The sequence below is a fragment of the Triticum aestivum genome, chromosome 3B (assembly GCF_018294505.1).
Source record: "Triticum aestivum cultivar Chinese Spring chromosome 3B, IWGSC CS RefSeq v2.1, whole genome shotgun sequence".
NCBI lineage: Eukaryota > Viridiplantae > Streptophyta > Magnoliopsida > Poales > Poaceae > Triticum > Triticum aestivum.
The window spans coordinates 115,033,027-115,105,115 of record NC_057801.1 but is presented as its reverse complement, the minus strand read 5'-3'; the positions used below and the strand labels follow the sequence as shown (position 1 = coordinate 115,105,115).

Sequence of the window (72,089 nt, the reverse complement as noted above, 5' to 3'; positions counted from 1 at the left end):
GGGAGAGGTTGAGGAAGACTCCATCCAGCAGCATCACAACGGCGTGGTGGTGGTGGAGGAGCGTGGCAATCCTGCAGGGCTTCGCCAAGCACCGCAGGAGAGGAGGAGTACTTGGGAGAGGGGGAGGGCTGCGCCAGAACTTGGGTGCGTCTGCCCTCCCACCCCTCCACTATTTATAGGTGGTGGAGAGGGGGCCGGCCCCCTTATATCTCATCTAGGGTTGGGGGCGGCGTTCAAGGGCGGGAGGAGTGCCTCCCAAGTCAAGTGGAGGCCCTCCACCTTAGGGTTTCCCCTCTCCCATGCGCATGGGCCATGGGGGGGCTGGTGCCCCTGGCCCATTAAGGCTAGGGCGCCCCCCTAGAGCCCATGCTGCTGTATTGGACGTGGTGGAACAATTTCCGGACCTCTGGACCCCTCCGGAATCCCCCGGAACCTTCTGGAAGCTTCCCGATACAATACCGAAAAAACCCGAACTTTTCCCGGAACCCGAACAACAACTTTCCATATAGAAATCTTTACCTCCGGACCATTCCGGAACTGCTCGTGATGTCCGGGATCTCATCCAGGACTCCGAACAACATTCGGTAACCACATACAAACTTCCTTTATAACCCTAGCATCATTGAACCTTAAGTGTGTAGACCCTATGGGTTCGGGAACCATGCAGACATGACCAAGACGATCTCCGGTCAATAACCAACAGCGGGATCTGGATACCCATGTTGGCTCCCACATGTTCCACGATGGTCTCATTGGATGAACCACGATGTCAAGGACTCAATCAATCCCGTATACGATTCCCTTTGTCTAGCGGTATTGTACTTGCCCAAGATTCGATCGTCGGTATACCGATACCTTGTTCAATCTCGTTACCGGCAAGTCTCTTTACTCGTTCCGTAACACATCATCCCGTGATCAACCCCTTGGTCACATTGTGCACATTATGATGATGTCCTACCGAGTGGGCCCAGAGATACCTCTCCGTTTACACGGAGTGACAAATCCATGTCTTGATTCGTGCCAACCCAACAGACACTTTAGGAGATACCTGTAGTGCACCTTTATAGCCACCCAGTTACGTTGTGACGTTTGGTACACCCAAAGCATTCCTACGGTATCCGGGAGTTGCACAATCTCATGGTCTAAGGAAAAAGATACTTGACATTAGAAAAGCTTTAGCATACGAACTACACGATCTTTGTGCTAGGCTTAGGATTGGGTCTTGTCCATCACATCATTCTGCTAATGATGTGATCCCGTTATCAACGACATCCAATGTCCATGGTCTGGAAACCATAGCCATCTATTGATCAACGAGCTAGTCAACTAGAGGCTCACTAGGGACATGGTGTTGTCTATGTACCCACACATGTATCTGAGTTTCCTATCAATACAATTATAGCATGGATAATAAACGATTATCATGAACAAGGAAATATAATAATAATAACTAATTTATCATTGCCTCTAGGTCATATTTCCAACAGTCACCCACTTGCACTAGAGTCAATAATCTAGTTCACATCGCCATGTGATTAACACTGATAGGTCACATCGCCATGTGACCAACATCCAAAGAGTTTACTAGTGTCTTAAACTAGTTCACATCACCATGTGATTAAGTCTCAATGATTTCTGGGGTTTGATCATGTTTTGCTTCTGAGAGAGGTTTTAGTCAATGGTTCTGTAACATTCAGATCCGTATGTACTTCGCAATTCTCTATGTCATATTGTAAATGCTGCTTCCACGCTCCACTTGAAGCTATTCCAAATGGTTGCTCCACTATACGTATCTAGTTTGCTACTCAGAGTCACTCGGATAAGTGTTAAAGCTTGCATCGACGTAACCCTTTACGCCGAACTCTTTATCACCTCCATAATCGAGAAACATGTCCTTATTTACTCCAAGGACAATTTTGACCGCTGTCCAATGATCCCCATTCCCGGATCATTCTTGTACCCCTTGACTGACTCATGGCAAGGCACACTTCCAGTGTGGTACACAGCACAACATACTATAGAGCCTATGTCTGAAGCATAGGGGACGACCTTCGTCCTTTCTCTCTCTTCTGCTGTGGTCGAGCTTTAAGTCTTAACTTCGTACCTTACATCTCAGGCAAGAACTCCTTCTTTGACTGATCCATCTTGAACACCTTCAAGATCATGTCAAGGTATGTGCTCATTTGAAAGTATTATTAAGCATTTCTATCCTATAGATCTTGATGCTTATTGTTCAAGTAGCCTAATCCAGGTTTTCCATTGAAAAACACCTTTCAAATAACCCTATATGCTTTCTAGAAATTCTACATCATTTCTAATCAACAATATGTCAACAACATATACTCATCAGAAATTCTATAGTGCTCCCACTTACTTCTTTGGAAATTCAAGTTTCTCACGAACTTTGTATAAACCCAAAATCTTCGATCATCTCATCAAAGCGTACATTCCAACTCCGAGATGCTTACTCCAGTCCTAAGAAGGATTGCTGGAGCTTTGCATACTTATTAGCGTCTTTCAGGATTGACAAAACCTTCTGGTTGTATCACATACAACCTTTCCTCAAGTATAACATCGAGGAAACAATGTTTTGACATCCTATCTACAAGATTTCATAAATCATGCAGTAATTGCTAATATAATCCCAACAGATTCTTAGCATCGCTACGAGTGAGAAAGTCTCATCATAGTCAACTCCTTGAACTTGTCGGAAAACATCTTAACGACAAGTCGAGCTTTCTTAATGGTGATACTTACCATCATTGTCTGTCTTCTTCTAGAATCCATCTGTACCCAATAGCCTTACGGCCATCAAGTAGTTCTTCTAAAGTCATGGATCCTTTCTCGAATTTTATGGCCTCGAGCCATTCGTCGGAATCCAGGCCCACCATCGCTTCTCCATAGCTCGTAGGTTCATTGTTGTCTAGCAACATGACCTCTAAGACAGGATTGCGTACCACTCTGAAGTAGTACGCATCCTTGTCACCCTACGAGGTACGGTAGTGACTTGATCCGAAACTTCATGATCACTATCATAAGCTTCTACTTCAATTGGTGTAGGCGCCACAGGAACAACTTCTTGTGCCCTGCTACACACTAGTTGAAGTGACGGTTCAATAACCTCATCAAGTCTCCACCATCCTCCCACTCAATTCTTTCAAGAGAAACTTTTCCTCGAGAAAGGACCCGTTTCTATAAACCATTACTTTTGCTTCCAGATCTTGAGATAGGAGGTATACCCAACCATTTTGGGTATCCTATGAAGATGTATTTATCCGTTTTGGGTTCGAGCTTATCACGATGAAACTTTTCACATAAGCGTCGCAGCCCAAACTTTTAAGAAAGGACAACTTAGGTTTCTCCAAACCATAGTTCAAACGGTGTCGTCTCAACGGAATTACATGGTGCCCTATTAAAGTGAGTGCGGTTGTCTCTAATGCCTAAACCATGAACGATAGTGGTAATTCGATAAGAGACATCATGGTATGCACCATATTCAATAGGGTGCAACTATGATGTTCGGACACACCATCACACTATGGTGTTCGAGGCGGTATTAATTGTGAAACATTTCCACAATGTCTTAATTGTGTGCCAAAGCTCATAACTTAGATACTCATCTCTATGATCATATCATAGATATTTTATCCTCTTGTCACAATGATCTTCAACTTCACTCTGAAATTACTTGAACCATTCAATAATTCAGACTTGTGTTTCATCAAGCAAATATATTCAACATGTACTCGAATCATCTGTGAAGTCAGAACATAACGATATTCACTGCATGCCTCAGCACTCATTGGACTGCACACATCAAAATGTGTTACTTCCAACAAGCTGCTATCTTGTTCCATCTTACTGAAAACGAGGCTTTTCAGTCAACTTGCCCATGTGGTATGATTTGCATATCTCAAGTGATTCAAAATCAAGTGAGTCCAAATGATCCATCTTCATGGAGTTTCTTCATGCGTATACACCAATAGACATGGTTCGCATGTCTCAAACTTTTCAAAAATGAGTGATTCCAAAGATCCATCAACATGGAGCTTCTTCATGCGTTTTACACCAATATGACTTACATGGCAGTGCCACAAGTGGTACTATCATTACTATCTTATATCTTTTGGCATGAAAAATGTGTATCACTACGATCGAGATTCAATAAACCATTCCTTTTAAGTTCAAGACCATTGAAGGTATTATTCAAATAAACAGAGTAACCATTATTCTCTTTAAATGAATAACCATATTGTGACAGACATAATCCAATCATGTCTATGCTCAACGCAAACACCAAATAACAATTATTTAGTTTTAACACCAATCTCGATGGTAGAGGGAGCATGCGATGCTTGATCACATCAACCTTGGAAACACTTCCAACACATATCGTCAGCTCACCTTTAGCTACTCTCCGTTTATTCCGTAGCTTTTATTTCGAGTTACTAACACATAGCAACCGAACCGGTATCTAATACCCTGGTGCTACTAGGAGTACTAGTAGAGTACACATTAACATAATGTATATCCAATATACTTCTGTCGACCTTGCCAGCCTCCTTATCTACCAAGTATCTAGGGTAATCCTTCTCCAGTGGTTGTTCCCTTTATTACAGAAGCACTTAGTCTCGGGTTTAGGTTCAACCTCGGGTTTCTTCACTGGAGCAGCAGCTGATATGCCGTTTCATGAAGTATCCCTTCTTGACCTTGCCCTTCTTGAAACTAGTGGTTTCACCAACCATCGACAATTGATGCTCCTTCTTGATTTCTACTTTCGCGGTGTCAAACATTGCGAATACCTCAAGGATCATCATATCTATCCCTGATATGTTATAGTTCATCACGAAGCTCTAGCAGCTTGGTGGTAATGACTTTGGAGAAACATCACTATCTCATCTGGAAGATCAACTCCCACTCGATTCAAGTGATTGTCGCACTCAGACAATCTGAGCACAAGCTCAACGATTTGAGCTTTTCTCCCTTAGTTTGCAGGCTAAGAAAATCGTCAGAGGTCTTATACCTCTTGACGTCGGCACGAGCCTGAAATCCCAATTTCAGCCCTCGAAACATCTTATATGTTCCGCGATGTTTCGAAAAACGTCTTTGGTGCCTCAACTCTAAACCATTTAACTGAACTATCACGTAGTTATCAAAACGTGTATGTCCGATGTTCGCAACATCCACAGACGATGTTTGGGGTTCTACACACTGAGCGGTGCATTAAGGACATAAGCTTTCTACTGATTGCATAATCGCTACTATCAATTTTCAACTATATTTTCTCTAGGAACATATCTAAAACAGTAGAACTAAAGCGCGAGCTATGACATAATTTGCAAAGGGTCTTTTGACTATGTTCAGGATAATTAAGTTCATCTTATGAACTCCCACTCAGATAGACATCCCTCTAGTCATCTAAGTGATTACATGATCCGAGTCAACTAGGTCGTGTCCGATCATCACGTGAGACAGACTAGTCATCATCGGTGAACATCTTCATGTTGATCATATCCTCCATACGACTCATGCTCGACCTTTCAGTCTCTTGTGCTCCGAGGCCATGTCTGTACATGCTAGGCTTGTCAAGTTAACCTAAGTGTTTCGCGTGTGTAAATCTGGCTTACACCCGTTGTATGTGAACGTAAGAATCTATCACACCCGATCATCACCTGGTGCTTCGAAACGACGAACTTTCGCAACGGTGCACAGTTAGGGGGAACACTTTCTTGAAATTTTAATGAGGGATCATCTTATTTACTACCGTCGTTCTAAGCAAATAAGATGTATAAACATGATAAACATTACATGCAATCAAATAGTGACATGATATGGCCAATATCATATTGCTCCTTTTGATCTCCATCTTCGGGGCTCCATGATCATCATCGTCACCGGCATGACACCATGATCTCCATCATCGTGTCTCCATGAAGTTGTCTCGCCAACTTATTACTTCTACTACTATGGCTACCGGCTAGCAATAAAGTAAAGTAATTACATGGAGTTGTTCAATGACACGCAGGTCATACAATAAATAAAGACAACTCCTATGGCTCCTGCCGGTTGTCATACTCATCGACATGCAAGTCGTGATTCCCATTACAAGAACATGATCAATATCATACATCACATATCATTCATCACATTCTTCTTGGCCATATCACATCACATAGCATACCCTGCAAAAACAAGTTAGACGTCCTCTAATTGTTGTTTGCATGTTTTACGTGGCTGCTATGGGTTTCTAGCAAGAACGTTTCTTACCTACGCAAAAACCACAACGTGATATGCCAATTGCTATTTACCCTTCATAAGGACCCTTTTCATCGAATCTGATCCGACTAAAGTGGGAGAGACTGGCACCCGCTAGCCACTTTATGCAACAAGTGCATGTCAGTCGGTGGAACCTGTCTCACGTAAGTGTACGTGTAAGGTCGGTCCGGGCCGCTTCATCCCACAATGCCGCCGAATCAAGATTGGACTAGCAACAGTAAGCATATTGAACAAGATCAACACCCACAACTACTTTGTGTTCTACTCGTGCAAAGAATCTATGCAATAGACCTAGCTCATGATGCCACTGTTGGGGAACGTAGCAGAAATTCAAAATTTTCCTACGAGTCACCAAGATCTATCTATGGAGAAACCAGCAACGAGGGGAAGGAGAGTGCATCTGCATACCCTTGTAGATCTCTAAGTGGAAGCGTTCAAGAGAACGGGGTTGAAGGAGTCGTACTCGTTGTGATTCAAATCACCGGAGATCCTAGTGCCGAACAGACGGCACCTCCGCGTTCAACACACATACAGCCCGGTGACGTCTCCCATGCCTTGATCCAGCAAGGAGAGAGGGAGAGGTTGAGGAAGACTCCATCCAGCAGTAGCACAACGGCGTGGTGGTGGTGGAGGAGTGTGGCAATCTTGCAGGGCTTCGCCAAGCACCGCGGGAGAGGAGTACTTGGGAGAGGGGGAGGGCTGCGCCAGAACTTGGGTGCGGCTGCCCTCCCACCCCTCCACTATTTATAGGTGGGGGAGAGGGGGCCGGCCCCCCTAGATCTCATCTAGGGTTGGGGGCGGCAGCCAAGGGGGGGAGGAGTGCCTCCCAAGTCAAGTGGAGGCCCTCCACCTTAGGGTTTCCCCTCTCCCATGCGCATGGGCCTTGGGGGGGCTGGTGCCCCTGGCCCATTAAGGCTAGGGCGCCCCCCTACAGCCCATGCTGCTGTATTGGACGTGGTGGAACAATTTCCGGACCTCCGGAATCCTCCGGAACCTTCTGGAAGCTTCCCGGTACAATACCGAAAAAACCCGAACTTTTCCCGGAACCCGAACAACAACTTTCCATATATAAATCTTTACCTCCGGACCATTCTGGAACTCCTCGTGACATCCGGGATCTCATCCGGGACTCCGAACAACATTAGTTAACCACATACAAACTTCCTTTATAACCCTAGCGTCATCGAACCTTAACTGTGTAGACCCTTCGGGTTCGGGAACCATGCAGACATGAGCAAGACGATCTCCGGTCAATAACCAACAGCGGGATCTGGATACCCATGTTGGCTCCCACATGTTCCACGATGATCTCATCGGATGAACCACGATGTCAAGGACTCAATCAATCCCGTATACAATTCCCTTTGTCTAGCGGTATTGTACTTGCCCGAGATTCGATCGTCGGTATACCGATACCTTGTTCAATCTCGTTACCGGCAAGTCTCTTTACTCGTTCCGTAACACATCATCGCGTGATCAACCCCTTGGTCATATTGTGCACATTATGATGATGTCCTACCGAGTGGGCCCAGAGATACCTCTCCGTTTACACGGAGTGACAAATCCCAGTCTCGATTCGTGCCAACCCAACAAACACTTTCGGAGATACCTGTAGTGCACCTTTATAGCCACCCAGTTACGTTGTGATGTTTGGTACACCCAAAGCATTCCTACGGTATCTGGGAGTTGCACAATCTCATGGTCTAAGGAAAAGATACTTGACATTAGAAAAGCTTTAGCATACGAACTACACGATCTTTGTGCTAGGCTTAGGATTGGGTCTTGTCCATCACATCATTCTGCTAATGATGTGATCCCGTTATCAACGACATCCAATGTCCATGGTCAGGAAACCATAACCATCTATTGATCAACGAGCTAGTCAACTAGAGGCTCACTAGGGACATGGTGTTGTCTATGTACCCACACATGTATCTGAGTTTCCTATCAATACAATTATAGCATGGATAATAAACGATTATCATGAACAAGGAAATATAATAATAATAACTATTTATCATTGCCTCTAGGGCATATTTCCAACAAAATCTTATAAGCTCCGTTAGTGAAAGAAAACAAAACCACCACATAAGGTACTGTAATGAACTCATTCTTTATTTATTTGGGTGTTAAACCTACTGTATTCCAACTTCCCTATGGTTTATAAACTAATTTATTAGCCATAGATGCATTGAAATAAGCAAACAACACACGAAAAACAGAATCTGTCAAAAACAGAACAGTCTGTAGCAATCTGTAACTAACGCAAACTTTTGAAACTCTAAAAATCCTACCAAAATAGGACGTACTGGAAAATTTGTTTATTGATCAGAATCAAACGAATCAATGCAAAATCACGTTTCTGTGATTTATTGATTTTTTTTCTCGTTAGCGCAAAGTTTCTGTTTTCAGCAGAATCAAATCAACCATCATCATAGTTTATCCTATAGGTTCTACTTGGCACAAACACTAAACAAAAGATAAAAACACATCTAAACAGAAAGTAGAAACAAAATTTAACACTAAACAGGAACCAAAATAAAGAACATAAAGAAAATTGGGTTGCCTCCCAACTAGCGCTATCATTTAACGCCCCTAGCTAGGCATAAAAGCAAGGATAGATCTAATGAGTGTCGTCTTTGGCACTTGATTCATAAGTAGCACACATGATAGATTCATAAGCTAATTTAACTTTCTTTCTTGGAAAGTGCTCCATGCCTTTCTTTAAGGGAAATTGGAATCTAATGTTCCCTTCTTTCATATCGATAATCGCACCAATCGTTCTAAGGAAAGGTCTACCAAGAATAATAGGGCAAGAAAGATTGCAATCTATATCAAGAACGATAAAATCTACGGGCACCAAATTTCTATTTGCAACAATAAGAACATCATTGATCCTTCCCATAGGCTTTTTAATGGTGGAATCCACAAGGTGCAAATTGAAAGAGCAATCTTCAAAATCATGGAAACCTAGAATATCACATAAAGTTTTCGGAATCGTGGAAACACTAGCACCCAAATCACACAAAGCAAAACACTCAAAATCTTTAATTCTAATCTTTATAGTAGGTTCCCACTCATCATTAAGTTTTCTAGGTATAGAAACTTCCAAATTAAGCTTTTCATCATAAAATTGCATCAAGGCATCAACAATATGTTTGGTAAAAGCTTTGTTTTGACTATAAGCATGAGGAGAATTAACAACGGATTGCAACAAGGAAATACAACCTTTTAAAGAGCAATTATCATAATCAAATTCCTTGAAATCCGAGATAGTAGGTTCAACATTATTAAAAAGTTAATGATTCTCCAATCTCACTTTTACCAAATTTAGCATTAAGATCTAAAGACTCCGAATTCTTGGGACGCCTTCTAGGCAAAGTTGATTCATCATCAGTCCCATAATCATCAAAGTTCATATTGCAAAACATAGATCTAATAGGAGACGCATCAATAACTTTAAGATCCTCATCATTATTTTCACGGAAACTAGAAGAACACGCTTTTATAAAGCTATCTTTCTTAGCACGCAATCTAGCGGTTCTTTCCTTGCACTCATAAATGGAAATTCTCATTATTTTGAGAGACTCATTGATATCATGCTTAGGAGGAGAAGGTTTAAGTTTAAGAGAATCAACATCAAGCGAAAGTCTATCAATGTTCCTAGCCAAATCATCAACTTTGAGCATTTTTTCTTCAAGCAAAGCATTAAAATCCTTTTGAGAGATCATAAATTCTTTCACACTATTCTCAAAATCAGAGGGAATATTATTAAAATTACCATAAGAATTATTGTAGGAATTTCCATAATTATTAGAGGAATTATTAGGGAACAGTCTAGCATTAAAATTTCCTCTATAAGCGTTGTTTCCAAAACTATTCCTACCAACAAAATTCACATCCATAGATTCATTATTATTCTCAATCAAGGAAGACAAAGGCATATCATTAGGATCAAGGGGAGTATTTTTAGTAGCAAACATCTTCATAAGTTCATCCATCTTTCCACTCAAAACATTGATTTCTTCTATAGCATGCACTTTTTTACTAGAAGATCTTTCGGTGTGCCATTGAGAATAATTAGCCATAATATTGTCAAGAAGTTTTGTAGCATCTCCTAACGTGATTTCCATAAAGGTGCCTCCCGTGGCCGAATCTAAGAGATTTCTAGAAGCAAAGTTCAAACCGGCATAAAAATTTTGTATGATCATCCATAAATTCAAACCATGAGTAGGGCAATTGTGAAGGATCAATTTCATTCTTTCCCAAGATTGGGCAACATGCTCATGATCAAGTTGTTTAAAATTCATAATATCGTTCCTAAGAATGATGATCTTAGCGGGAGAAAATTCTTAGAGATAAAAGCATCTTTGCACTTGCTCCAAGAATCAATACTATTTTTAGGCAAAGACGAAAACCAAACTTTAGCACGATCTCTAAGTGAAAACGAAAATAACTTCAATTTGACAATATTGTTATCCGTATCTTTCTTCTTTTTCATATCACACAAATTAACAAAATTATTTAGATGGGTAGCGGCATCTTCACTCGGAAGGCCGGTGAATTGATCTTTCATAACAAGATTCAGCAAAGCAACATTGATTTCACAAGACTCAACATCATTAAGAGGAGCAATCGGAGTACTAAGGAAATCATAATTATTGGTGTTCGAGAAATCACACAATTTGGTATTATCTTGCGCCATGGCAACAAGTAATCCAACAAACAAGCAAACAGAAAAAGGCAAGCAAAAAGACAGGAGGAGATTGGGAAAGAGAGGGCGAATAAAACGGCAAGGGTGAAGTGGGGGAGAGGAAAACGAGAGGCAATGGCAAACAATGTAAATGTGAGGGAGATGAGTTTGTGATGGGTACTTGGTATGTCTTGACTTGAGCGAAGACCTCCCTGGCAACGGCGCCAGAAATCCTTCTTGCTAAGTCTTGATCTCGCATTGGTTTTCCCCGAAGAGGAGAGGGTGATGCAGCAAGTGTAGCGTAAGTATTTCCCTCAGTTTTTGAGAACCAAGGTATCAATCTAGTAGGAGGCTCCTCAAAAGTCCCACGCGCCTACACAAACAAACTGAGAACTCGCAACCAACGCAATAAAGGGGTTGTCAATCCCTTCACGGCCACTTGCGAAAGTGAGATCTGATAGAGATAGTATGATAAGATAAAATATATTTTTGGTATTTTATAATATAGATGCAAGAAAGTAAAGATGCAAGTAAAAGTAGATTGAAAGCAAATATGATAAGAGATAGACCCAGGGGCCATAGGTTTCACTAGAGGCTTCTCTCGAGAGCATAAGTATTACGGTGGGTGAACAAATTACTATCGAGTAATTGATAGAAAAGTGAATAATTATGATGTTATCTAGGCATGATCATGTATATAGGCATCACATCCATAACAAGTAGACCAACTCCTTCCTGCATCTACTACTATTACTCCACACATCGACCGCTATCCAGCATGCATCTAGAGTATTAAGTTCATAAGAACAGAGCAACGCATTAAGAAAGATGACATGATGTAGAGGGATAAAATCATGCAATATGATATAAACCCCATCTTGTTATCCTCGATGGCAGCAATACAATACGTGTCTTGCAACCATTTCTGTCACTGGGTAAGAACACCGCAAGATTGAACCCAAAGCTAAGCACTTCTCCCATGGCAACAAAGATCAATCTAGTAGGCCAAACCAAACCGATAATTTGAAGAGACTTGCAAAGATAACTCAATCATACATAAAAGAATTCAGAGAAGATTCAATTAATATCCATAGATAAATCTGATCATAAACTCACAATTCATCGGATCTCGATAAACACACCGCAAAAAGAGATTACATCGAATGGATCTCCACAAGAGAGGGGGAGAACATTGTATTAGATCCAAAAAGAGAGAAGAAGCCATCTAGCTAATAACTATGGACCGTAGGTCTGTGGTAAACTACTCACAACTCATAGGAGGGGCAAGGATGTTGATGTAGAGGCCCTCCGTGGTCGATTCCCCATCTGTCAGAGTGCCGGCGAAGGCTCCAAGATGGGATCTCGCGGATACAGAAGGTTACGGTGGTGGAAATTGTGTTTCATGGTGCCCTGGATGTTTTCGGGGTCCGTAGGTATATATAGGTGGAAGAAGTACGTCGGTGGACGCCCGAGGGGCCCACGAGACAAGGGGCGCGCCCTACAGGGGGCGCCCTCCTATCTCGTGGAGGCTCCGGCAGTTTCTTGACTTGCACTCCAAGCTCTCCGGATCTTGTTCGTTCCAAAAATCATGTTCCCAAAGGTTTCATTCCGTTTGGACTCCGTTTGATATTCCTTTTCTTCAAAATACTGAAATAGGCAAAAAAACAGCAATATGGGTTGGGCCTCCGGTTAGTAGGTTAGTCCCAAAAATGATAATAATGTATAAAGTAAAGCCCATAAACCTCCAAAACAGGTAATATAATAGCATGGAACAATCAAAAACTATTGATACGTTGGAGACGTATCAATACTCCCAAAGAAACCAATGGCGATGAGGCAACGGGAAATAACCCCTCGAGGCAGAAAGCAAAACATGGGTGTCATCAGCGCCGCTCCAAGCCTCGCCACAACAATATCGGCACTGGAGAAGAAAATCCAGATGGTATCGAAGAGGAATATGATCCTGATCAAACCACCTTCGAGCAAGGCGAACAGGAACACGGCAGGCTAGCCCATACGAACAGGCGACGGACGGATACTTGGAGGATGAGAACTATATGCCTCCCTCCGAAGACAAGGTGAGCCTCGGTGATGACGAATTCGACGTACCAGAGGATCCCATAGAGGAGGAGCGCTTCAAGCGCAGGCTTATAGCCACTGCAAGAACCCTGAAAAAGAAGCAGCAGCAGCTCCAAGCGGACCAAGACCTACTCGCAGACAGATGGACCGAAGTCCTGGCGGCCAAGGAATATGGACTCAAACCCCCGAGCAGGGGATACCCAAAGCATAAACTGCTAGAAGAAGAGCCCGAAGAGCCCGAACTTCCAGCACAAGATGAGGCTGACCGGCCACCATGTGGCCGGGATAAAACGGCATGTGAAGCCGGACACCAGCCCGCACCCCCATGCCGGTGCAGTACCGCCCGGGGCAATACGCAGGACCTGCGAGAAATATTGGAAAACAACGCAGGACAATCAAGATTGATCTACGGATCACGAGGGTGCACCACAGCTCATGACACCGATCGTCACGCCGGATACAATACTGACAAATCCGGCCAGGCCGGACATTACCGACCAGACCCAATCGGACTATGCTGCGACATAGCCCGGCACAGAGGCGCCGCACACCCCCTCTGCTTCACTGATGAAGTAATGGAACATGAATTCCCAGAAGGGTTTAAACCCTTTAACATCAAGTCATACGATGGCACAACAGACCTCGCGGTGTGGATCGAGGATTTTCTTCTCCACATTCACATGGCCCACGGTGATGACCTACATGCCATCAAGTATCTCCCACTCAAGATCAAAGGGCCAGCCAGACACTGGCTGAATAGCCTGCCAGCGAACTCCATTGGCAGTTGGGAAAATCTTGAGGCTGCATTCCTCGATAACTTCCAAGGCACCTATGTGCGACCACCGGATGCTGATGACTTAAGTCACATTACCCAACAGCCCGGAGAGTCAGCCAGGAAATTCTGGACTCGGTTCCTAACTAAAAAGAACCAAATTGTCGACTGTCGGGACATCGAGGCCCTGGCGGCCTTTAAGCATAATATCCGTGACGAGTGGCTTGCCCGACACCTCGGCCAAGAAAAATCGAAGACCATGGCGGCACTCACGACACTAATGACCCGCTTTTGCGCGGGTGAGGATAGTTGGCTGGCTCGCAGCAACACCGTGCCAGGAAACCCTGGCACCTCAGATACCCGTGACAGTAACGGAAATCCACGGCGCAACAGACACAAGCATCAAAACAATGGCGACAATGCAGAGGATACGGCAGTCAATGCCGGATTCAGCAACTCCAAATCCAGTCAGCGGAAGAAGCCGTTCAAAAGAAATAACCCGGGATCGTCCAGTCTGGACTGCATACTCGACCGCTCGTGCCAGATTCACGGCACCCCCAACAAACCAGTGAATCACACTAACAGAGATTGATGGGTGTTCAAACAGGCCGGCAAGATAAATGCCGAGAACAAGGACAAGGGGCTGCACAACAATGATGACGAGGAGCCCCGGCGTCCGAACACTGGAGGACAGAAGAAATTTCCCCCCCAGGTAAAAACGGTGAACATGATCTATGCCACTCACATCCCCAAACGGGAGCGAAAGCGTGCACTTAGGGACGTCTATGCGATGGAGCCCGTCGCCCCAAAATTCAACCCATGATCATCCTGCCCGGTCACCTTTGATCGTAGGGACCATCCGACCAGCATCCTTCACAGCGGCTCAGCCACATTGGTCCTTGACCCAATCATCAATGGATTCCACCTCACGCGAGTCCTCATGGACGGTGGCAGCAGCCTAAACCTACTTTATCAGGACACAGTGCACAAAATAGGCATCAATCCGTCACAGATCGAACCCACCAAAACCACCTTCAAAGGTGTAATTCCAGGGGTAGAGGCCCGCTGCACGGGTCCAATAACACTGGAAGTGGTAATCGGATCTCCGAATAACTTCCGAAGCGAGGAGTTAATCTTCGATATCGTCCCTTTCCGTAGTGGCTATCATGCACTACTTGGACGAACTGCGTTCGCTCGTTTCAATGCGGTACCGCACTATGCATACCTCAAGCTCAAGATGCCAGGACCTCGCAGGGTCATAACAGTCAATGGAAACATAGACCGCTCCCTCCATACGGAAGAGCATACTGCGGCCCTCGCGGCAGAAGTACAAAGCAGCCTCCTCCGACAAACAGCCAATTCGGCAACGACATCCCCGAACACTGTCAAGCGAGTCCAGAGTACCCCGCAACAGGACCGTCAAGCACGCCAGGAGCTCGACTAGCAATCCGGCCTCCACGTTAGGGGAATACTCAGGTGGTCCTGTTCAATGATCGTTATACCTATTCTTACATACCCGCATGTAGCCTGCCCTTGGATAGGATATGTCAAATAGTCCTATTTTTCTGTTTAATGCATCAATTGTACACCTACGTTTTGCCGTATTGTCCAAATAAATTGGAAGTAGTACATACCGTCAGCTTCTTATTACTATCCTCATATTTTCCGTTGAATATTTATTCAATATTTGCATCCGTACACTTTGGTATGGTCAGTTCTCCAGGGGATTCTTATCAAGCCCCATAAAATGGCAAGAAAAGTCCGAACACTTTCAACAGTACGGCACCCCGAACTTATAGCATTATATGCATCAGCTCCGAATCATGTCTTGAGTCAATAGTTGGGTTAGCCCGGCTCCCTTGTTGTGGTACCTTACGTTCCATTATATCGGCTAAGGTAGCGCAGGGAGAATTACTGTGATTGTGTCCCGGTTCTTCCGGACAAGCACCTCAGTAGAGAAAGCCGCAAATTGACCATCATGATGCGGCGAGAGCTGGTCGCTGCTCGCAAGGTACTAAAATCTCTAAAGATTTTTTCTGCTTAAGGCTAGGAATCGTTCTTGCCCGATTTAGGTGTGTATAATGCCCCAATTCGGCTTTCCGAATACTAGGGGCTTTGCTGAAATTTAAAATTATAGACTTCTATGGCCAAGTGAGAGTTATAAAGCCGAATAGTCCGATTGCCTGGTTCGCTGCGCTAAACACCTCCTTAAAGGACCAAGAATTTGGATAAAGAGTGTTTAGGTTTCTACGAACACCCCAGTACTAGTTACAAGGGGGCGGAAGCCGACGACTAGCCTACTTTCAGATTTTGATGAACGGCCGCGGAGAAGGTAATATTTGAAATCAAACAAAGCGTTATATAGCGCAATCAAACTCGTCCTCGTATTACACAGACGTCATGAGTACATTTACTCGAAAATAATGTTCTTAGGACATTCATTCGCCACAAGCCGTGCGCCTTTCATAACGCCACTATAATACATCTCGGGGTAGCGATGCTCCTTGCCCGTCGGGGGTCCATCCTTCATGAGCTGCTCAGCATCCAGTTTTCCCCAATGCATCTTCGCGCGGGCAAAGGCCCGTCGGGCACCCTTAGTACATACGGACTGCTTGATAACTTCTAGCCGTGGACAGGCATGCACCATCCACTTCACCAGGCCAGAGTAGCTGCCGGGCAGGGGCTCGCCAGGCCACATCCGGACTATGAGGTCCCTCATGGCCTATTCGGCCGCATTGTGGAGTTTGACCAGCTGCTTCAGTTGGTCACTCAGAGGCATCGGGTGTTCGGCCCCAGTATATTGGGACTAGAACGGCTTCTCCGTAGAGCTCCCCTCTTCAGCGCGATAGAATTCTGCGGCATCCGAAATGCCGCATGGCAGATCTGCGAATGCCCCTGGAGAGCTCCAGATTCGTGTAAGTAAAAGAAATGACTCCTCCACATGCTTGCTTTGCATAAAGAATGCCTTACCCTCTGCTATCTTCTTGGCTGCCTGGATTTCCTGGAGGGCCTTTTGGGCTTCGGCCTTGGTGTTGGCCGCGCTCTGGAGGGCCTTTGCAAGCTCAGACGCTTGTGTATTGTAATCATGCTCCAAGGAGATGAACTTCTTGCCGAGCTCCTAGAGCTCCTGCTGTACCTCTCCCACCTGAGCATCTTGCTTCTCTCTCTCGGTGCGCTCTGTATCCGCCTTGGCTTCGGCCGCGGACAGCGCTTCCTTCAGGGCCGCCACTTCGGTCGCGGTCCCTATCAAAAGCCATGATGCTTTTTATTAGCATCACCAACTTTTTATCCTCTATACGACATATGGACGGGGTTTATCTTACCTTTGTTCGCCTCGAGCTGCTTCTTCACGAGGCCGAGCTCTTCTTCGGCCTGCCCCAGTTCGCGCTTAAGTCCGGCAACCTCAGCCGTGCGTACAGCGGTGGTCAGTAGCAGTGCCTGTTTGATTCATACAGAGAAATACTAATAGCTTCCTGCGGTTTTTTAGTTGACCCTCCGTTTGGCTTTTCTTTGCGAACACCAACCAGAGTATCAGGGGCTACTGTCTATCGACTGATATTCCCTCACACTTTCTTTACCTCAAAGCCTGTTAGCAGGCTGGTGCAGGCTTCGGTCAATCTGCTCTTGGCGGACAGAACCTTCTCAATCACTGTACCCATAAGTGTACGGTGTTCATCCTCGATGGAAGCGCCTCAAAGCACTTCCAACAAATTATCCGATGCCTCCGGCTGGGCGGAGGTCATCGGCATGGCTGGCTCGCCCTCCTTCGGGAGGGACTGCTTACCGGAATCCAGAACCTCTGTAGGCTCCGGCGCAGTACCCGGCTGGGAGCCAGACTTGTTGTGGCTCCCGTCAGCATAATCCATGGGGTTTTCATCCCCCATGTGTCCGGCGCCCGAGATTTTGCCTTGGGGCGTCTACGGAACCATCGCCTCTTGCTCTGGCATCCTCTGGGACAACACCTCAGTGTCATCCGCAGGTCGTGGGGAGGTTGCCGTCGGGAGTGAATTCACCTCCGACTCGTTCAGAGACTCCTCTGAAGTGGACTCCTCGAGATCGGACCTGGCTGGACTGCATAAACGTGTTCAGCGTCATTACAAACCATGAGGTCAAAATCACACGGAAAATATTATGGAATGCGGATACTTACGACCTCGCCCGGGGCTTGCCCCTGGGCAGCCACTCCTCATCGCTGAAAGCGACGGTACTGGAGTGATCAGGAAGGGACGCCTTTCCCTTCTTCAACTTCCCAGCCTCCCCCGACGGGGCGGCCTTCCTTTTCTTCTCCTCCCTAGCACGGGGAGGAGGCATCTCTTCATGTTTTCCCCCATCTTCGAGGGGGGGGGGGATCTTCCTCGTCGTCTTCGGACGACGATTCTATCACGGCCTTGCGCCGGAGACCTTTTCTGGTCCCCGCGGCCACCTTCTTGGGCCCTTCGGCCCGCTCAGTTGAGGCAGCCTTCCTCTTCCTCTCCTCCCCTTCATGGGAGGAGTGCGCCTCGTCATCTTCTGGTGAGGCGTCTGGTGCGGCCTCGCGCCGGTGACCCTTACGGGTCCCTGCGGGCTTCTTTTTGGCCTTTTTCTCCGGCACCTTGTAAGGCGACGGAACCAGCATCTCCGCTAGGAGTGCGCTTACTGGGTCCTTAGGCAAGGGAGCCGAACAGTTAATCTGCTCCGCCATCTCCACCCAATCCTGTTCGGTCAGCATAGTGACCTGAGAATCCTCCCACGAATGTACCGGGAAGGAAACATCTTGTAATAACCAGAGGACTTACCGGACTGGCGAGGCAGCTTGCGCTGAGCCCCCGGTCCTCGGAAAGGGGAGGAGGAACTTCGCCGGTCTTGAACAACACCTTCCAGATTTCTTTGTGCGTTGTGTTGAAGAGCTCCAGCAGCATCTGGTGTTCGGCCGGGTCGAACTCCCACATATCAAATGCCCGTCTTTGACACGGGAGAATTTGGTGAATGAGCATGACCTGGACCACGTTGACAAGCTTGATCTTCTTGTCCCTCATACTTCTGATGCAGGTCTCGAGTCCGGTCAGCTCCGTGAGTTCGCCCCAGGCCAAGCCCTTCTTCTCCCAGGAAGTGAGCCGCATGGGGATTCCGGATCTGAATTTGGGGGCCGCCACCCAGTTGGCGTCGCGCGGCTCGGTGATGTAGAACCATCCGAATTGCCACCCCTTTATGGTCTCCACGAAGGAGCCATCGAGCCATGTAAAATTGGGCATTTTGCCCACCATGGCACCTCCGCACTCCACCTGTTGGCCGCTCACGATCTTCGGCTTCACGCAGATAGTCTTCAACCACAGGCCGAAGTGGGGCGTGATGCGGAGGAAGGCCTCGCACACGATGATGAATGCCGAGATGTTGAGGACGAAATTCGGGGCCAGATCGTGAAAATCTAGCCCATAGTAGTACATAAGCCCGCGGACAAACGGGTGGAGTGGAAATCCTAGTCCGCGGACTAAACGAGAGAGAAATACTACTCTCTCCCGAGACTTCGGAGTGGGGGTGATCTGTCCCTCTGTCGAAAGCCTGTGCGTGATACTCTCGGTCAGGTATCCGGCCTCCTGGAGCTTGGTGATGTTATCCTCTATGACAAAGGAGGCCATCCACTTGCCTCCCGCTCCGGACATGATGCGATCCTACGGAGAAGGTGAGAACTTGGGCGCTGGAGCTCAGGGGTGCGAGAACGGATGAGCAAAGGAGGAAGAAGGCGTGGGTGAAAACAGGAGATCTCTGTCCCTTTATAAAGGCGATGTGGAATGTGCGCCTCCCCGCTTGCCTCTCGAAATCTCTTATCTTTCCAAGCGCCTTGATTGATGGCGCTGGTTGGGTTACCCATGCCCGTATTGATGGAGATCCCGCGATAAGGGGACACGATCTCTGCTTTGACAAGACGTGCCAAAGAAACCGCCTCGCGATGTGTGCGGGAGAGGGTTGTAAAAACGGTTTGAATAAGTTACCGAGCCATGGCGTGATGTCACACAACGAAGAATTGTCAGCAGATCAGAATCGTGGATTATTATTCTCTCTACGGTGGTATATGGAATTTATCTTGCAGAGTCAAACACGGTCCTTGTGTTCAGAATTAATTTTGGAGTATTTGGAGGTGGAACCCGCCTCGCAATGCTGAAGACAATCTACGCACCGGACTCATCATCATTGAAGCCTGGTTCAGGGGCTACTGAGGGAGTTCTGGATAAGGGGGTATCCGGACAGCCGGACTATATACTTTAGCCGGACTGTTGGACTATGAAGATACAAGATAGAAGACTTCTTCCCGTGTCCGAATGGGACTCTCCTTGGCATGGAACGCAAGCTTGGTGATTCGGATGTAGATCTCCTCCTCTGTAAACCGACTATGTGTAACCCTAGCCCCCTCTGGTGTCTATATAAACCGGAGGGTTTAGTCCGTAGGACACAACAACAACAACAATCACAATCATACCATAGGCTAGCTTCTAGGGTTTAGCCTCTCTGATCTCGTGGTAGATCAACTCTTGTAATACTCATATCATCAACATCAATCAAGCAGGAAGTAGGGTATTACCTCCATCGAGAGGGCCCGAACCTGGGTAAACATTGTGTCCCCAACCTCATGTTACCATTAGCCTTAGACGCACAGTTCGGGACCCCCTACCCGAGATCCGCCGGTTTTGACACCGACACCGGCCCCTTATCCTTCTCCAGCCGCCCTCGCGTGCCCCTGCCGCCGCCATCGCCGATGCAGCCCCGGCTCGGCCGGTGCACCCTCAAAGCCGTGCGTGTTCGGGCGGGCGCCCACACCCGCAGCCCCGATAACCCGCCCCATGGCCTGGTGCCACTGCCAGCGGGCCCCAACGCCCTAGCCTTGTTTTTTAAAAAAAGGTTTTAAAAATATTATTATAATTAGGATTAATTGATAATTAGTCTAAGCAGTCAATGACAGGGTGACCCCACGCCCTGTTGACCAGTCAAACATTGACTGGTCAACTAGGACCCCCTGGCCCACTTGTCATACTCTATGTATACTTCTGTGTACACAGAGCTGGGTACCCCTACCGTTTGAACAATTATTTCCGAATTAAGAATAAATCTACAAAATGTTCAAATCTTTGAAAAATCATAGAAAATAAGTCGTAACTCGGATGAGAAAGTTTTATACATGAAAGTTTCTCAGAAAAATATCACGAATCCGAATACGCGCTCTGTTTATCTGTCACGTGCCCCTAGCATAGCAAACATGGAATCACTGAGGGAGTCCTGGATAAGGGGGTATCCGGACAGCCGTACTATAGAAGCGTCAAGATACAAGACTCAAGACTTAGGCTCGTGTCCGGATGGGACTCTCCTTTGCGTGGAAGACAAGCTTGGCGATCCGGATATTATGTTTCCTTCCTTGTAAACTGACTCCATGTAAACCCTAGCTCTCTGGTGTCTATATAAACTGGAGAACATGGTCCTTAGAAGGCCGATCACAATTACAATCATACCATCATAGGCTAGCTCTTAGAGTTTAGCCTCTACGATCTCGTGGTACATCTACTCTTGTATTCCACATATCTTCAATATTAATCAAGTAGGAAGTAGGGTTTACTTCCATCGAGAGGGCCCAAACCTGGGTAAACATTGTGTCCCTTGCTTCCTGTTACCATCAGCCTAAGACGCACAGATCGGGACCCCCTACCCGAGATCCGCCGGTTTTGACACCGTCATTGGTGCTTTCATTGAGAGTTCCTCTTTGTCGTTGCTTCGAGGCTTGATGGCGTCTTCAATCGTCAACAACACGGTCCAGGGTGAGACTTTTCTCCCCGGACAGATCTTTGTGTTCGGCGGCTTCGCACTGCGGGCCAATTCGCTTGTCCGGTTGGAGCAGATCGACAGCTTCGCCCCTGGCCACCAGATCCGGTTCGGAAACTTGAACCACACGGCAGATATCCGCAGAGACTTGATCTTCAACAGATTCGAGCCTGCGCCAGAAGCGCCGGACAGCCACGATGAGCACGGCCTAGACCTGCTGTCCGACAGTGCCTGGGGCATAATCCCCAAAGCAGCCTTGGATCTAAATCCAGGGCAGGTTGTGTTGCCTATGGACGGAGGGCTGAACCCCGCTCCGCAGGCCGCACACTTATCGGCGGTAGAGCCAAACACGGGTCCCATCGCTGTGGAGGCCTGTAATCCCGGGCCCCCCGGACTCATATCCGGCTGTTGGTCCTGGTCCGCTTATTCTCGAGCCAGCCGAGCCAGGTTGGGCTCTGGTAATGGAGTTTACCGCTGCGGACATCTTTCAGCACTCACCCTTTGGTGGCATGCTGAACTCATTGAAGTCCCTCTCTTTGTCAGGGGACTCTGAGCCGAACTATGTCCGGCTGGAGTGGGAAGCAGGTGACGAAGGGATTCGCTGCCCACCCACCACCCACTTTGTCGCCACGATCGATGATTTAACCGACGTGCTCGACTTTGACTTCGAAGACATTGACGGTATGGACGACGATGCAGGAGACATACAGGAGCCACCGCTCACAGGGCAGTGGACAACCACCTCTTCAAACGATATATACATGGTGGACACTCCGAAAGAAACCAATGGCGACGAGGCAGTGGAGGACAACTCCTCAGGAGGAAAAGCAAAATATGGGCGTCTCCGACGCCACTCCAAGCCCCGCCACATCAATACCGGTCCCGGAGATGATCCAGATAGTACCGAAGAGGAATACAGTCCTGATCAGCCGGAATACAGTCCCGGAGGCCACGGTGGGATACTTGGAGAGGAACAACTGTACACCCCCTCCGAAGATGAGGTAAGCCTCGACAATGATGAATTCGGCATGCCTGAAGACCCAGTGGAACAAGTTCGCTTTAGGCGACGACTCATAACCAATACAAGGAGTCTGCAAAGGAAGCAAGAGAATCTTAAGGCCGAACTGTTGGGGAACATTACAGAAAATTAAAAATTTTCCTACGGTTTCACCAAGATCCATCTATGAGTTCATCTAAGCAACGAGTCATGGGAGAGATATTGCATCTACATACCACTTTGTAGATCGCGCAGAAGCGTTCAAAAGAACGGGGATGAAGTAGTCGTTCTCGTCGTGATCCTATCGCCGGAGATCCTAGCGCCGAACAGACGGCACCTCCGCATTCAACACACATGTGGTCAGCGTGACATCTCCTCCGTATTGATCCAGCAAGGGGGAAGGAGAGGTTGATGATGATAGCTCCAGCAGCAGCACAACGGCGTGGTGGTGGTGGAACAGCAGCACTCCGGCAGGGCTTCGCCAAGCACGTGACGGAGGAAGAAGAGGTGTAGCAGGGGGAGGGAGGCGCCAGAACTTCAGGGTGCGGCTGCCCCCCTCCCCCCTCCCTTTATATAGGCCCCCAGGGGGGGCGCAGGCCCTGGGAGATCCAATCTCCCAAGGGGACGGCGGCCAAGGGGGTGGAGTACCCCCCAAGCCAAGTGGGGCGCCCCCCCCCCCACCCTAGGGTTTCAACCCTAAGCGCAGGCGGTGGGCAAAGGGGGGTGCACCATCCCACTAAGGGCTGGTTCCCCTCCCCACTTTGGCCCTTGGGGCCCTCCGGGATGGGTGGCCCCACCCGGTGGACCCCCGGACCCTTCCGGTAGTCCCTGTACAATACCGGGTGACCCCGAAACTTTCTCGATGGCCGAAATATCACTTCCTATATATAATTCTTCACCTCCGGACCATTCCGGAACTCCTCATGACGTCCGGGATCTCATCCGGGACTCCGAACAACATTCGGTATGCTGCATACTCATATTCATACAACCCTAGCGTCACCGAACCTTAAGTGTGTAGACCCTACGGGTTCGGGAGACACGTAGACATGACCGAGATGGCTCTCGGGCAATAACCAACAGCGGGATCTGGATACCCATGTTGGTTCCCACATGCTCCTCTATGATCTCATCGGATGAACCACGATGTCGATGATTCGAACAACCCCGTATACAATTCCCTTTGTCAATCGGTACGTTACATGCCCGAGACTCGATCGTCGGTATCCCAATACCTCGTTTAGTCTCGTTACCGGCAAGTCACTTTACTCGTACCATAATGCATGATCCCGTGACCAAACACTTGGTCACTTTGATCTCATTATGATGATGCATTACCGAGTGGGCCCAGAGATACCTCTCCGTCATACGGAGTGACAAATCCCAGTCTTGATCCGTGTCAACCCAACATACACTTTTGGAGATACCTATAGTGCACCTTTATAGTCACCCAGTTACGTTGTGACGTTTGGTACACCCAAAGCACTCTTACGGTATCCGGGACTTACATGATCTCATGGTCTAAGGAAGAGATACTTGACATTGAAAAAGCTCTAGCAAAACGAACTACATGATCTTGTGCTATGCTTAGGATTGGGTCTTGTCCATCACGTCATTCTCCTAATGACGTGATCCCATTGTCAATGACATCTAATGTCCATAGTCAGGAAACCATGACTATCTGTTGACCAACGGGCTAGTCAACTAGAGGCTCACTAGGGACATGTTATGGTCTATCTATTCACACGTGTATTACGATTTCCGAATAATATAGTTATAGCATGAATAAAAGACAATTATCATGAATAAGGAAATATAATAATAACCCTTTTATTATTGCCTCTAGGGCATATTTCCAACAATCTCCCACTTGCACTAGAGTCAATAATCCAGTTACATTGTGATGAATCGAACACCCATAGAGTTCTGGTGTTGATCATGTTTTGCTCGCGAGAGAGGTTTAGTCAACGGATCTGCGACATTCAGATCCGTATGTACTTTGCAAATATCTATGTCTCCATCTTGAACATTTTCACGGATGGAGTTGAAATGACGCTTGATGTGCCTAGTCTTCTTGTGAAACCTGGGCTCCTTGGCAAGGGAAATAGCTCCAGTGTTGTCATAGAAGAGTTTGATCGGCCCCGACGCATTGGGTATGACTCCTAGGTCGGTGATGAACTCCTTCACCCATATTGCTTCATGCGCTGCCTCCGAGGCTGCCATGTACTCCGCTTCACATGTAGATCCCGCCACGATGCTCTGCTTGCAGCTGCACCAGCTTACTGCTCCACCATTCAACATATACACGTATCTGGTTTGTGACTTAGAGTCATCCAGATCTGTGTCGAAGCTAGCGTCGACGTAACCCTTTACGACGAGCTCTTCGTCATCTCCATAAACGAGAAACATGTCCTTCGTCCTTTTCAGGTACTTTAGGATATTCTTGACTGATGTCCAGTGTTCCTTGCCGGGATTACTTTGGTACCTTCCTACCAAACTTACGGCAAGGTTTACATCAGGTCGGGTACACAGCATGGCATACATAATAGATCCTATGGCTGAAGCATAGGGGATGACACTCATCTCTTCTTTATCTTTTGCCGTGGTCGGGCATTGAGCCGAGCTCAATCTCACACCTTGCAATACAGGCAAGAACCCCTTCTTGGACTGATCCATTTTGAACTTCTTCAAAATCTTATCAAGGTATGTGCTTTGTGAAAGACCTATGAGGTGTCTCGATCTATCTCTATAGATCTTGATGTCTAATATATAAGCAGCTTCTCCAAGGTCCTTCATTGAAAAACACTTATTCAAGTAGGCCTTAATGCTGTCCAAGAATTCTATATCATTTCCCATCAAAAGTATGTCATCTACATATAATATGAGAAATGCTACAGAGCTCCCACTCACTTTCTTGTAAACGCAGGCTTCTCCATAAGTATGCGTAAACCCAAACGCTTTGATCATCTCATCAAAGCGAATGTTCCAACTCCGAGATGCTTGCACCAGCCCATAAATGGATCGCTGGAGCTTGCATACTTTGTTAGCATTCTTAGGATCGACAAAACCCTCCGGCTGCATCATATACAGTTCTTCCTTAAGATGCCCGTTAAGGAATGCCGTTTTGACGTCCATCTGCCATATCTCATAATCATAGTATGCGGCAATTGGTAACATGATTCGGACGGACTTAAGCTTCGCTACAGGAGAGAAAGTCTCATCGTAGTCAATCCCTTGAACCCGTCGATAACCCTTAGCAACAAGTCGAGCTTTATAGATGGTGATATTACCATCCGCGTCCGTCTTCTTCTTAAAGATCCATTTGTTTTCTATCGCTCGCCGATCATCGGGCAAGTCAGTCAAAGTCCATACTTTGTTTTCATACATGGATTCTATCTCGGATTTCATGGCTTCTAGCCATTTGTTGGAATCTAGGCCCACCATTGCTTCTTCATAGTTCCAAGGTTCACCGTTGCCTAACAACATGATTTCCAGGACAGGGTTGCCGTACCACTCTGGTGCGGAACGTGTCCTTGTGGACCTACGAAGTTCAGTAGCAACTTGATCCGAAGTACCTTGATCATCATCATTATTTTCCTCTTCAGTTGGAGTAGGCATCACAGGAACATTTTCCTGAGCTGCACTACTATCCCGTTCAAGAGGTAGTACTTCATCGAGTTCTACTTTCCTCCCACTTACTTCTTTCGAGAGAAACTCTTTTTCCAGAAAGGATCCATTCTTGGCAACAAAGATCTTGCCCTTGGATCTTAAGTAGAAGGTATACCCAATGGTTTCTTTAGGGTATCCTATGAAGATGCATTTTTCCGACTTGGGTTCGAGCTTTTCAGGTTGTATTTTCTTGACATAAGCATCGCATCCCCAAACTTTTAGAAACGACAGCTTAGGTTTCTTCCCAAACCATAATTCATACAGTGTCGTATCAACGGATTTAGACGGTGCCCTATTTAAAGTGAATGTAGCTGTCTCTAGAGCGTATCCCCAAAATGATAGCGGTAAATCGGTAAGAGACATCATAGATCGCACCATATCCAGTAGAGTGCGATTACGACGTTCGGACACACCGTTACGTTGAGGTGTTCCAGGCGGCGTGAGTTGTGAAACGATTCCACATTTTCTTAAGTGTGTACCAAACTCGTGACTTAAATATTCTCCTCCATGATCCGATCGTAAGAATTTTATCTTTCGGTCACGTTGATTCTCTACTTCATTCTGAAATTCCTTGAACTTTTCAAAGGTCTCAGACTTGTGTTTCATCAAGTAGACATATCCATATCTACTCAAGTCATCAGTGAGAGTGAGAACATAACAATATCCTCCGCGAGCCTCAACGCTCATTGGACCGCACACATCGGTATGTATAATTTCCAACAAGTTGGTTGCTCGCTCCATTGTTCCGGAGAACGGGGTCTTGGTCATTTTGCCCATGAGGCATGGTTCGCATGTGTCAAATGATTCATAATCGAGAGACTCTAAAAGTCCATCAGCATGGAGCTTCTTCATGCGCTTGACACCAATGTGACCAAGGCGGCAGTGCCACAAGTATGTGGGACTATCGTTATCAACTTTACATCTTTTGGTATTCACGTTATGAATATGTGTAACATTACGTTCGAGATTCATTAAGAATAAACCATTGACCATTGGGGCGTGACCATAAAACATATCTCTCATATAAATAGAACAACCATTATTCTCGGATTTAAATGAGTAGCCATCTCGTATTAAACGAGATCCAGATACAATGTTCATGCTCAAACTTGGCACTAAATAACAATTATTGAGGTTTAAAACTAATCCCGTAGGTAAATGTAGAGGTAGCGTGCCAACGACGATCACATCGACCTTGGAACCATTCCCGACGCGCATCGTCACCTCGTCCTTCGCCAGTCTCCGCTTATTCCGCAGCTCCTGCTGTGAGTTACAAATGTGAGCAACGGAACCGGTATCAAATACCCAGGAGTTACTACGAGTACTGGTGAGGTACACATCAATTACATGTATATCAAATATACCTTTAGTGTTGCCGGCCTTCTTGTCCGCTAAGTATTTGGGGCAGTTCCGCTTCCAGTGACCCTTCCCCTTGCAATAAAAGCACTCAGTTTCAGGCTTGGGTCCATTCTTTGACTTCTTCCCGGCAACTGGCTTACCGGGCGCAGCAACATCTTTGCCGTCCTTCTTGAAGTTCTTCTTACCCTTGCCCTTCTTGAACTTAGTGGTCTTATTGACCATCAACACTTGATGTTCTTTCTTGATTTCAACCTCTGCTGACTTCAGCATTGAAAATAATTCGGGAATGGTCTTTACCATCCCCTACATATTGTAATTCATCACAAAGCTCTTGTAGCTTGGTGGGAGCGACTAAAGGATTCTGTCAATGACCGCCTCATCCGGGAGGTTAATGTCCAGCTGGGACAGGCGGTTGTGCAACCCAGACATTTTGAGTATGTGCTCACTGACAGAACTATTTTCCTCCATCTTACAACTATAGAACTTGTCGGAGACTTCATATCTCTCGACCCGGGCATGAGCTTGGAAAACTAGTTTCAGCTCTTCGAACATCTCATATGCTCCGTGTTGCTCAAAACGCTTTTAGAGCCCCGGTTCTAAGCTGTAGAGCATGCCGCACTGAACAAGGGAGTAATCATCAGCGCGAGACTGCCAAGCATTCATAATGTCTTGGTTCTCTGGGATGGGTGCATCACCTAGCGGTCCTTCTAGGACATATTGTTTCTTAGCTGCTATGAGGATGATCCTCAGGTTCCGGACCCAGTCCGAATAGTTGCTGCCATCATCTTTTAGCTTGGTTTTCTCTAGGAACGCATTGAAGTTCATGTTGACATGAGCATTGGCCATTTGATCTACAAGTCATATTTGCAAAGGTTTTAGACTAAGTTCATGATAATTAAGTTCATCTTATCAAATTATTTAATGAACTCCCACTCAAATTAGACATCCCTCTAGTCATCTAAGTGTTACACGATCCGAGTCGACTAGGCCGTGTCCGATCATCACGTGAGACGGACTAGTCATCATCGGTGAACATCTCCATGTTGATCGTATCTTCTATACGACTCATGTTCGACCTTTTGGTCTCTTGTGTTCCGAGGCCATGTCTGTACATGCCAGGCTCGTCAAGTTAACCCTAAGTGTTCTGCATGTGTAAATCTGTCTTACACCCATTGTATGTGAACGTAAGGATCTATCACACCCGATCATCACGTGGTGCTTCAAAACGACGAACTTTAGCAACAGTGCACAGTTAGGGGGAACACTTTCTTGAAATTATTATAAGGGATCATCTTATTTACTACCGCCATTCTAAGTAAACAAGATGCATAAAACATAATAAACATCACATGCAATTATATAGTAGTGACATGATATGGCCAATATCATATAGCTCCTTCGATCTCCATCTTCGGGGCTCCATGATCATCTTCGTCACCGGCATGACACCATGATCTCCATCATCATGATCTCCATCATTGTGTCTTCATGAAGTTGTCACGCCAACGACTACTTCTACTTCTATGGCTAACGCGTTTAGCAATAAAGTAAAGTAATTTACATGGCGTTGTTCAATGACACGCAGGTCATACAAAAAATAAAGGCAACTCCTATGGCTCCTGCCGGTTGTCATACTCATCGACATGCAAGTCGTGATTCCTATTACAAGAACATGATCTCATACATCACAATATATCATTCATCATTCATCACAACTTCTGGCCATATCACATCACATGACAATTGCTGCAAAAACAAGTTAGACGTCCTCTAATTGTTGTTGCATCTTTTACGTGGCTGCAATTGGGTTCTAGAAAGAACGTTTTCTTACCTACGAATAACCACAACGTGATTTTGTCAACTTCTATTTACCCTTCATAAGGACCCTTTTCATCGAATCCGCTCCAACTAAAGTGGGAGAGACAGACACCCGCCAGCCACCTTATGCAACTAGTGCATGTCAGTCGGTGGAACCGGTCTCACGTAAGCGTACGTGTAAGGTTGGTCCGGGCCGCTTCATCCCACAATACTGCTAAAGCAAGATAAGACTAGTAGAGGCAAGCAAGTTGACAAGATCTACGCCCACAACAAAATTGTGTTCTACTCGTGCAATAGAGAACTACGCATAGACCTAGCTCATGATGCCACTGTTGGGGAACGTTGCAGAAAATTAAAAATTTTCCTACGGTTTCACCAAGATCCATAAATGAGTTCATCTAAGCAACGAGTCATGGGAGAGAGATTGCATCTACATACCACTTTGTAGATCGCGCGGAAGCGTTCAAAAGAATGGGGATGAAGTAGTCGTTCTCGTCGTGATCCTATCACCGGAGATCCTAGCGTCGAACGGACGGCACCTCCGCGTTCAACACACGTATGGTCAGCGTGACGTCTCCTCCGTCTTGATCCAGCAAGGGGGAAGGAGAGGTTGATGATGATAGCTCCAGCAGCAGCACAACGGCGTGGTGGTGGTGGAACAGCAGCACTCCGGCAGGGCTTCGCCAAGCGCGTGACGGAGGAGGAAGAGGTGTAGCAGGGGGAGGGAGGCGCCAGAACTTCAGGGTGCGGCTGCCCCCCTCCCCCCTCCCTTTATATAGGCCCCCAGGGGGGGTGCCGGCCCTGGGAGATCCAATATCCCAAGGGGCGGCGGCCAAGGGGGTGGAGTACCCCCCCAAGCCAAGTGGGGCGCCCCCCCCCCCCACCCTAGGGTTTCAACCCTAGGCGCAGGGGGTGGGCCAAGGGGGGCACACCAGCCCACTAAGGGCTGGTTCCCCTCCCCACTTCGGCCCTTGGGGCCCTCCGGGATGGGTGGCCCCACCCGGTGGACCCCCGGGACCCTTCCGGTGGTCCCGGTACAATACCGGGTGACCCCGAAACTTTCCCTATGGCCGAAATATCACTTCCTATATATAATTATTCACCTCCGGACCATTCCAGAACTCCTCGTGACGTCCGGGATCTCATCCGGGACTCCGAACAACATTCGGTATGCTGCATACTCATATTCATACAACCCTAGCATCACCGAACCTTAAGTGTGTAGACCCTACGGGTTTGGGAGACACGTAGACATGACCGAGACGGCTCTCGGGCAATAACCAACAGCGGGATCTGGATACCCATGTTGGTTCCCACATGCTCCTCGATGATCTCATCGGATGAACCACGATGTCGAGGATTCGAACAACCCCGTATACAATTCCCTTTGTCAATCGGTACATTACATGCCCGAGACTCGATCGTCGGTATCCCAATACCTCGTTCAGTCTCGTTACCGGCAAGTCACTTTACTCGTACCGTAATGCATGATCCCGTGACCAAACACTTGGTCACTTTGAGCTCATTATGATGATGCATTACCGAGTGGGCCCAGAGATACCTCTCCGTCATACGGAGTGACAAATCCCAGTCTCGATCCGTGTCAACCCAACATACACTTTTGGAGATACCTATAGTGCACCTTTATAGTCACCCAGTTACGTTGTGACGTTTGGTACACCCAAAGCACTCTTACGGTATCCGGGAGTTACACGATCTCATGGTCTAAGGAAGAGATACTTGACATTGAAAAAGCTCTAGCAAAACGAACTACACGATCTTATGCTATGCTTAGGATTGGGTCTTGTCCATCACGTCATTCTCCTAATGACGTGATCCCGTTGTCAATGACATCTAATGTCCATAGTCAGGAAACCATGACTATCTGTTGACCAATGGGCTAGTCAACTAGAGGCTCACTAGGGACATGTTATGGTCTATGTATTCACACATGTATTACGATTTCTGGATAATACAGTTATAGCATGACTAAAAGACAATTATCATGAATAAGGAAATATAATAATAACCCTTTTATTATTGCCTCTAGGGCATATTTCCAACACAAACAAGATTTGCTAATAGAATGGTGGACCAAGATCCTGGCCACCGAGAAGGACGGACTTCACCGCCCTAACAAAGGGCACACGCGGCACAACTGGCTACCTCAACCTAAGCAGGAAAATCAAAGGCACACAACCCGACATCCGCACACCACTACGGTCCAAACCAGCAAGAAGAATACACGAAGAAGTAGCCTCAAGCCCCGGCGCAACGGTCATAAACGGCAAATCAGGAAAGCTGGTATCAAGTTCAGTAAATCCCAGTCCGGTCAACGGACAAGGAACAGCTCAAGCCTATTCGGCCCAAGCCACGAACTCGATCAGCCGTGCGAAATACATGGTACTCCCAAAAGTACGGCAAAACATACTAATAGAGAATGCCGGATCTCCAAAGTAAAGCAACCGGGCGTGTGCTAGAAACATTGAGGGGGTGCGCCTAGTCAAAATCCCCCCCCCCCCCCGCACAAATAGTACGACCGATCGCCCCCTACCATACAAACCACAGCAATTCAATTGCATACCCCCAAACCTAACAGTCCAGGGGATCCTCAAACAATAAAAGCCCAAGCGGGCGTACAAATAAAGACCTTCTACAAGGTGCCAGGCACAAAGGCCAGGATCATTGGCCCGCCGCCTTAACGGTTGTTTTCAGATAACCAAATAAGGTCGCGCCATCAGCGCACTCCCCCTACCCGAGATCCGCCGGTTTTGACAGGCTAGTGGGTAAACATTGTGTCCCTTGCTTCCTGTTACCATCAGCCTAAGACGCACAGATCGGGACCCCCAACCCGAGATCTGCCGGTTTTGACAGCGACAACCACCCCCTCCTTTTCACTTGTCCAAAAATGCCTAACACTAGGAAAACTTTCCCGGGTGTTTTCCCCCTTCACCGGTATCGTGTAGTACCGCGTTAGGTCACATCTAGCACCGTGTTTCATCAGGTCATGCATAGTATTGCACTTGTTTGCTCTGTATTTATTGTTTCTTCCCCTTCTTCTCTTTGGTAGACCCCAGGACTGATGCTGCCCCAGTGATCGACTACGTCGACGACAACCCTTCTTCCCTTTCAGCGGAGCTTCCATGCAAGCCCCCCCCCCCTTGATCATCCCGACATCGCCCATTCCATTCTCTCGTGCTTGCATTAGATTTTGCTACTGTTATTGTTTACTCCTATTCTGATGCATAGCCTGCTTTTGTAACCTGCTCATTGTACCTTACATGCTTATCCAAAACTGCTTAGTATAGGTTGGTTAGTGATCTATTAGTGACCCCCACCTTCTCCTTGTTGCCACTGCTTCGTCATTGATGACTCGATCAACGTGATCAACGACCAGAGCCCGACACCTCACATCACATCATGCCCTTTTGTTGCTCGACTATGCAGAACTACTATCAAGTGCCGAGGGTGATACCTTATAACACACTCCTGATGATAACTATATAGTGTAGCTATTCGGTCGTGGTCATCGAGGGTGATTCCTTCTTGACCACTCCTGATATGACTCTGTCGTGCAACCTCTCAAGTGTGGACCTCGAGGGTGATTCCTCACACGTTCACCTTGATGATTACATCGAGTGGATTCCATAGAGGGTGATTCCTCGGGTTTTCCCCCTTTATGTTTTGGACACACGGTTACCCGGACTTTACTTGAGACCATTGTTGAAGTCGGATCAGCCTCAAGGGGTACCCGTGAGTTGATGTGAAAGTCGGGCAGGTCCGTAGAGCACCTGCGAGTTTTCTACGAGGCACGGTCGGGCATTCTGGGCCCTTGCTGTAAGTCCATGAGACGGGGTGACGGGGTCACATTATCATGAGTCTTTGCTCATCTTCGCGAGCCCCCAATGCACTAACAGGTTTGGGTATTTGTTCTGAGTTGGCCTTTGGCCTTTACGCACTAACCACCATGCGAGAATAATTATGCGCCTCGACGTTGTAGTATCAACCGAGGCTTTGTCAGATGTCCAGTTCAACATTGTGGCACGGTCGGATCGTGTTGGCCATCCGAGGCGGTGCTGGTATCTTCCCTGCACATAATGACCCGGAGTGCAACGGGCGATGGGCCCAAGACCTCGGAGTGCTTAGGATGTAGACCAGCGGGGACCTCTCTGTTGAGCTTTGGTAGGGCTGCAACGTGTTGATCTTTCGAGGTCGGGCATTAACCCAGGAAAGTGTGTCCGGCCAGAGTAATAAAGCATGTTGGGTAACATGGTGCACCCCTGCAAGGAGGTAATATATTCGAATACTGTGTCCACAGTAATGGATGTTCAGACTTGTATCCTCATATATTACAACTAGAACTGGTTACTTGAGATATGTGATGGATATGTGGCTCCGAGATTGCTTTCTCGCAGGGAGTCGAGGAAGGATCTCTGGGCGTTGCTCTACAACATGTTTGTTAAATATGAACTTCTATTCTAAACTCTTCCGAATGCTGCAAGATGCTGGGAGCTACTTGAAGATGCTAGTCTTTGATAGGTTAGGCCTTCCCTCTATTATGGCATTCTGCAGTTTAGTCCACAGAGACAACCCTTCCATTTGATACCAATGCATACTTAGTATAGATCTGATGCTTGCGAGTACTTTGGATGAGTACTCATGGTTGCTTTGCTACCCCTTTTTCTCCTTCTTTCTTCTTTCTGGTTGTTGCAATCAGATGGTGGATCCCAGGAGTCAGATGCCACCCCAGTCGACTACTACTACTACCCAAAGGGTGCCTACCACTACATGGAGGCCGTCGAAGACCAGGAGTAGTTAGGAGGTCCCAGGAGGATCGTTGATGTTTGTGCTTGCCTTCTTAAGACAGTCTTGTCTAACCTTATGTTTGTACTCAAATAGTGTTGCTTCCACTGACTCGCTTATGTATCCATCTTTGTATTCAAGCCCTCGAGGCCCCTGGCTTGTAATATGAAATTTGTATGACTTTTATTTTTGTTTAGAGTTGTGTTGTGATATCTTCCTGTGAGTCCTTTATCTTGATCATACACGTTTGCATGTATGATTAGTGTATGATTGAATCGGGGGGTGAATGCACAAGTGCTCTCTAGGTGGTTTTGGTAATTAATGTCAACATATCTCTTGTTGGACTAACACTTTTACCTAGTATATTCCAGACAAGTTCAACAATGGAGTGGCATGGACTAAAGGATGTGGAACCCCTTCAAGATGCTAAGGACAAAGGATTGGCTCAAGCACCAAGATCAAGACTCTACATTTTTCTATTTTAGTGATCCAAGATCACATTGAGTCATTAGGAAAAGCCAATACTATCAAGAGGGGATGAGGTGTTGCTTAATAGCTTGCTTGCTCAAAGTGCTTAGTGATATGCTCCAAAGCCCTCAACTACTTTCTCTCATCCACATATGTCCTAAACCTAAAGTCTAAACTCGGTCCTACCGATTCTTTCTATCCGGCGCCACCGAGTTCAGATGTCATAGCCACTGCCACCAACCCTAGGCAAATCGGTCTCATCGATAGGGATCTCGGTCTCACCGAGATGGGATTGTAATCTCTCTGTGTATGTCCATTGCCAAAACCGGTCTCACTGAGTTTCAGCAATCGGTACTACCGAGATTACATTGCAAACTCTTTGGTTAACTTATTACCAAAATCGGTCCTACCTAGTTTGCCTGACCAACTCTCTGGTTACCTTGTTACCAAAATCAGTCCCGCCGAGTTTGTGTAATCGGTCTCACCGAGATTACATTATGCCCTAACCCTAACCATATCGGTCCTACCGAGTTGCATGTCGGTCCCACCAAAAATCCTAAAGGTCACTAGGTTTACTAAATCGGTCTGACCGAGTTTGTTGATTCGGTCCCACCGAGATTGGTAAATTGTGTGTAACGGTTAGATTTTGTGTGGAGGCTATATATACCCCTCCACCTCCTCTTCATTTGTGGAGAGAGCCATCAGAACAAACCTACACTTCCAACTTGCTGTTTTTGAGAGAGAACCACCTACTCATGTGTTGAGGCCAAGATATTCCATTCCTACCATATGAATCTTGATCTCTAGCCTTCCCCAAGTTGCTTTCCACTCAAATCTTCTTTCCACCAAATCCAAATCCTGTGAGAGAGAGTTGAGTGTTGGGGAGACTATCATTTGAAGCACAAGAGCAAGGAGTTCATCATCAACACACCATTTGTTACTTCTTGGGGAGTGGTGTCTCCTAGATTGGCTAGGTGTCGCTTGGGAGCCTCCGACAAGATTGTGGAGTTGAACCAAGGAGTTTTTAAGGGCAAGGAGATCACCTACTTCGTGAAGATCTATCGCTAGTGAGGCAAGTCCTTCGTGGGCGACGGCCATGGTGGGATAGACAAGGTTGCTTCTTCGTGGACCCTTCATGGGAGGAGCCCTCCGTGGACTTGCGCAACCGTTACCCTTTGTGGGTTGAAGTCTCCATCAACGTGGATGTATGATAGCACCACCTATCGGAACCACGGCTGAAAAATCACCGTGTCTCCAAATTGCGTTTGAATCCTCCAATCCATTCCCTTTACATTCTTGCAAGTTGCATGCTTTACTTTCCGATGCTCATATACTCTTTGCATGCTTGCTTGATATGTATTGTGAGTGTTAAACTTGTGCCTAAACTCCACTTAAACTTAAAGAAGTTAAAAACTGCAACTTTTGGTACTTAGTGTCTAATCACCCCCCTCTAGACACCTCTTCTCGATCCTTTCAGGGTGTCACAAGTTGGTATCAGAGCCGACTGCCTGTAGGAACCCCCTTTCCAACTCCTTGGCCAAAGTTGAGTCTAGTCTTTGAAAAACTATTTTACTAACATGGATGTGTGGCTTACAGGCCCACGTCGCCATTGGGTGGTATTAGGATCATTTATTCCTCGTCCTTACTCTGGGATTCTGATCTCTCTTCTATTCGGGTTAAACGATTTTGCTAAATCTAACATTAGGATCTTGTGCTCACATCCACCCAGAGATTTGTGTTACCCCTTTCTCGAATTAAGGGCCAAGGTCTACTTCATAATGTTCACTGACCGCAGGATCCTTTTATCGAGGGCACCCCGCGTCGTCACTTGATAATCTCTCGCCCCAGAGGTTTTCCCCGATGTTGATGTAGCCTTTGCTATGTCCCGTTGTTATATCCCTCCATCGAGTGCATGTGTGACGCCTGGTATGTCTAGGATGCTTCTCTTGTCCGAACTCACACGAACAACGTGTAATTGGCCCCGCATATGTATCTGTATGTCTTCAATAACTATTGCTTCATACATAATGCGCCTTTGCTCACTGTTCAAGTTACACCATGAATGACTCCGTACACTTGCTCAACCCCTTGCTAAACTACCCCGTGTCGCATTTAAGCAGGATGGTTAGACCCGCTAGTCGTGGCCGTGATGGCAACAATCCACCACCTCCCAAATACATGGACGAAATGATACAGTAGTTGAGCTGAATTGCTAGTTCATGGAAGTAGCCATGGCTCAGTTCCCGCGTCCTAATATGAACCAGCAACCAGCCCAAGTGACTCTGCAAGACTCTCTGCATCTCAACCGTGTTATCTACCGTAGCTTAACTCAGCCCCTTGATGCTGATGACTGTCTCCATGACATCACTTTTGAGTTGGAGTCTGCTGATGTAGCCCCTTCCAACTATGTCACATTCGCGGCATATTATCTGAAGGGTTCCGCTGCTCAATGGTGGGACAACCACAATCATCCTTACCTGATGGGACCGCCGTCACTTAGCTGAAATTCCAAGCTGCATTCCGTGAGCCAATGTCGAACCACCATGGTTAGTCATAACGTCCCCGTTGAAATTGAAGGGATGGAATTCCATGTTACCCCCGTTGTTTTGAAGTCTTCCAATATCGACCACATTCTAGGAATGGAATGGTTGAAAACACATACTGCTTCTATCATTTGCGCCACTAAAACCGTTCATCTACTACATCCTTCTATTGAGATAGTAATCTATCATGCTCATCTTGTTCGTAATACCGAAGCACAGAATTACCCCTTGAATGTGTTAAACGCTACATCAAAGTCCTCAGTATCTGTCTGGTCTGTGTTCTCGATCAAGCTGAACACCGCACCCGTCTGAGGGCTGTCAAATTTCTTAAAGTTCAATGGTCAAAGCATTCTGAAGATGATGCCACTTTGGAACATGAGGATCGTCTTCGTGATGAATACCCCACTTTGTTTCCTTCTACCTCCAAAATCTCGGGACAAGATTTCTTGTAATGGAGGAGAATTGTAACGCCCGGATATTTAAGCTACAGTAATCCCCTGCTAAGAGGCCATGTCATGGTTGTTACTGAGGGAGTCCTGGATTAGGGGGTCCTCGGACAGCCGGACTATATACTTTGGCCGGACTGTTGGGCTATGAAGATACAAGATTGAAGACTTTGTCCCGTGTCCGGATGGGACTCTCCTTTGCGTGGAAGGCAAGCTTGGCAATTTGGATATGTAGATCTCCTTCTCTGTAACCGACTCTGTGTAACCCTAGCCCCCTCTGATGTCTATATAAACCGGAGGGTTTAGTCCGTAGGACAAAAAACAATCATAATCATAGGCTAGCTTCTAGGGTTTAGCCTCTACGATCTCGTGGTAGATCAACTCTTGTAATACTCATATCATCAAGATCAATCAAGCAGGAAGTAGGGTATTACCTCCATCGAGAGGGCCCGAACCTGGGTAAACATAGTGTCCCCTGCCTCATGTTACCATTAGCCTTAGACGCACAATTCGGGACCCCCTACCCGAGATCCGCCGGTTTTGACACCGACATTGGTGCTTTCATTGAGAGTTCCACTATGTCGTCATGATAAGGCTTGATGGCTCCTTCAATCATCTTCAATGACACGGTCCAGGGGGAGGTTTTCCTTCCCAGACATATCTTCGTATTCGATGGCTCCGTAATACAGGCCAACTCGCTTGACCACCTGGAGCAGATCGATAGCTACGCCCCTGTCCATCAGGTGAGGGTTGGAAGCTTGAACTATACTGCCGACATCCGTGGAGACTTGATCTTCGACGGATTCGAGCCCATGTTAGGTACACTGAATAGTCGCGACGAGCATGACTTAGATCTGCCATCAGATAGTGTTCGGGAGATCGCGCCTGCGGCGGCCCCGGGAATTAATCCGGAGCAGATCACGCCATCCGAGGGCGGGTGGATGGACCCCGCCACGGAGGCCGCACATTCATCGGCGTTGGAGCCGAATACTGATTCCACCTCCTATGAGGATGGTGTCATCAGACCCTCGGACTCGTCTCCGGCTACAGGATCCAAACCGCGTACGTCTGTGCCAATCGAATCTGATTGGGCACCGGTCATGGAGTTCACCTCCGCGGATATCTTTCAGCACTCGCCCTTGGGTGATGTGCTAAATTCATTAAGGTCTCTTTCCTCGTCACGAGACTCTTGGTCGAACTATGTCCGGCTCGAGTGGGAAGCGGACGACGAAGAAATTCGTTCCCCACCCAGCACCCACTTAATAGCCACTGTCGATGACTTAACCGACGTGCTTGACTTCAACTCCGAAGACATCAACGGTATGGACGACGATGCAGGAGAAGAATAGGAACCACCGCCTATAGGGCGCTGGACAGCCACCTCATCATATGATATATATATATATATATATATATATATATATATATATATATATATATATATATATGGTGGACACCCCCAAAAAAAGCAATGGCGATGAGGCAACGGAAGATAATCCCTTGGAGAAGCAACCTAGACACCGGTGTCATAGGCGCCGCTCCAAGCCCCGCCATAGAAAAATAGTGATACCGGCACAAGAGATGATAACAATCCGGATGGTGCCGAAGACGAAAATAATCCGGCCCAGCCAGGCTTCGAGCAAGCCGAGCAAGAAGATGGGCAAGCTAGCCCCAAGGAACAGGTAACAGACGGAGAATTAGAGGATGATAATTACATGCATCTCTCCGAAGACGAAGTGAGCCTTGGCGGCGAAGAATTCATCGTGCCTGAGGATCCCGCTGGGCAGGAGCGCTTCAAACGCCGGATTATAGCCACTTCAAAAAGCCTGAAGAAAAATCAGCGACAGCTTCAAGCTGATCAAGATCTGCTAACTGATAGATAGATCGAGGTCCTGGCTGCCGAGGAATACGGACTCGAGCGCCCTACCAAAAGTTACCCAGAGCGCAGGTTGCTACCTCTCGAGGAGGAGGCATTAAAGCCAACACTACCAGCGCATAATGCGGCTGACTGGCCACCCCGTGGCTGAGACAAAGTGGCATACCAGCCTGTAGGATCGAAAGTATGTCTAGAGGGGGGTGATTAGACTACTTGACCAAATAAAAACTTATCCTTTTCCAAATTTTAGTTCTTGGCAGATTTTAGCAAACTTAGCACAAGTCAAGCAATCTTATAACAATTCAAGCAAGCATGCAAAGAGTATATGAGCAGTAGAAAATAAGCATGCAACTTGCAAGAATGTAAAGGGAAGGGTTTGGAGAGTGAAAACGCAATTGGAGACACTGATGTTTTTGTCGTGGTTCCGATAGGTGGTGCTATCGTACATCCACGTTGATGGAGACTTCAACCCACGAAGGGTAACGGATGCGCGAGTCCACGGAGGGCTCCACCCACGAATGGTCCACGAAGAAGCAACCTTGTCTATCCCACCATGGTCGTCGCCCATGAAGAACTTGCCTCACTAGCGGTAGATCTTCACGAAGTAGGCAATCTCCTTGCCCTTACAAACTCCTTGGTTCAACTCCACAATCTTGTTGGAGGCTCCCAAGTGACACCTAGCCAATCTAGGAGACACCACTCTCCAAGAAGTAACAAATGGTGTGTTGATGACGAACTCCTTGCTCTTGTGCTTCAAATGATAGTCTCCCCAACACTCAACTCTCTCTCTCATAGGATTTGGATTTGGTGGAAAGAACATTTGAGTGGAAAGCAACTTGGGGAAGGCTAGAGATCAAGATTCATATGGTAGGAATGGAATATCTTGGCCTCAACACAAGTGTAGGTGGTTCTCTCTCAGAAAATGTAAGTTGGAAGTGTAGGTTCGTTCTGATTGCTCTCCCCACGAATGAAGAGGAGGTGGAGGGGTATATAGCCTCCACACAAAAACTAACCATTACACACAACTTGCCAATCTCGGTGGGACCGAATTGAGAAACTCGGTCGGACCGATTCAACAAATCTAGTGACCATTAGGATTTTCGGTGGGACCGACATGCAACTCGGTAGGACCGATATGGTTAGGGTTAGGGCATAACGTAATCTCGGTGAGACCGATTACACAAACTCGGTGGGACCGATTTTGGTAATAAGCTAACTGGAGAGTTGGTCAGGTAAACTAGGTGGGACCGATTCGCTCATTTTAGTGAGACCGAAATGTTACGAAAGGGAAACAGAGAGTTTACATTGCAATCTTGGTGGGACCGATCGCTCATCTCGGTGGTACCGAAACGTTACGAAGGGCAACAGAGAGATTACAATCCCATCTCGGTGCGACCGAGATCCCTGTCGGTGAGACCGATTTGCCTAGGGTTTGTGATAGTGGCTATGACATTTGAACTCGGTGGCGCCGGATGGAAAGAATCGGTGGGGCTGAGTTTGACTTTTGGTTTAGGTCATATGTGGATGTGAGAAAGTAGTTGAGGGTTTTGGACCATATCACTAAGCATTTTGAGCAAGAACCTCATTAAGCAACACCTCATCCCTCCTTGATAGTATTGGCTTTTCCTATAGACTCAATGTGATCTTGGATCACTAAAATAGAAAATGTAGAGTCTTGAGCTTTGAGCTTGAGCCAATCATTTTGTCCTTAGCATTTTGAGGGGTCCACTTTTCTCGTCCATGCCATGCAAATCATTGAGCTTTCCTGAAATATTTATCTAGAAATAGCATTAGCTCAATGAGCTATATGTTGTTAGGAATTACCAAAGCCACCTAGGGATAGTTGCACTTTCAATCTCCCCCTTTTTGGTAATTGATGACAACATAGAGATCAAAGCTTTGACAAATGATAATATGATTGAAAAAACATTATCGCTTTGAAAAGTATGTGAAAGGCAAGAGCTCCCCCTAAATTTGTGCATAGTTTAAGATTTGCTTTGGACTGCAAATGCACAATGAGTTAGGATCATGGGTTACTCTTTCATGTCACATACATCTTGGTGGAGCGCTCAAAATGATAATAATTAAATGCATGCACTCATCACCAAGCAAAGTGAATGATCATATAGATATAAAAGGATAATGTCATCCAACAAGCATTAAGGTAGCATCGTATATGATCAACCACATGATCAACCAAGTATCACACAAAAGCATAGAGTATCTCAAACAAGCAAATAAAGTTCAACCACCAAAATAAGAGAGAATAAAAAGCAACACTCTCTCTCGAAGCCTATGATCCATACATTCTTCTCCCCCTTTGGCAACAATTTACCAAAAAGTTCATAGAAGATGCATAGTACTAAAGGACTCTCAGGCTTGGTCTTCAGGTGGTGGTGTAGATAAAACTCCAAGGACAAAGGCATCAGTTGAGGTTGATGGAGCTGATGGAGTGGCTACTAGAGCTGGTGGTACTAAAGCTGTTGCTGGTGCAGATGAAGTTGCTCTGGTGTTTGTAACTAGCACTGCAGCGGATCTCTGACTTCTGGGCACTCTAGCAAATGCATCAGTGGTAGTCTTGCCCTTCTTCTCCTGCACTTCATCCTGAAGTTGCTCAACAACTAACTGTATCTCAGTCACCTTCACATCTAAATCATAGAACATCTGCTCCATGATCCTCTCCAGGCTCTCCTGGTTTGAGTCAGGGTGGCCAAGCCCTTCTCAATCCTTAGAGTGGAGGCAATCAAGTATCCAAGTTGATCTTGCTTGCTCTTCAGGAAGATCTGAGATGCCTCTTCAGCAGTTGGCATCTTAGCAGCCTTCTCAGCCCTTGCCTTCCCCTTCTTCTCTTGTGCTTGCACAGAAGATGGTTCATTTTCATCCATTACCATTGTGTTGTCCTCAAAGTCTGGGTAGATGGGCTTGTGATCCTTGTCCAAGAGATATGTGCCCATCTTGGAGTTGATTAGCTCCTGGATCTGTGGGGCATACCCACAACTTCTCTTTTGATCAGCAGTTGTCCTCTTGATAGTTTCCACAATTAGGCTCATGACTTTGAACTTTTGAGGCACATCAAATATGTGAAGCAGGTTAATTGCATGGCCTCTGATCATCTTGTGATCACCTGACTTTGGCAATAGAGTGTGCTTGAGGATCCAGTTGATTGTTGGCAAACCTGATAGAAGGTAATGTACTGATCCAAATTTGTGTGTCTCAAGAGCAGCATCTGGGATCTCTCTGTACATATGTGCCATGGAGTTGTGATCCTTCTTCTTCTTGGCATAGACATCCAAGTCATCCTCATTCTCCTTAGGAGTATTGATCAACTTTGCCCATTCTTCAACTGTTGATTGGTACCTAGTACCTTCAGACATCCAGACAATCCTTCCATCTGGGTAGAAATGAGTTGTGGAGTAGAACTGCATAATAAGCTCATCAGTCCACTTTGTGAGCTTCTGCCCAACAAATTCCTCTAATCCACAAGACTTGAAACTATCATAGACTCCAGGATAGTGTTCTTCATTTTCCCTGATGTACTTCCAGTCCACCCATCTCATATCACAGACTATTGGCTTCTTGTCAAGCAGCACTGTCTCATAGAAGTCATGTTGTTCCTTTGTATGGAACCTGTAGTCCACAGCAGTTCTTCTCCTAACTGCATAGGGATCAGTCAATCTCCATTGTCTGACTCCTGCATTCTTCCTGAGCTTCATGTCCTCAGCTACTGGATGAACATCATTGTGATCTGAAATTTTGGGCTTCAACTTCCTCAAGACATGTGTCTCATCATCTTCTTCTTCTTCTAGAGTTGCTTCGGGCACTGGGGCCTTGTTCTTCTCTCTAGCAGGAATATTCCTTGTATTCCTCTTGGGTGCAGCTTTGGGATTTGGTACAGCTGCCTTGGGATCTTCTTTGGGCTTTGATGGAGCAGCCCATGATCTTATAGCATCTCACATAAGCTTTTCAGCTTTAGGTGCTGGTGTAGCAACATCTTCCTCTTCTTCTTCCATCGTGGAAGGCTTTCCAACAACCCTGGCCATGGTCTTCTTGACCCTTTCCTTCCCTCTCTTCCCTTCTACAGTAGCCTCTTTGGGTTCAGATTCCAAAGGTACTTGAGTAGAGGCTCTGGCTTTAGACATGGGAATTCTTCTTGCAGGTGCTTTGGTCCTCATACCAGGCTTAGTGGCAGTAGTTGTGACATATTCCTTCTTTAGCACCTTCTTCTTGGAGGTGGCCTCATCCTCAACAGCCACATAGTCTTCATCCTCAGAATCTGAGGTTCTCTTCTTTCTGGCCCTGGTGGCTGCCTTAGGCAAGTTGCTAGGTGTGCTCCTGCTACCATCATAGCTACTAGAGGGACTAGTGCCCTCACTCAAGTGAACCTGCTCCTCAGACTTGTTCTGACTGTCACTCTGATCTGACATGTTGCAAACATTGACAGCAGACCCTGTGAATAGATATAGATGAGGTAGAGTAGATGAGCATCACAAAGTACAGAGGTTTTTGCAAAAGATTGAGTCAAAAACTTAGTCCATGGAAAGCATTTCGGATCTACCGATTTGAAAACTTGGTGATACTAAAGCAGGTTTTGGAACCTAAACTAGTGAATTCGGTTAGACCGAGTCACAGTTCGGTGGTACCGAGACTGCTAGGGTTTCACAAAGTCCTGATCTCGGTCACACCGATTTGCAATTCTCGATCAGACCGAGAATCACATGTGCAATGGCCTTAGCCAAATCCGTGGAACCGATTTCTACAAGTCGGTTGGTCCGAGATGATTTCGGCGGAAACCTAACCCTAAATTTTCAATCCACAACTAAACTACGGAGTGCTTTCACTGGATAGAATGATCTCAATCGTGGCAAGATACATGGCAAATCAATGTGCTAGGAATCAGAGTGAGATTAGCACAAGGATCAAGTCCATACCCTAAGTGCGGCGATGGACCTGCTACGGCGGCAACGGCGGAGTTGATTCCCGTTGACGGCGGCGGAGACCAGCGGCGGGAGGCAGCTGGCGACGAGGAGGACGACCCGAGGACCCAGGGAGGAAGAGCAAGCTGAGCGCGGGCGAAGGGGTTTTGAGTAATTTCCAAATTTTGGCCCGGGAATATATATAGCCTGACCCTGTCGGTGTGACCGAGTGGAACAACTCGGTGTGACCGAAAAGTTCAAATCGGTTGCACCGAGATTGAAAACCTAGATCAACTTAGTGATCTCGGTATGACCGAAATGGATGAATCGGTCAGACGGAAACGCAAAAAGAAGTTTTGGAAGTTTAAGTCTATGACGAATCGGGGACTCCGAGTGCTCCTCACACAGAGTGGTTCGAACCTGACTTGATCAAACTTTGTGATGTAGCATGAATAGAGTTTGAGACAAGAAAATCATATATAGCTAGAGAGGATTCTTAGGCATTCTTGTCCATCCACTTGGCAAAAAAAAGAAACCAAACAATCAAATCAACAATTGGATGTCCTCGAATGAGTAAAATATACAACCAACATGCTCACACAATAAAATGACAAATGAAATATGTGGCAAAGCATGCACAACCATTCTAGCATCTATCAAGCAATTGGCGATGACTAGGTCATCTATATATGAGTATATTGACTTAGGAGTCAAATGAGAATATTTGATCATAGGTCATACTCATCGTTTAAGCTCAAGTGGGGTTGCCACTTTTACATATTGCATTGTTGTGTTCACACCATTAGAGTTGCTTTAGCTCAATTCTTAGAGTAAAGCTCCCACTAGATGTGAGATCCCCCCTAAGAGGGATGAACTAACCTTGGGTTTTGTCGATGATGACTTCATGTAGGTGTTGAAGATGTGGATGCTCGATGTTGATGTAGATCATTTGGAGCAATCCATTGGAGTGAGTTGCACTTTCAATACCTACACTGGTTAGTCCCACAAGGAACAAACAAGGATATCCATAGACATAGAGTGATGCACACACAAGATGATGTCCACGAAAGCATTAGGTTACCTTGTCCCTTGTCTTACCAACAAGAGGGTTTGTGACTCCTTGAACTAGTGCAAGATGTGGAAGTTGATTGCACTTGTCCTTGCCAAAAATGATAAGAGTGAAGTATGTTGGCGGAGTCACCCTCAAGAACTCTCTAGTTCTTCTTCTTCGGGATCCACACCATCTTGATGGGAATCCTTGGAGTTGTAGTCATACTTGATGAAGTAGAACTTGATGTAGTCTTGGGAACCCACTTGACCAAGGCCTTGGGACCTTCTTCAAATGCATCAATCTCCTCTTGAAGCTTATCCTTGCCTTTTTGCTTGTGGTCTTGTGGTGGAAGATCATCTTGAGCTTGTGTTCCTTTGAAGGAAGTAGGATCATACTTCTCTTGTTGAGGAACAAACTTCGTCTTGGGGTATTGATCTTCTTCCCACTCAACTCCATTGGCATTGAACTTTCGTTCAAAACCAACACCTTGGTTCTTCCGGTGCCTTCCTTGCTTGCGTACAATTTCCTCGAATTGCTTACTCTCGGCAAGGCTCTTGTAAACACCTTTCTCTATAATTCCCTTCAATAAGCTATTTTCTTGCTCAAGTGTAACTTGGCTAAGAGAATCATTAGTGGAATCAAGAGAACTACTGGAAGTAACAACATTGGATTTAGCATGATTATTGTTACTACTAGAGGAAGAATCCTTCTTGTTCTTGTTACTAGACTTGACTTGAGGCATGTAAGTAGATAAGAGTAAACGCTTGGCAATGTAAGAAGAACTTTTCTTGCGAAGATCATCATTGATTGCCTTTAAGAACTCATGCTCTTGCTCAAGGTTGAGCTTTTCAAAGCGTAACTTCTCATGAGTCCTTAAAAGTTCTCGATGATCTCCTAAGATAGTTTACTTAAGAGTGTTTAGTTCTTTAGTTAGAAGCTCAATATTCTCCTTATCAATGTCATTCGTTTTATCTTGATTAACATGATTAATTGACGTTTCATCATAGTATTCATCACTAGAGTTGTCAACAAGTAAATCATCATCACCTAACAAGTCACCTTCATCACTATTGAAATCAACATACTCAGGGTGTGATACCTTTGGGCCTTTAGCCATGAAGCATCTTCCAAGTCCTTCATTTTATGAATCAAATATGTCGTAGGAGTTGGTTGACACAAGTGCTAGACCGGCAACACCTTCATCTTGAGTATGTTCGGAGTCAGAGCGATAACTTCTCTTAGAGTGATTGTCGGAGTCGGAGCCGGATACCCATTCACCAACATGAGCTTGATGTCTTCGTTTTGTGTAGCTCCTTGATGACTTGTCCTTCCTTTCCGAATCCTTGCTTCTCCGGGATGTTCTTCGTTCATAACGATCATCTCTGCTCCTCCTCTCTCTTGGTGGTGATTCTTCTCTTCTACTTCTTCTCTTAGGTGATTCTTCTCTTCTCTTGTAGGGAGCCGTACACTCATTGGAATAGTGTCTGGGTCTTCCACAATTGTAGCAATTACGCTCTCGGCTAGAAGATCTTTTGTCATTGTAGGACCTTGACTTGGAGCTTCTTTCCTTGCTTCTACTCTTGTGGAACTTGTTGAAGTTCTTCACCATTAGGCTCAATTCTTCATTGAAGGTATGTTTCTCACTTGATGATGTGGGAGCTTCACATGAGGCTTTGTAAGCAAACTTGACTTCTTGTGGAGCTCCTCCTTATCCTTGAGTGACATCTCATGAGCAACAATTCTTCCAATGACCTCCGTTGGCTTGAGATTCTTGTAATTGGGCATCATTTGGATCAATGTAAAATGGTATCATATTTTCCATCCAAGGCTCTTAATATCTTCTTGATGATGAATTTGTTGGTCATCTGTTCACTTCCTAAGCTGGCGATCTCATTTGTAATGAGAGCAAGCCTAGAGTACATTTCAGTGATGCCTTCACCATCCTTCATCTTGAACTTGTCAAGTTGACTTTGAAGCACATCCAACTTGGATTCCTTGACGGAGTCGGTACCTTCATGCATATCAATGAAAGTGTCCCAAATTTCCTTTGCATTCTCAAGATGGCTGATTTTGTTGAACTCTTCAGGGCACAATCCGTTGAAGACGATATCACAAGCTTGAGCCTAGTATTGCAGCATCTTCAACTCTTCCGCGCTAGCTTCACGGTTCGGTTCTCTCCCATCAAAGAATTCACCTTGCAAGACAATACACACAATAGCCCAAATGGCGGGGTTATGTCCAAGAATATGCATTTTCATCTTATCCTTCCAACTAGCAAAATTAGTACCATCAAAGTAAGGACCTCTACGGTGATAGTTTCCCTCGCTAGATGCCATACTCTCCTAGCTTGTGAAACCAAGGCTATGATGACCAAAGGCTATGGAAATCAAAGCAAATGGAGACCAAAGATCCGATACCACTTGTAGGATCGAAAGTATGTCTAGAGGGGGGGTGATTCGACTACTTGACCAAATAAAAACTTATCATTTTCCCAATTTTAGTTCTTGGCAGATTTTAGCAAACTTAGCACAATTCAAGCAATCTTAACACAATTCAAGCAAGCATGCAAAGCGTATATGAGCAGCGGAAAGTAAAGCATGCAACTTGCAAGAATGTAAAGGGAAGGGTTTGGAGAGTGCAAACGCAATTGGAGACACGGATGTTTTTGTCGTGGTTCCGATAGGTGGTGCTATCATACATCCACGTTGATGGAGACTTCAACCCACGAAGGGTAACGGCTGCGCGAGTCCACGGAGGGCTCCACCCATGAAGGGTCCATGAAGAAGCAACCTTTTCTATCCCACCATGGCCGTTGCCCACGAAGGACTTGCCTCACTAGCGGTAGATCTTCATGAAGTAGGCGATATCCTTGCCCTTACAAACTCCTTGGTTCAACTCCACAATCTTGTCGGAGGCTCCCAAGTGACACCTAGCCAATCTAGGAGACACCACTCTCCAAGAAGTAACAAATGGTGTGTTGATGACGAACTCCTTGCTCTTGTGCTTCAAATGATAGTCTCCCCAACACTCAACTCTCTCTCACAAGATTTGGATTTGGTGGAAAGAAGATTTGAGTGGAAAGCAACTTGGGGAAGGCTAGAGATCAAGAATCATATGGTAGGAATGAAATATCTTGGCCTCAACACAAGTGTAGGTGGTTCTCTCTCGGAAAATGTAAGTTGGAAGTGTAGGTTCGTTCTGATGGCTCTCTCCACGAATGAAGAGGAGGTGGAGGGGTATATATAGCCTCCACACAAAAACTAACCGTTACACACAACTTGCCAATCTCGGTGGGACCAAATTGAGAAACTCGGTCGGACCGATTCAGCAAATCTAGTGACCGTTAGGATTTTCGGTGGGACCGACATGCAACTCGGTAGGACCGATATGGTTAGTGTTATGGCATAACGTAATCTCGGTGAGACCGATTACACAAACTCAGTGGGACCAATTTTTGTAATAAGCAAACCAGAGAGTTGGTCAGGTAAACTCGATGGGACCGATTCGCTCATTTCGGTGAGATCGAAATGTTACGAAAGGGAAACAGAGAGTTTACATTGCAATATCGGTGGGACCAATCGCTCATCTCGGTGGTACCGAAACGTTATGAAGGGAAACAGAGAGATTACAATCCCATCTCGGTGAGACCGAGATCCCTATCGGTGAAACCAATTTTCCTAGGTTTTGTGGCAGTGGCTATGACATCTGAACTCGGTGGCGCCGGATGGAAAGAATCGGTGGGGCCGAGTTTGACTTTTGGTTTAGGTCATATGTGGATGTGAGAAAGTAGTTGAGGGTTTTGGAGCATATCACTAAGCATTTTGAGCAAGAACCTCATTAAGCAACACCTCATCCCTCCTTGATAGTATTGGCTTTTCCTATAGACTCAATGTGATCTTGGATCACTAAAATAGAAAATGTAGAGTCTTGAGCTTTGAGGTTGATCCAATCCTTTTGTCCTTAGCATTTTGAGGGGTCCACTTTTCTCATCCATGCCATGCCAATCATTGAGGTTTCCTGAAATATTTATCTTGAAATAGCATTAGCTCAATGAGCTATATGTTGTTAGGAATTACCAAAACCACCTAGGGATAGTTGCACTTTCACAGCCCAAAGTCCAGACCGCACCCCGTCGCCAATCAAGAAAAAACACGAAGGCCCGGGGCTACACGAAGGACCTGTGAGACGTATTGGAAAACAAAGTAGGACAGTCAAGATCGATCTACGGATCATGGGGGCGTGCCACAATGCATGACGATTACCGTCACACCAGACAAAAGTCCGGCCGGACCGAATACAATGCAGCCCGGCACAGAGGCGCCGCACACCCCCAATGCTTCACTGATGAAGTAATGGACCATGAATTCCCAGAAGGGTTTAAACCCGTGAACATTGAATCATACGATGGCACTACAGATCCCGCGGTATGGATAGAAGATTTCTTCCTCCACATTCACATGGCCCGCGGAGATGATCTACACACTATCAAGTACCTCCCACTAAAACTCAATGGACCGGCTCGGCATTGGCTAAATAGCTTGCCGGCAAACTCCATTGGGGGTTAGGAGAACCTGGCAGACACATTCCTTGACAACTTCCAGGGCACTTATGTGCGTCCACCGGATGCTGATGATCTAGGTCATATAACTCAACAGCCCAGAAAGTCAGCAAGGAAATTTTGGACCCGGTTCCTAACTAAAAAGAACCATGACGAGTGGCTTGCCCGACATCTCGGCCAAGAAAATCCAAAGTCCATGGCAGCCCTCACCACACTCATGACCCGCTTTTGTGTGGGCGAGGATAGCTGGTTGGCTCGTAGCAACAACACAGCAAGCAATCCTGGCACATCATAAGCCAGGGATAGCAATGACAAACCACGGCGCAACAAATACAAGCGTCGCAGAAACGGCGATAGTGCCGAAGACACAGCAGTCAATGCCAGATTCAGTGGCTCCATGTCCGTTCAGCGGAAAAAGCCATTCAACAAAAACAATTCAGGCCCGTCCAGTCTGGACCGCATACTCGACTGTCCATGCCAAATTCATGGCACCCTAGGAACACCAGCCAATCATACCAACAGAGAATGCTGGGTCTTCAGACAAGCCGGCAGGTCAGGTGCCGAAAACAAGGGGGAGGGGTCTCAAAGCGAAGATGACGACGAGGAGCCCCGTTCACCGAACACAGGAGGACAGAAGAAATTCCCTCCCCAGGTGAAAACGGTGAATATGATATAAGCAACCCATATTCCCAAGCGGAAGCGTGAACTAAGGGGCGTCTATGCAATAGAGCCAGTCGCCCCAAAGTTCAACTCATGGTCTCTTTCCCGATCACTTTTGATCGCAAGGACCATCCTACCAGTATCCATCATGGCAGTTCGGCCACATTGGTCCTTGACCCCATCATTGACGGATTCCACCTCACACGAGTACTTATGGATGGTGGCAGTAGCCTGAACCTGCTCTATCAGGATACAATGCACAAAATGGGCATCGACCCCTCAAGGATCAAGCCCACAAAAACCACCTTCAAAGGTGTCATACCAGACGTAGAGGCCTATTACACGGGCTCAATCACACTGAAAGTGGTCTTCGGATCTCCGGACAGTTACCATACCAAAGAGTTAGTCTTCAACGTCGTCCCCTTTCACGGTGACTATCAGGCATTGCTCGGACGAACCGCGTTTGCTAAGTTCAACGCAGTGCCACATTATGCCTACCGTAAACTCAAGATGCCCAGTCCATGCGGCGTCATCACGGTTAATGGCACGGCCGAGCTCCTGGACACCGCCAAAGGAGTCCGAACTACTGTGCGGCAGGATAGCCCAGCTCGCCTGGAGCTTAATTAAAAACACTCCAGCAAAAAGTTAAGACAAGCCACATACCGCGGCTCAACCGCTCTGTGGCGCAAAACCATGTCTTACATTTTCTTTGCAGGTTCACCTTTGCGTAGGCCAGGATGGATGGCGTGAAGATAGTACGAGCGCGTAAGGGAATCCCTAGATATTCCCCTCTATGATCATCCGACCACACTCCGGATCCGCATACACCTTCCTCCCGCCTGGTCTCAGCAGGTTCCGCAGTCATATTTCTTTTTATCACATTACATGTACTCATACGCATTGATGTATTATTCAAATACAACATGTGAGTTTATATGATGCTTGTCTGCTGCTATTTCTTATTAAAACTCTTTTGTTAAAAGGAAGCTGCATACCATGATATGCCTTAATATGCCAGGGGCTTCATTGTACCCATACTATGACAAAAAAGTCCGAACACCTTCACGGCAGTTAGGCACCCCGAACTTATAGCATTATATGCATCAGCTCTGAATCATGTCTTGGGTCAATAGTTGGGTTTGCCCGGCTCCTATGTTTTGGTACCTTACGTTCCGCTATATCGGCTAAGGTGGCACAGGGAGAACTACTCCGATTGTGTCCCAGTTCTTCCGAATAAGCACCTCAATAGAGAAAGCCGAAAACTGACTGTCATGATGTAGCGAGAGCTGGTCAGCTGTTCGAGAGGTTGTAAAATCTTTAAGGATTTCTTCTGCATAATCCCATAACCAATGCAGCGTGCGAGGGATCGGCTTTTCTTCCGATCAGGCGCCTATAGAGCCCCTCGTGCGGTCTTCCAAACACCAGGGGCTGCGCCTACCTTCCTTTTAAAACTCCTATGGCTAAGTGAGAGTGATAAAGCCCTATAGTCTGATTGCCTAGTTCGTTGTGCTGAACACCTCCTTCAAGGACCCAAAACTGGGATAAAGAGTGCTCAGGTTTATCCCGAACACCCCCGTACTTACTACGTGGGTGCAGAAGCCGACGACTGGCCAACTCTCAGGATTAGTATATAAAACGGTTGCACAGGAGGAAAAACTTTCAAACGACAAGCAATCAATGATAGAAATGACCTTGTTCAAACATTACAAAGGACAAACATGACCGTATTCATGGAAATATAATGTCCTTGGTGCATTGCTCCACCGCAAGGCGGGCTCCTTTCAAGATACCTTCATAATATAGCTCGGGTTTGCAGTGCTCCTTTCCCTTCGGCGGTCCCTCGGTCATCAGCTTTTCCGCATCCATCTTCCCCCAATGCACCTTTGCGCGGGCGAAAGCCATTCGCGCACCTTCTATGCAGACCGACCGCTTGATGACTTCGAGTCGAGGGCAGGCACTCACAAGCCGCTTCACGAGCCCAAAGTAACTGCTCAGAATCGGCTCGGTGCGCCACAGCCAGATAATTAAATCCTTCATGGCTAGCTTGGCCGCCTTATGCAGTTTGACCAGCTGCTTCAGTTGATCGGAGAAAGGCACCAGATAATTCGGCGCCAGATACTGCATCCAGAAGAGCTTATCCACAGTATTCCTCTCTTCAGCTTGGTAGAATTGGGTGGCATCAGATATGCTGCGCGGCAGCTCCGCAAATACCCTTGGAGAAATCAGAATTTAAACTCTCAACTTGATTTTCTCCTTTCAAATACCCGCTTTGTATAGAAAAAGCCTTACCAGCCGCAAACTTCCTCGCCTCCTGGATTTCCTTCAGGGCACCTTGGGCTTCCCCTGGGCATCAATTGCGGCTTGGCGAGCCTGTGAGAGTTCGGATTCTTTCCCTGATAAACTATGCTCCAAGGTCTGCATTTCTTCACGGTCTCTTGAAGCTCTCGCTCAGCCTCAATAACTCTGGCCTCGTGGTTCTCACAGAGAGCCTGCTCTGCGGCTGCCTTCTTCTCGGCTTTGACCACGGCCTTTTTAAGAGCCTCAATTTCGTCCGTCGCCCCTAGAGCACATCATAAAAATATTTTCATCATGCACACTTATTCATTTGTGCTAAATAAACAAGGTTTCTGCATACCTTGGTTATCCTCCAGCTGTTTCTGCACTCGGCCAAGTTCTCTTTCGGCCCGCTCTAGACTATGCCTCAGCCTGGATACTTCCACAGCATGAGAGGCGGCAGATGCTACAGACGCATGCTTATTAAAAGGAGATATATGTCATCAAGTAAATCTCCTGCGAACATAAATTTGATCCTCTGTCCGGTTCTTTCTTTCACCGAATAGTGTATCAGGGGCTGCTATCTATATCATGACACTCTTCCAAACCTCATAAAACATACCTCAAAGCCTCTCATGAGGCTGATATAGGATTCATTCAGTCCACTCTCAGCAGACTGAATCTTTTCAATCACCGCACCCATAAGGGCACGGTGTTCATCAACGATGGAGGCGCTCTTCAGCGCCGCCAATAAAGCATCTGGCACCTTTGGTTGGATAGAGGTTGCCGGCAGAACAGACACACCCCCTCCAGCCGACGGAGGCTGCCTGCCTGATTCTGGGGCATTATGGGTATCCGGAATTATGTCCGGCTGGGGGCCGGATTCAAGACGACCCCCGCCATCGACATCCACGGGAGCCTTCTCTCCCATGTGTCCGGACCCTGAGGTTTGGCCTCCTGGCACCGCCTTTGCGGTCTCCCCCCCCCCCCTCCCCTCCGTGGCCCGGGTCCTCCTGGAACGAAACCTCGGTGTCATTCACATGTTTGGGGGAGGGGGCCTTCGGGGGTGTCCCGCTCTCCATAGCATCCGAACCCAGCAAATCCTCCGACAAGGATTGTTCGGCGCGGGACCTCGCAGGACTGTAAAAAGTATGGCTCAGATTAAAATGTTATGCCACGACAAGTCTGGACACATAAGCATGTTCAGATTTTATACTCACGAGTTCACCAGGGGCTGGGCCCTGGGATCCCACTCCGGGCTGCTATGGCGGCGGCAGTGGACTCCTCTGGAAGGGGTGTTTTTCCCCTTTTAGGCGACTCGGCCTCCAACGATGTGGATTCCGTCCTTTTCTTTCTTCCCCCCATGGGGGATTCGTCTCCCTCCTCCTCCTCATCCTCCTCGGAGGAAGAATGGGCATTGGAGTCTTCAGATTTTGTGTCCGAAGCACCACGGCGACGGAGGCCGCCCCTGGTCTTCTTGGCCTCCTTTTCGGCCTTGTTCTTCGGTGCCTTGTAAGGCGCCGGGACCAGCATCTTCATCAGAAGTGGGCCGGCCGGTTCTTATGGCAGCGGGGCCGGATAGTAGATCCGACCAGCCCTAGGATATTTATGGGAAACACATTAAGCATTTTCCTAAGGATATGCAAATAAAACATATGAATTGTCAAACATGCAATTACTCACCGAACTTGCAGGGCGGGACAGTTGGTACCCGCGGTCCTTGGCGGAGGCCGGCCACGATTTTCCAGACTTGAAAAGCACCTTCCATATGTCCTTGTGCGAGGAGCCAAAGAGCTCTAGCAGGGTCTGGTGCTTGGCCGGGTCGAACTCCCATAAATTGCAAGCCCGGTGTTGACAAGGTAGAATCTGGCGAACTAACATCACCTGGACTACATTGACGAGCTTGATGTTCTTGTCTTCCATAACTTGTACGTGCATCTGAAGCACCGATAGTTTGTCAGACGAAGCCCAGTTGAGGCCCTTCTTGGGCTGGCACGTAAGTCGCAAGGGGGCTCCAGATCTGATCTTCGGAGCAGTGGCCCATTCCTTGATGTGCGGCTTGGTGATGTAAAACCACTGCTGCTGCCACTCCTTGACAGAATCATTGAAAGTACATGTTGGCCATGTAAGATTGGGCATATAACTCACCATGGCGCCTCCTCACTCGGCATGCTCGCCGCTCACTACCTTGGGCTTCACATTAAAAACTTTCAGCCATAAGCCGAAATGTGGTGGGATACGGAGAAAGGCCTCGCACACGACGATGAATGTCGAGATGTTGAGGAAGGAATTGGGGGATAGATCATGAAAATCAATCCCATAGTAATACATGATATCGCGAACGAATGGGAGAAGGGGAAACCCTAGCCCGCGGACGAAATGAGTGAGGAATACCACCCTCTCATGGGGTTCCGGAGTAGGGACGATCTGTCCCACCGTCCGGAGACGGTGGCCGATTCTTTTAGCCAAATACCCGCCCCCCGAAGTTTTTTGATATCCTTCTCCCGGACGGTAGAGGCCATCCACTTGCCTCCTACTCCAGATCCAGACATTTTTGGAAAACCTTTTTGGGCAGAGAAGACGAACGCTTGGGCACTAGGGCTCAGGCTAAAAGGAATGGATGAGCAGAGGAAGAAGAAGGCATGGGTAAAAAAGGGAGTTCTTATCCCCTTATAAAGGCAGCGGAGATCCTGTGCCACCCCACTTGCCTGGTAAATTCGCTTATTCCCCAAGCGCCATGATTGACGGCACAGTTGGGTTACCCACACCCGTATTGATGAGAATCCCATGATAAGGGGACACGATCTCTGCTTCGACAAGACGTGCCGATAAAACTGCCTCGCGATCTGTGCGGTGGCGGGTTGTGAAAAATGGTTCGAATAATGACCGAGCCGTGGCGTGATGTCACGCTATGAAAAGCTATCAGCAGATTAGATTTGTGGAATATTGTGCTCTCTAGTATGTGGAATTTGTTTTGCAGAGCCGGACACGATCCTTGTGTTCAAAATCTTCTATGGAGTATTCGGAGAAGGAACCCGCCTTGCAATGCCGAAGACAATCTGCGCGCCGAACTCATCGTCATTGAAGCCTGGTTCAGAGGCTACTGAGGGAGTCCTGGATTAGGGGGTCCTCGGACAGCCGGACTATATACTTTGGCCGGGCTGTTGGACTATGAAGATACAAGATTGAAGACTTCGTCCCGTGTCCGGATGGGACTCTCCTTTGCATGGAAGGCAAGCTTGGCAATTCGGATCTGTAGATCTCCTTCTCTGTAACTGACTCTGTGTAACCCTAGTCCCCTCCGGTGTCTATAAACTGGAGGATTTAGTCCGTAGGATAAAAAACAATCATAATCATAGGCTAGCTTCTAGGGTTTAGCCTCTACGATCACATGGTAGATCAACTCTTGTAATACTCATATCATCAAGATCAATCAAGTAGGAAGTAGGGTATTACCTCCATTGAGAGGGCCCGAACCTGGGTAAACATCGTATCACCTGCCTCCTATTACCATTAGCCTTAGACGCACAGTTCGGGACCCCCTACTCGAGATCCGCCGGTTTTGACACCGACAATGAATACCCCGCTTTGTTTCCTTCAACCTCCTAAATCTCGGGACGAGATTTCTTGTAATGGACAAGAATTGTAACGCCCGGATATTTAAGCTACAGTAATCCCCTCCTGATGAGGCCATGTCATCGCTGTTACTGTTACCAATCTCGCTTAGATCAAATCGGTTCAAATTCAAAATTTTAAAATAAAGTCAAATAAATTATTTCTTCAAGCAGTAAAACTAAAATGTTCACGGAATTCTATAAATTCCCGGGATCATCTTCTTCATGAAACCAACTTCATTTGACTCACCTTTTAATCCCTAGGAAAATATAAAGTGGTCCAACATCATATTAATTGGCTTATTCAATTTCTAAAAATGCTTGAACAATTCCTTTGGCTCTGAAACTTTTTATGCAACACTACAATGTTGTGCCTGATTTATGTGTTAAGTTTAACATTCAACTAAATATATTTGGTTACTCAAATAAAAACAAATCAGTAGCTAAATTAAATAAAGAAAAAGGAAATAGAAAATAAAAACACTATGATGTCACCAGACCGCATCCTCATCCCCTTCCCGATGAGCTCCCCCAGGCCTCGCCACCCTTCTTCCCACCAACGTGGGTGAGCCTCGGCCTCCTCCCCCCACTCTCTCTGCCCCGCACGCCCGCCGCCGTGTCCAATTTGCGCTCACTGCACTCGGCCACACCCCGTAGCCTGCCCGCACATGCTCGCTGGCCCGCATCGGCCTCGTGCTCACCGCGGCCACCCCGTGCTGCACCGACCGCTCCCAGTCGCGCCCTGCCTCTCCCGCGCGACCCCGTACGCCCCCTGCCCTTGCGTACACGGCGACCCGGCCGTGCCTAGCATGCTCAAGCAGCGGCCGCACGCTGTCTACTGCCGCTGCCGCTGCCCCGCAGCACCGCTACCGTCGCTGCCTCCTCCTGCTACCGCCCGCGCCTGTGCCCGCTGTCGATGCCTCCGCTCCGCGCGCGCTGGCCCCTTCCCCTTTGCCAGTCGCCCTCACATGCCCCTACCACCGCCGTCACCAGCGCAGTCCCATCCAGGCACGGCGCGCCCTCACGCCCGTGCGTGTTCGAACGGGCGCCCACGCCCGCAGCCTCAATAACCCGCCCCGTGACCTGGTGCCACTGCTAGCGGGCCCCAACGCCCTAGCCTTGTTTAAAAAAGGTTTAAAACTATTATTATAAATAAACATAATTAATTAATTAGGTAATTAATTAACTTAATTAATTAGGATTTATTAGTTTAATTGCATGATTAGTTGAAAATTGGATTAATTAGTCTAAGCAGTCAATGACAGGGGGACCCCAGCCCCTATTTACCAGTCAAACGTTGACTGGTCAACTGGGACCCACTGGCCCACTTGTCATCCTCTGTGTACACTTCTGTGTACACAGAACTGAGTACCCTTAGCGTTTTAGCAATTATTTTCGAATTAGGAATAAATCCAGAAAATATTTAAATCTTTGAAAAATCATAAAAAAATAATTTGTAACTCGGATGAAAAAGTTTTGGACGCGTCTAGTGGGCGGTCGGCTGCCCACTAGTGCCATCGAGCGACTGGTCCAAAACGGTAAGTCATGTCCCCCTGCGTACAGAAAATGAAGGGCACAGGCTGCCACCAATCCCGATTGAGCGGCTAGCCCAATAGGCCCCGCATCACACGCCTCCCACGCCCGCTCGTCCCCACGCCCCGTCCCCACGCCCCACGTACCTACCCAACGCCTCCCACGCCCCACGTTGCCTTCTGCTTCTTTCTTGACCTGCACGGAAGAAAAGGATCCAAAGCTCCTTCTTCCTCCTCCTGTATAGCCGCCATGGGAGCAGAAAGAAGCTTCAACAAAATGATCTAAAAATGAAGGGTGATCAGACCCATACCAGGCAACGAACATCAGGCAAGCACTTCCTCTCTACCCCTCTTCAGTTCTCCCATTTCTTGTACTGCATCAAACACCCTACTCCATGGATCCATCAGCAAATCCATGGAGAATCTGCTTCAAAAAAGAGTAGATCTGAAACACACCAGCCCCACCCACCCCCCACCAACCCCCCCCCCCCCCCCCCCCACCCCCCCTCGAGTGCATCTGCACACTAACTTAGGGTTCCCAGATCGAAACTGAACATGTTTTTCTAAACATGCATGCCAAGCAAGTTTCCCCTGCCCCCTTTGATGTGTTCAACAAATCAACTAAGGCGTATTTTTCTGGCCAACTAATACATGATTCTAGCCAACTGAACATGCATGCTTGCCAACTAGATATATGCATCCTGGCCAACTGAAACGTCTATTCTAGCCGGATGAACACATTGTCTATACAACGGAACATGCATGCTGGCCAACTAATATATGCATCCTGGCCAACTGAAACGTCTATTCTAGCCAGCTAAACACATTGACTGTGCAACAGAAACATGCATCCTGGCCAAGCTGATATATGGATCCATGAAAAATCAAACATCTATTTTAGCCAACTAAACACATTGGCTGTGCAACTGAACATGCATGTTGGCCAACTGATGTATGCATCCTAGGAAAATGAAACATCTATTCTATTCAACTGAATACATGGACTGTGCAACTGAACATGCATGCTGGCCAACTGATATATGCATCCTGGGAAATTGGAAACATCTATTCTCACAAAACTGAACACATTGCCTGTCCAACTAAACTTGCATGCTGGCCAACTGATATATGCATCCTGGCCAACTCAAAGATTTATTCTAGCCAAAACCAAAAAACTGCAGTACAGCAACTTCTGCAGCAATATGTGCAACAGATGAATAAACAAAGGTTATTGAAGCCATAAAACCACATTAAAGTAGTCACACATATATGCTTGTCCCACACATATATCCTGGTAGCACACCTATTGCAAAGCTATAGCGTAAAAATATGTTCAAATATACTGGAAGTAGAAACAGAAACGGCGACGAAAAACATATATCTATAGTCTGTCATCAAATTCTTCTTTCTTCTTTCACCTGGATTTTGCATCTGCAAAAGTAGCAACAAATTGTGTCCCAGTTATGTGCAGAAAAATCTGAATAAGCTCCTTGCAAACGAAAACCCTTCGGATCATTGCAACAAAAGCAGAGGAAAAAGTCAGATAACTCTGTAGTAAAAATAAGTCAAGTTCTTGCCAACTATTTACTGCAAACTGTGCAACTAACATAACAACTCTGTGCAGAAACAAAAAATGCATGCATGTTATAGTAAAAGATTCTTCTATAGACATGTTGCTTTTGGAACTAAGATTGTCATAAAATGGTGTGCAACTGCCTATTTACTAAGTTTTTAGGTTGTTTGAAACACTCTTTTCTATGATTAACAATTGATCATCACTTTCTTCTTTTTTTATATGTGCAGTGAGTGTGTGGCAGCATCGAAAAAAAGGAAAAAAATGCTTGATCTCAATGAGTTGCCTCCCGATCTCAATGAGCTTCCTCGTGATATGGATCAGCAGCAACCCAGCATACCACAAGGAAATTGGTCAGAAAATGGGCGATCTGTTTACTACACACAGGCAAGTCGTGGTGGAAGCCCTATGGGCCATGACAATGTGGTAGGCCAGCCATCAAGCCATGGTGCCCCTGTATGGTGTCTTTGCAATCAGAGAGCCATACTTTAGATGACACAGGAACCAAGGCAAATGTTCCTGGTCCAATGAGGACTGAGTTAGGAGCTGGGGCTGTTGATGGAGCTGTGCAAGAAGAAGAAGGAGAGGATGAGGCTGGTTCTCAACTTATGGAACCCTATGTTGGCATGAGGTTTGACAGCCTTCAAATTGCTAAAGATCACTACAACAGCTACGCACTACGGATGGGTTTCTCTATCAAGATGAACACATCTAGACGGACACCCCGCACCAATGAATTGATAAAACAACAGTTTTGCTGTAACAAGTTCAAGAAGCCCAAAGCTGATGATGGAGGAGCTGAGGCTCCTCCTGCCCTGGACCCTATTCCAGATCCAAAATCTGTTGACAGTGACGAGGAGATGGAAGAAGAACCTCCGATATTTGCTAAAGAGGAGGTTGGTACTAGTAAGAAGAAGAAGAAGAAGCGCAAACGTGAGACAATAAAGCAGACTCATTGCAAAGCAAAGATGTTGGTGAAGCTGATAGATGGGCGATGGGAGGTGACACACTTTGTTCGTGACCACAATCATCCGCTCGTGAACAAACCTTCATTGTCCAAATACTTGAGATCCCACCAAGGCATCCCACCTGATGAAAAGGAGTTTCTGCACATCTTGTATAACTGCAACTTGACTACAAGTGTGGTGTTTTTCTATATCCCTTAAAGAATTAAGTTTTCCTCTAGGCAGTCCAGTGTGCAACTGTTATGGTACTACTGTGCAACTGAAATGACTTAACTGTGCAACTGGTGTTCAGTAACTTCCCATGCTGTTTTGTATATCACTTTTGGTGCTTGTTGTGCAACTAGATTGTCTTTACTGTGCAACTACACAATGTCCTGTATGCAAAAAGTGCAAAATTGCTTTTAAAAAGGTGCAACTAGGTGTCCATTTCCTATGATTATCTTCTATGCCAACACATGTCCTATTACTGTGCAGCTGGATGTGCGCATTCGAGCACATGATCCATCCCTTAAAGAATTAAGTTTTCCTCTAGGCAGTCCAGTGTGCAACTCTTATGGTACTACTGTGCAACTGAAATGACTTAACTGTGCAACTAGTATCCAACTTCCCATATTGTTTTGTATATCACTTTTGGTGCTTGTTGTGCAACTAGATTGTCTTTACTGTGCAACTACACAATGTCCTGTATGCAAAAAGTGCAAAAGTGTTTTTAAAAAGGTTCAGCTATGTGTCCATTTCCTGCAATTATCTTCTGTGCCAACACATGTCCTATTACTGTGCAGCTGGGTGTGCGCATTCGTGCAACTAAAAAAGGATATACTATTTTTTTGTATTATGCAGGACGTATGATGCATATAATGGCAGAGTTCTATGGATCTGAGATGATGGTGCCACTCGGACCAAAGGCAATAACAAATCTGTGTACAAGTTTCGGTAGAGATGACACAAAGGAGGGTGATTTGATTGAGACAATTGCGCATTTCAAGGATATACAAAAAACCAATCCAGACTTCTTCTATAAGGTGAAATATGATGAAGAGGACTAAGTTGTCAGCATATTTTGGGTGGATGGCTTAGCTCGAAAAGCTTATGCGGAGGCGTACCACGATTGCATATCGTTTGACACGACCTACATGACCAACATGTACAATATGCCGTTCGCGCCCTTCATAGGAATAAACTAACATGGCCAATCTATCATGCTGGGTTGCGTGTTTGTGAGGCGGGAGTTGGCATCGAGCTTTGATTGGGTCTTTGGAGCATTCCTAGAGGCTATGGATGGCAAACCTCCTGACAACTTCCTCACCGATCAGGGTGGTGCAATGAGGCAGTCGATACAAAGCATCTTTCCAACCACCGTGCACCGCTGTTGTCGATGGCACATCATGAAAAAGGCTCAGGAAAAAGTTGGTTGGTTGTTGTGCCGGAATCCAGGACTCTCTGATGATTTCAACAGGTGTGTTGACTTCAGCTTCACTGTAGACGAGTTTGAGCAGAATTGGGCTGGGTTAATGGTGAAGTATGAGGCTATGACGCACACGCACTTTGAGAAGTTGTACAAATACAGGTCAACTTGGGTGCCGTGCTACTTCAAACACAGGTTCTTCCCGTTCCTACAGTCTACATAGCATAGTGAGGGGTTCAATGCCGTCCTGAAAAGATATGTGAACCCACACAACTCAATGCTGAACTTCGTCAAGCAATATGAAAAAATCTAGAACCACATCCTTGCCAAGGAAGGCTGCAATGATTACAAGACAGAACACCTTGAGATTGAGTTGTGTTCCAACTTCCCAATAGAGAAGCAAGCTTACAAAACCTACACTAGCGACCTTTACCGCAAGTTCAAAGAAGAGTTTGTGCTGATTGGACGTTATAATGCATTCCAAGTTGGTGCTAATATATTTGAGCTCACACCGAACCAGGAAGTTGTTGCCAAATATGGTTCTCGAAACTACTTGGTGCAGGCAAGGGTGGAGGAGGGTTCCTATTTGTGTGAGTGCTGTAAAATGTACAAGGACGGCATCCTCTGTTGCCACATCCTCAAGGTGTTCACACATATTGGAGTTGACGTCATACCGGAAAGGTACCTGCTAAGACGGTGTACACCTACTGATGTACCTAGTGCGCCAGGGACTGGTTATGAGCAACCGGATGAAATGCCTCCTCAATCAAAGAAGCAGATAAGGGAGAGGAACATGATATACGATTTTTAGAAACTAGCAAAGTTTGCGAGTGGTTCTGATCAGGCACAAGCTATTGTATACAAGCATATGCGCGCAGCATGTACCGAGATCGGCCACCTGAACAAGTCCAAGAAAAAGAAAAAACGGACTGCTGCCACGGGGCCATCAGATGATGGCAACCCTCGAGGACCTCCTCCACCTCCAGGCAGCAATCAGGGGGCTCATGATCCAGGTAATTACCTGCCCCAAACTCCTGATCTAACTAGGTGTGTAACTTCAGTTGCACACATCATGGTGGCCAGTTGCACGGAATAGGATGCCTAGTTGCGTATGCTGTGATAGTTCAAGCATCAAAGATAACAAAACTAACTTGTTTTTCCTGTTATGGATATAGGTGATGCCAACCCTCAAGGACCTCATCCACCTCCTGGCAGGGCACGACATCCAATGGCCCTACAGGCAGCACTCAGGGGGCTCATCGTCCAGGTAATTACCTGCTCCAACTCCCCATCAAACTAGGTTTGTAACTCCAGTTGAACGCATCATGGTGCTCAGTTGCACAGAAAATAGGCTACCTAGTTGCACACGCTGTGTTAGTTTGAGCATCAAAGATAACACGACTAACTTGTTTGTCCTGTTCTGGCTATAGGTGATGCCAACCCTCAAAGACCTCCTCCCCCGCCTGGCCCAACTAGCAGTGCCCTGCATGGTACTCCCAATGGACCTACAGGCAGGACTCAGGGGGCTCATCACCCAGGTAAAATACCTTCCCCAAATCCCAGCAAAACTAGGGTGTGTGACTTCAGTTGCACATACCGTAGTGCCTAGTTGCACAGAACATGCTGCCTAGTTGCGTGTGCTGTGTTAGTTTGGGGATCAAGCTGAAAATCTAACTTTTTTTCCTGTTCTGCCCATAGGCGATTACAATCCAAGTACCATGACGGGTCGTGCTACTGCAGGTGTTTTTTTAACTTAACTTGCACACAGCAACCAGTTAGTTGCACATCATGGGCTGTGTGGTTGCAGCGAACATCAGTGCTGGTTGCACAACAAAAAAATACTAAATTTTTTATATGATTATTACACAGGTGATCGTGATGGTCCTACTGCCCCATTGGAGGCTACATCCCCTACACAAGCTTCTGATGATTTTGTGCCCAGGGATCCTCCAAGGTCTACTACAAAGGGTAGGGCAAAGAGTCGACGGTACAAATCGGCGGTGGAGTTACACCCAAAGAAGAAAAACAAATGCAGCCAGTGCCAATCTACAGATCACACTGCTGGTGTGTGTCCACTCAGGCTACTGTGATTCTGTTTCATCGTTTGTAATTTTGAGACAAAAAAGGAGAAGAACGATGTTTTTTTAGCAATGTTGGGACCAAGTGGACACATTCAGCATCTATGATTTCCCCTCATCTAATTTATGCTCCTTGAATTAGTTCATGCACTATGTAAAAAAGGTTGCTATTTGTGCCTTTGTTGGCAACTGGTTAAATATTTAGTTGTTGAACAATTGTATGTCCAGTGCTCCTAATGTATCAACAAAAGTGATGATATTTGACTTGCAAACGGAATTGCTACTAGTGTGCAACTACAAAATCTGCTTAAAAATTGTGCAAACCAGCAACTTCCTCCGTGGAGCAGAGAAAGAAAAAAAGTACTGACCTAGTCCTTCTCATATCTCAGCAACTTCCTCCATGGGGCGGTGTTGTGCGTGCTGGTGACCCAATCATATGCCAGCTTCTTCCTGATGTTTAGTACTTCCTTGGGATCGTAGTTGGGCAGTTGGCTACCGTTCCACTCGGTGGCGTTAAGCAGTGCGAACAGCCCACACTCATTACTGCGATGGGCAAGAAAAGAAAATGTGTCACATAAAATAAAAACCAATAAAGATAATACACTCTGTGCAACTACTTATGTTCTACTATGCAACTGTTTATGTTCTACTGTGCAACTGCTTATGTTCTAATGTGCAACTGCTTATGTGCCACTGTGCAACTGCTTATGTGCCACTCTGCAACTGGCTAGATAATCCATTAGAAACTCATAAAAATGATAAAACAGATTGCAGACTAGTACTGTGTCTTAAAAAACTAAAGATTGCACATGTAGAAAAATTTAAAAACTACAAAATGATGGTAAGAAATTGAGAAGAGAGCCATGCTTATTGTCTTACTTGCCGAGCTGCTTCGGTACGGCAATGTCAATAATCTGGAAGTGCTCGATGCTGAACTTTGGGTAATGCTTCCTCCATAGCTGGCGTACTGCCCCCACGATGGTAGAGGCGGTGGTCATCAGCTCAATGTCATCCAGCGTCCTGCTTGAATCAAGAACTTCGAAGCGTCCGTCCCTCAAATTGACATTGAAGACCCAATAATGCCTCCCTCCCTCCTTATCGGTTACATCAGTGCACTCGAGCACTGGCAGCATGACCTGCAAACGTGAACGATTTCAGACACAGATACAGGATGTAGCTAAGAAAAAACAGTAAAAGACTTGGTCAAGTTAAAAAACAGGTTGCAACAAGTATGTGCCAACTAACAGATGTGCCATGTGCAACTGAACATGCTTTGGGTGCCAAACTAAAAAGAGATGGATCATGTGGGCACAGCACTCACCAAGTCCTTCTTGTTGAGACGGTTCTTGTAATCAAACTTCTTGTTTATCTCCTTCACGTTGTGGATCCCTTGCTGTAAATTCATCTGCAGAGATTATAAAGCATGGCTCAAGCTCCTTAGTAGATGAAAGGCCTCCCTCAATTGGTCAACAAAAAAGTGCTACAAAACAAATATTGGGGTAAAGAAGGTTTTGGAAAAACTTACCGAAAACCTCAGTGGCATAACAACCTTCTTTGACCCTTCTGGTAAGTTATCCATGATGTGTAAGATTCCAGTCTCAATAACAATTTTTGACAACCATTGAACTAGCTTCATCGAATCAACTAACTCCTTTAAAGAAATGTAGAAAGCACCATACCTGATTATCTCAGGGCTGAATTTTTTTTGAAAGCAATAAAAAGACAAGTTAGCTCGAAGGGTCACAGCAGCAAAAAAATGTGCATGAAATTGAAAACAGAACAGTGTGCAACTAAAAGCCTTGTTCTGTGCAACATGCTATGCTTTCTGTGCAACTAAGTGGCTAGTATTGTGCAACTGAAAAAGACATGTATGTAGGCTGTGGGGAGTGAGTTTACCTGGTAGCTTCATCATTTTCTCCTTCATGATGCCTGACCCAATACAAGAGGGCAGTGTAAAGCTTGTTCACTGCCTCATTGGAGCTGAAAGTCTTCTTCTTGTTGTAGTCAATGAATGGAGACCTTTGAGATGCTGCGGGCCTTATTACCCTCCTCTGTCTTCGTGCAATAGGTGGTCCTAAAGAACTGCTCGTGCCAGCTTCTGGTTCTGCGCATATCGGGGTGTGGCAATTCTCTGGTGATCCAACATCTAGCTCTTGAGCTATTGCCGTGCCAGCATCAGTAGCAGCGCATCCTTCATTCATAGCTGCTGGGTCCAACTCAAACTCATCAATACGAATCACACCGGCTTCCGCTGTTTCTGCTGCTGGACCAGGTGCTGGAGCATGACCATCTATGCCGAGATCAAAAGATGGTGCATCGCAGACCCCGTCACCATGATAGGACTTTGATCTTTGTATGGGTTCAAGGACCAGGGCATCTCCTTGCGGCACAAACACATGTGCATCATTCACTAACTTGGTTCGCAGTAGTGTTGTAGTTGGCGGCCTTGGAGGCTTGCACCTACTTATATTGTTGAACACCTCCGCTTGTGTTAGTGGTTGCTGAAAGTCAGATCTTGGTGATGCAGGCTTGCTTGGCTGCTGTGTGCTGGCTCTTGGGGACGGCAATTTGGTAGTAGGATCACCTCCTTTTGTGTTTGGCATTGAAGCATCTCTATGAGTAGGCACCTTGGGGCTTGCAGTTGCAGTGGTGCCTTCCTGAGCAGCTGTGGTGGTTTTGACTGTGATCACACTGCTAGCTGACACATCAGTTGGCACATTGGTATCTCTAGTTGGCATCTTCCCAGTCTGAGTTGGCAGCAACCTAGCAGAACTTGGCACCCCTGCATCAATGGCTTTGGCTCGCGGTTCTCTCTCGTCTCTGAACCCCAAACCTTTTGTGGCATGTTCCCCCTTTGTGCCCCTGGCAAACTTGACAATCTTTTGCTGCTTAGGTGGTTTTGGTGGGACTATTGAAAGGGGAGTCTTCCCCTTGATCTGTTGAACTCCTGTGATGGTGGTTGGCTCTCTGCTCACTATAGTTGACGTATCAGTTTGAAGCACAGCTTCCTTGACCATATTTACTTCAGCATCTGCACTCACCATCTTCTCCTTGGTTTGAGGCAACTGCAGATTCTTCTTCAGTGAAACTGCTTTGCGCTTTTGGACCACGTGAGGGTTTGCCATGGATTCTGCCTTGCTCCTGCCGGAGCTTAGGTCTGGAAGCTACTTCAAATATTCCTTGTATTATTCCTTTGAATGAACCCAGTCAAGACCTTTTCCTGCTTCCTCCATGTCAACTTGATTCTTTTCAGCAACACTTGATAAGAACAGGCTCTTGTCAATGGCAAAGTTGATCTTCTCACACATATCTTGGTCGCTAAAATCTGGAACAAGAAAGGTGGTTGCCAAAGCTAGCTTCAAGTTGCAGAGTTTGAACGTATCAATGCTGCCCTGAGACTCTGCTTCGTCATTTTTCTTTGACTTTGGCAAATCCTTGTCTTTCCAGCAAGTTTTGTCGATTAACATCTGTAGTGTGCTCCTGCTACTCAATGAATTGCTGCTGCTGGCAGGGGTGGCAGAAGTGCTAGTCCTCCTGGATGTGTTGCCATCTGTACCACCAGAACTAGGGGCGTTTTCATCATCGTCATCATCGCTGATGTCGCTACCTCCATTGGATCCCCCAACATCATCACCATAACCGTCCTCGTCTTCTTTATCATCGTCTTCTTCCCTCTCACTGCCATCAACTGCTGCGCCTTTGTCCCGTCCTCCTCTTCGGCCTCACCTTCTTCTTCCTCCTCCTCTGCCTCACTATCTTCTTTCTCCTCCTCCTCCTCCTCTCCTTTGTCCTCTTCTTGTTTGTCCTCCTCATCCTCCTCCTCCTCCTCCTCCTCCTCTTCCTCCTCCTCCTCCTCTGCATCTTCTTCATCGTCATCCTCATCCTTGTCCTCCTCCTCTGATTCATCTGCGTCTGTGTCCCTGTCATCATCAACATCTATTGCTGCTTCATTTCCTCATCTTCTTCTGACTCATCCTCAACAAACTCTTCTTCTTCTTGTATAGTTGACCCCGTCTCTTTCTTTTTGGAGCACGGCGTGACGCCCCGGTTTGCATTGATGGCTGCTGTACGGATCAATATCCGGTTCCTCGTCATCGATCTTGGCAACTGCTTCAATAAAGGTGCCAACATGTTCAGTTACAGCCTTGCACAGGTCATTGACCACTTTCGCAATCTTTGCCTTTTTCTGCATCAACACAAAAAAAAATTCAGTACTGATTCAGTTAGAAAAAAAATTAAAAATTAAAATGTCTGTGACTGACCATGATGTGGTAAACAAAAACCGACTAATACACACTTTCTGGCCAACTAAAAACATGATTCTAGCCAACTACACATGCACTATGGCACAAATTAAGAACATGCATTCTGCCAAGTTGATGTCAATGGTTGTAAACGAACACTTTGACTGTCCAAAAGAACATGTGCAACTACAGAAGCTTATATGTGCAAATGAACATACATCACATCCAACTGAATCATGTATTCTCGCAACTACAAAAGTTATACATGTCCAACTGAACATACATCCCAGGCGAAAAGAAAAATGTTTGGTAAGTGGTACAAATTTCTGTATGAAAAACACTAACCTGTGGATTGTAGGTTATTGGTAACTTGGATGCCATGAATGCTTCAGCTTGCAAAATTCCACCAAATAGTGGCGTCTGCTCCGTGCCTCTATACTCCTCTTTAAGCTAATGTAAAAAAAGAAAAAGAAAACAACAAGGTTATCAAAACATATTTGTGTGTTGAACGAAACCAAACATTATAACATGTGCAACTACAACAAGATACTAGGGTAGACAATTAGACTATACATATATGCAACTGAACAAAGACACAAAAACTGTGCAACCCACATGGGACCTAAAAAAAGTTTCTACCAACTGATGCCACACATCTGTGCAACAAGATTAGCAAAACTGTGCAACTTAAAAAAGATGGTGTGCCAATTTAAAATGAACATGTGTGCAGATGCCAAACTTAAAGCTACAAGTTGTGCAACTACATGCATTGTTGTGCCAACTGATGATAGTTTTTGTGCAATTTCCAAAAAAAAGTGACCAGACATCAACAGGCTACCTAAAAAGAAGAAATTGTTGGAAAAAACAAAGAGAACTCACTTGTAATTTGCCGAACACACCAGGAGAGATGGTATCCTTCTTGATCACCTTAACAATTAGAGCACTATCCCATGCATTCGATCGTACCGCGCAGTTGCTTACTGGGATGTCATGGACAAGCGCATCAAGGTATAGTATCTTCACCAGACCCAACAAAAGAAAAGCCAAGTTCAGTTCTTATTATGAGTATTTCAGCAAACTATAACTGCACAAAAAAGAACAAGAACAGATGGAAAAGTGGTCGTTTTCACTAACCATCAAGTGATACAAGCAGCAGCAGACAGTTTGCTTCTCCTGGTCCATGTTCCGGAAAGCTTCGTTAATGTGTTCTGCTACAAAGAGGCAGATGTTTGTGTTCTTGATCATTTCATGATCTAGCACAAGTCCGTAACACTTTGGGCTGAGCTTCAAGGCTGTGGTTGGTGCTAGGAAAGTGCTAAAGGCAACCGCAAGCCAGGCCATAAAGAATGTGTCATCCGTTCTTCCAGCCATATCCTCAATCATCTTGGTCCATGTACTGATCTGGGGATGAGAAGTTCCAATTATGTTGAAGGTCTCTCTAAATCTCCTAGTTGTATCCTTGTCAACTTTATAACTGACTTTTTGACCCCTGTTTGGGAGATCAAATACCCTTTGAACACTGTCAGCATCGACACGGATCCTTCCCCTTCATGGGAAAACCATTTCATAGGTCTGTGGCTGGTAGGACTGCACCAGGAACTTAGTGAGGTCCGCTGGAAGTGTGTCTGATAAGTTCAATAGCCCCCCGAACAACCTCGAAACTAGCTCTGACTTCCGTGGTGGGGTTAGAGAGGCGTTGAAATTTGCAAAACGCGCTGGTGATGCCCTTATCATGCCCGCTTGTGATGGTCACTCCACAACTTCCCCTGCAACCACCTCAACTCCTTCACCTCTGGCCTGTTGATGAAAATATAAAAAAATTAAGGAAACATTAAAAACAAGAGAAAAAACAAGAATGAAAAAAATTCTAGCAATCATCATTTGGATCAGTATTGGGAAAAGCTATATATTCATAAAATGGATCATGCCAACTAATATGATGTATTTGTGCAACTAATAAAGATCATGAGGACAACTGAAGACTGCCAGTGTGCAACCTTCAAAAAAACTAAGAAAATATACGATACCTGGCAACTACAAAAAGTTCTAGCGGATGTGCAACAATAAGAAATGATATTGCAACAAGATAACAGCAACTGAAAAAAAGGTTTGCAAGGAACTGTTCAATAGCTCATAAACAGGAAAAAAACCACATACCTCAGCATCTGTTGCGGAAGATGCGACAGCTCCTCCAGCAACTGCTGCCTGCACACAAAAATGACCAGTGATGTCAACTATAAAGAAGCCAACTTGTCAACTACAAGATGCCAACTAATGCCAACTAAGTGCCAACTAATGACCAGTGATCAACTGTATTTAGATCAAGATGACTACAGATGTCAACTACAAGGTTGTTATTGACAAACTAAAAACAAAAATAGTGGTGAGAACTGCTGCATAATTTCATCAGCGTCTAAAAAGCGAGAAACACTTATATTCGAGAATTTACTTACCCTAGAAGATGACTCAACTCCCTTTCCAAGTGTTGCATGTCTAGTCCGCTTTACAACACGGAATTGATCAGCATCCTAAGAAAAAATAAAAAACATGAGCATGGGAAAAAATAAAAAAATGTTATATGACCCAAACAAAACCAAAAAATGGGCTTGTGTCATCAGCATGCCACTTACCTCAACATCCTCTCCCTGCTCAACACTCTATGCAGGTCGTGGCTGGCGATTAGCAGGACACTTCGAGTTCTGGCGAAGTGACTGACTTCCAAAACGCTGATTAAGCAACCCAAAAAAGAAAAGAAAACATGAAAAAAGGACATTAGCATACGCGCATAAGTTGAAACCAACTCAAAAACATGGAAAAAAGTGAAAAAAAATACATCTTCTTCATTGCCATCCGCATCTCCTCCTATTATAACCATTTTTGCCATGTGGGAGGAAATACAACAAAAGAAAACATAGTTAGAAGATGCGGAAACAAACTAGAGAAATCATAGAAGGTTTGCTTTGAACTGCATACATCTACACATAAGCAGGACACAAAATGCAAAAAACCAAAAAACATGTGGACAACCAACTACTACAATGATGCAGCCAACTAGGCAGTAAACCTTGTGCAAACTGGACAGCATATAAGCCAACTAACTATTTTCTGCCTATGTATTACTTGCCAACTGTGACAAGTAATACATGAGCGGAAACACATGAAAACAACCACATCCACAACAAAGACTTGCACATTCAGAAAAATTAAATTGGAAAATTGGCAAGCATTGGTACTAATTTGCACAATCAAGGGGCCCTAGTTGCACAAAGCAGAAGAAAACACATGAACCACCACAGCAACCACAAGGCTGGTGGATTGGGTAGACCATTGGTGCTGAATTGCACAAACAAACTGGCAACCATTGGTACTAAATTGCACAAACAAGAGTCCCTAGTTGCACACAGCAGAGGGAAAACAACACAACCAACTAAGTAGAGCAACTAGCACAAAGTGTATAACATATGGACAGCCAAGCCAACTAGTAAAGGTGATGCAGCCAACTGAGCAGGCAACTTGTGCAACTGAACACCGTATGGACAGCCAACTAGTACAAAACAGTGAGCCAATTGACCAAAATAACTGTTGGAACTACAGAGCATATGGACAGCCAAGTACTATATGGACGCATCCAACTGAGC

General features: G+C 46.2%; 1 pseudogene; it reads left to right on the top strand.

Annotated features, from left to right (window-relative positions):
- The first annotated feature begins 22,391 nt into the window (after window positions 1–22,391).
- On the top strand, window positions 22,392–64,219 carry LOC123067376 (uncharacterized; annotated as a pseudogene).
- Window positions 64,220–72,089: the final 7,870 nt, after the last annotated feature.